This window comes from Mercenaria mercenaria, chromosome 3 (genome assembly GCF_021730395.1).
Source record: "Mercenaria mercenaria strain notata chromosome 3, MADL_Memer_1, whole genome shotgun sequence".
Classification (NCBI taxonomy): domain Eukaryota; kingdom Metazoa; phylum Mollusca; class Bivalvia; order Venerida; family Veneridae; genus Mercenaria; species Mercenaria mercenaria.
Window position 1 is genome coordinate 9,029,977 of NC_069363.1, and position 72,089 is coordinate 9,102,065.

Consider the following 72,089-nt stretch of genomic DNA (forward strand, 5'->3'; position numbering starts at 1 on the left):
GTTAGCAATATATCAACTGTACAAATTATTCTGACAAAATTGTCGTTGTTTAAGTGACAATTAAGGGTAGGAGTATCCTTGTTAAAGCATAGAACTGAGGGTGGGGCTGTTGCAGTTCAAGAAAAGAATTTAGGATTGGAGTATCTTTGGAAATTACGGAGAAAAGTGGATTTGTTTGCTATCTAAATCTAAACACATTGTGATATAAGTGTGGAATCATATCTGTTGATAGTCATTTGTCGGGAAAGGTTTGATCACCTTTCTATTTTGTTGGCAAGCTTTTCTTTAAGGCTTTTATGTTTTAAACTTTCTTGTTTTTATTCCTCTTGCTTTTAACATACTGTTCAGATATGAATACATCTTATGAACGGGTAATTGTCATTTCCTTTCATGTAAGTAACATATCTGGTTGTACATACACAGAAGGAAAAAGGGGTAGATACAAACATGTATGAGATTAAAGGACGAAAAAGCCTTAGATAAGTTAATTTCATATGAAAGCCATCCTCGAGCCTTTCATAACGCTGAAAGGATTTCTAAAATCGGACCACTATTGAAAAAGATATGAGAGTTTGAAATTTAAGAAAATTGCTGATCATGGAGGCAGCCATTTTGTGTGTTTATGACGTCATTTACACACTGCTGAATTCTTTTTTTAGCCAATAACTTTTTAAATAGATTAATTCTATATGTTTCTTGAGCGTAAAATGTAAAACATGGTAATTTCTTTCACTATGGCTGGAAAAATAGAGAAATTATTTTACAGAAATAAGTAAATACGGTTCAAATATGTGTCTAGAAATTTAATAAATCCGCCATTTTGTTTTTTGTTGCTATGGAAACAAAATGGCCGCCGTTTTGATTAAATATTTATATGCTCATAACTCTCATTTTTAAGTCGATTTTGAAAATTCTTTCACTTCTTTAAATGATTAAAGAAATTCCAGTAGATGGAATTAACATCAAAATAACATTGCCTTTCCCTTTAAATGTGCCAGATAATAGTAAGATGGGCAAAATTTTAACTGTAATTTTGTTACACTGAGACAAAGGTAAATTGTTTGAAAGATATGTGCTACACAGAGACAAAGATAGACTGTCTGAATTATATGCGTGTTACACAGAGACAAAGGTACTCAATTTGATATAAATGTGTTTGGCGCAGGTGAACTCTCTAAAATATGTGTGTTACAAATTGTTCGACATATATGTGTGTTACAGAGAAACAGATGTAAACTGTTAGAAATATTTGTGTGTTACACAGAGACAAATGTAAAGTGTTGGAAATACGCGTGTTATACAGAGACAGATGTAAACGATTGGAAATATATGCGTCTTACACGGAGATAGAAAAAAACTGTTGGACATACATATGTGTTACACAGACACAGACACACAGGTAAATATATGTGTGTTATACGAAGAAGAATGTAAACTATTGCAAATATATGTGTCTTACACATAGACAAAGTTAAAATGTTGGAAATACATGCGTGTTACACAGAGACAAAGGTTAATTGTTAGAAATACATGTGTGTTACACAGAGACATAGGTGAACGGTTGGAAATATATGATGCTGAGAGACAAAGATTAACGGCTTGAAATATATGTTGCACACAGACAAAAATAAACGGTTTGAAATGTTTTTTGCTAGAGAATGTTTACGTTTTAAAATATATGTTGCAAAATGTGTTGCAATGGAAAAATTGTTTTTGTTGGATTAAACATTACTCCTACACAATTATTGGCCATATGACAACTTTTCAGCATAGCATGGTGGCTCTGTCACAGATTGGCATCTGGGTCGATCAGCCCACCTTCCTAAGCAATGTAAATGGTTTCTCATTACACTATAAAAGACTAGACGTGCGAAGGGTAACGCATGAAAGACATTACCATTACGTCAAGCTGGTAATAGGCAAAAAGAAGGGATTACTGGTCTGACATGACATCTTTTATTGCACATTTAATTTGTTCCATAGTTTATAATGTAACAACAATAAATTAAACAAAAATAAATATATTTGTTCCAGCAACAAATGCGATAACGGCAACAAATGCAATCTGCAATAATGAAACATTAATAAAGTTGGACTTTTATTCAGCGACAACAAATGGAACAAATCGGCAACATCATCATACTGATCCATATCATCATCACTATTCATAATCATTATCATCACCGTCATAATAACAGTAATAATAATAGTTGATCTCAACTGGTATCAAATCAAGAGTTCTAAAGATTTTAACATTGAATTACACCAAACATCCGTCCATTTGTAAAGATAATGTTGTTACCGAAATGAGCTCAAGATACTGAGGAGGAAATATCTCGCCAAAACGTTGTTACATTTGCTTCCGCCCTTGTTACATTTATTGCCGTTGTAACATGTGTTACCGGTATTTTTACATTTGTTGCCGGTTGTTACATGTGTTGCCGTTTGTTGCCGTTAAAACATTTGTTGCTGTAACAATAGTAATAAATAATGAAACACGCATCAAGTAACAACGATTTTTTCATTCACAATGAACACTCTTTTAAAGTCAGTTTCAGTTATTACAGTTTCAGTTTATACTTGCACCGCAAGTAACTGGGATTTATAAGGGCGTGGGTGAATTATAACATTCAGATAAACTTAAAACTAAGTGATGTATCAATGAAAAGGGGACTTGGCACACTTTTTTCTTAACCATAATTGCCATTTAATATATCCTCAGTATTCCCTTTTTTGATGACGAGTACAGGTGTTATCTATAAAATTAAATTTCCGTTTTAGTAGGTTTCAAAACAACACACATGGTGTACATTCAACAATTATGATGAAATAATTCATATTGCACGTTTGTCAAACGTCTACATTCGTTTCTAGTTAAAGAAATATATTTAACCACATTCACACTTTTCCACTACCAAATCCTTATATTCACTAAACTGATATTTTCCATTATAATTATAATGCAAAATAGTAAAGGGGCTTAATGCTGTCGCAACACAACATGGTGAAGGTACTTTATTTGGGTGTTTTAAATGTAGTATTGCCTTAATTCCAGCAAATGTATTGGCTGGTTTGTGTCTATAGGGACAATTACCCGCGCAGTAATATCCTTTGTACTCGTGAGGTGCGATTACCCAGTCATCCCAACCAATGTCAGCAAAGGAAATTTTGATTGGATAACGGCAGCATTTTGTTTCTCCGTCATCTCGTCGGCAATCACTTCGACGCCGGGAACGTCTTTTTACCCGCTTTAATATGTCTTTTTCCTGTGCGTATATATCAACGCTCGGAGAAACGTCTGTGGAATTTGTTCCAAGCGATATAACATCGTCTTCTTCAATCACAGTTTTGTCTATTTCAACTACTTCGTTAATATCTTGTATGTCGGCAGCAAGCTCAATACCGAGGTTTAATGACTGGTTGTTTACCCAGCTTTGGACAGCTTTTCCAATTTCAAAATACCCCGTTGATGGCTGCAAAAGGTCCACGAGTTTTGAGTCGAGTAAAGTCCTTTTATAGTCACTCGAATCTTTTATTGAAAGAATTTGATAAACATTTACCCGTATCACTTTATCAACTGAAAGTTTATCTTTAAGATTTTCAGGTTTTACTTTAGAAAAATACACTTTTAATTTCGCAGAATTCACAAAAAGCTCTTTTGTGTGGTCGTCCTTTGGATGACTAAGATGGGATTTGAAGTAAAGTCTAATTGCTTTTTGTGCAAACCAGTCGTTACTTGATATTGCTTCTGGAAAGTCGCCTGAAAAGATAAAACAGGGAAATAAGAACACATTTTTCACGCATGATAACATTTGACTGAACACTGAAAAAAGGTAGTGAAAAAAATAAAATAACCATCAATGCATATTAGATAAGGAAGAGTTAACGTGGTAATGAATTTAAGAACACATAAGCTCTAACCTAATCTAGAAATCTACCAAGTTATATATATATCAAAAGACGAAAGAAGTCATAATATTGTATAACTGAATTTGCCAAGCTGCTTAGCTGCTTTATTGATCAAAATCATGGTTTTGAAAGTTTATAAGCTTTTAAATTGTAATTTGCTAAGAGACGTAAACTAAGTACATGCCCCTTTTGACGCATGTTTTAACTCCTCAGTGTATTTCCAGTACCGATCACCAAAAGTTAATCGGTATGAACGGCAAGATAAACTCAATATTTGTACGTAATTATAGCGTTGTCTCTCATCCCCATATCAGTTATTGCAGATAAAATGTAAACAACAGTAATTATTACATACTCCTTTATAAACTTCGTTCAGTCGAAATGGTTTATAAAATGTATATATTTCCTTATGGAAGTATAAATATTTATCGGGTGTTTGTATGTGTAATATTTATGTAACAGATTATTAAATGTATGGTGGCGTATGACACCTTATGAAATTTTATTCGCTAAAATCTGTTTTGTATCTTTTTATCACATTTAGTGCTTCTAAAGTAAAATTCTCATATGAAAAAATACATTTAAAACATATTTATTGATTCGAAGGAAATATCTGAAAGCCGCATGATCAACAATGGGCCTCATTTTGTCTTACTTAAAACAAACAGATGGGAGGTATTTATTGAAGGTGTGGTAAATTGAACATCATCTTATGTCTAAATAAACAAATCGCTATTTATGGCTCCAGTGTACTCCAAATGCACAGTGAATGGAATGTAACGGGGTAGAAATATTTCTGGTATTCAGGATCACCGTTTGATTATCGCAATAAAACATTAAATTAAGTATCATCTTGGCATTCCATTTAGTGGATTATCTATCCAAGGACTCTCGAGAATAATTATAGGACAAAAGACGTTTCATAAAAGGTTGACTTTTACACTTACTTTTGTACTAAAACTTTTACGCTTGTGTTGTACTTTTTCTGTTGAATACTTTTTTATCATGTCAACTTTTATAAACTCAATGTGTTTTAAGAATTTTATAAATAATATCAATGTACACAAGAAAATGGAACGTTTGAGCTTCTAGTTATTTTTGATAAATGTTTGTCATCATTCATGTGCTCAATGATCATTATTCAATGATAGTGTTATTACTATCGTTATAGATCTATATTTCATTGAGAAAAATTATTGTTAGTACATGTTTGTAAATTGGTATAATTTAAGTTAATGTAAATAAATGTTTCAAATTGGGACAACTATATTTGATATTTACGATTAGCCTATTATGTAGATAAAGTTACAAACGCGCAAAAATGATAGTTTTAACTATTATTCTTTACGAACCGTTGGTGTTTTAGAAATGGTGGGTTTTTATATTAATGAAAAGAGTTTGTACATTAATATTTACATATTCTAAATTCCGATGCGCTAAAGTTAAAAGTGTTTTGTCCTAGTAGACGTGTTGTGCATTCAAACGATCATATAATGCAATTTTAACAAAATGTAAGATTTTAAAACGAAAGGTCAGGCCTACAGTAAAATAATGTTTCGTTTTGGGTAACCCTACCGTACCTAACTACACTTTGCAAATCCAATTTTGGCATGTTCAATACAACGTTTTAAAGAGTTTCAACAGAAAAGAATGTACAATAAAAACTAAAACTAAAGTTTTGATTTTTATTTTGTTAGGTTTAACGTCACACCGACACAATCAATGGGTCATAGCGACTTTCCAGCTTTCGGTGGTGGAGGTAGACCCCTGGTGTCACTCCGGGCATTATTTCATCACAGACAGGCACCTGGGTAGAATCTCCGATCTTCCGTAAGCCAGCTGGATGGTTTCCTCACAAGAAGAATTCAACGCCCCGAGCGAGGCTCGAACACACATCTGTGAGGAGCAAGTAATTCGAAGTCAGCGACCTTAACCACTTGACCAAGGAGGCCTTCAATTATGTTTTTGATAATTAACAAAAATTAATGGGTGACAGTAAAGGTACATGAAAAGGTTCGTATAAATGCAGTGTTCCTAAAAATCAAATAAAATATATTCACTACCAACACATAAATAAAACCTTTACTCCTGGTAAAAAACTACCAGGAGAAATATTCCTATGATGGTTAATGTAACGGACGATGACGGTATAACGTTAATATGATTCGTGAAAAAACCAGGGTTGTGATGTATGCTGCAAATTATCTGAAAAAAAAAACCTTGTCATAGAAAATGTTTTATAAAATATTACAACTTTTATACTGTAAGTTTGTTTTTTTCCGTCATGCGTAGTTATACACAGTGAACATAAACAAAATAAATGATTTCACATAATCAACAAAAGTAAAGATTCCGTAAACATTGCAAACATCGATTGTTAATTGGATGACCAGTACTATGCAAACAGTTTTTGAATGTTCAGTCTGGATTACTTCATTTCAATTCAGTTTATATTTATTTTTTGCAGAGATTCCTGTTTTACACATAAAACGTGTTTAACTATTCTGTGAGAACAGTACATATGGGAGTGTTCTTCACAACCATCACAAAACCGCCAATGTCGCACTATTCGACATTTACGACTTCCATAATATGCATAATTCGCGCCTCTTGGTGTTGATACCACAACTGTTCAATGTCTCTTTCGACAAAACAGTTGTCAGAAACATCGCCTTTGATTCTAGTTTTAGCTTAGTGTGGTCATTATAGCTATTAATAAACCAAAAGGTTGCTATTTATAGCTTTATCGTCCATTAAATATACTTATAAATAGACATCTTTGCAAAGAATCAGGAAATAGATTTATTTTATCCACAGAAAGAGAGCACTAAGACGGAACTAAAGTTCCGTAGTATGTAATAATTCTTGTCGGCTTCTTTAACATTTACGAGAAATGGCGCAGCTGTAGGCGAAATTTTATACAAATTTTATAATGTGCAGAAGACCTTAAGTATAACGAGTAAAAATGTTAGGTGTCTATCTCGAAGTTGCTACCAAAGGAAACAACATAAGATAACACGTAAATTAAATTATAAATTAATCCATGTGTCTGCTTGTTATTTACTTGTAACGAACATCAGCTCAAATAAAATTAAAATGTTAAGAATTTCGACATCCCAAGGATTTAATTGATTTTGAACATTTTCTGGTCAATCTCTCCTAATGATTATTATTTCTATCACTTATAACAAATTAGCGGTCATCATTACTAACCCTCAACACATCGGTTTTCAGGTGGTTAAATATTTAATTCATGCAGCCAGAAGTGGCCATTTAGCGCTAAGATGGTGCAGAAATATCATTACTTCTGAATTTGTTCTAGGCAAGGAGGCAAAGACTTTCTCTAATATGTAAGAAAATATCGACTTTCATACTTTTTTTAAATTTTCTTCGATTTCATACTAGATTTCAACAAAGTGAATACTGATCAAATGTTCTCAAACATCTCCAATGACAATAAGCTACATCTATAATACTAACTAGTAATTCAGTTATAGATATTAGTAATATACTGAGCGAAAAACGACGTGAAAAAGCATTATTGCAAAGAGGACGAGGAACAATATGCAAACGTGCAACTTTTGCAAGGATTACAATGAGAAACAACGTGAAAAGGCATTATTGTAATAAAATCGAAAGCAGTGTCGCAAAGATTACAACGGGAAAGGACGTGCAAATGCATTGTTGTAAGTTATGAGAACCGACGTGCAAAGGCACTGTTGGAAGAATTACAATGAAAAAAAAGATGTTGAAAGACATTACTGCAAGAAATACAATGAATTGTAAAATGCACTGTTGCAAGGGTTACAATGAAAAACAACATGTATAATCCTTATTTCAAGATTAAGAGTCAAGCGACATAAACGACACCTTGTTAGCTGAAATTTGGAATTCGATGGAGGAACGTGTATTTAGTTAGTATGAGGGAAATATTAAGAAAGTGTATTTCCATTACTCTGTTATAACCCTATTTGTATTCAAAATGACTGCAGGTGAAAAGTATACATGTCAAAACATACAGGCTATGATCACTGTATAAAAAGGAAAGTTTGGACAAGGTTACTAGTACACAAACCTACAGAAATACTCTTTAATATATACGTTACTATAAATTGTAACAAATTTACGTAAAATTTAAATATCATCTCACGTCTTGAACTTGTTACTCTCCGACCACCAGACTATATAGAAATCACCAAGTTGTCCTGTCGTCGATGTCATAACGCAAAATAAAATAGATCGGGTATAAGACGTTTTTAGCATGGTTATTTCAAAGCTTCATGTATACATTCAGATTTTAAGCGTTATGTTGATTATCAAAACTATCAAATTTCATATGAAGTTCATGATGTTTTTCATGTTTACAGGGAATATCTTTGATCATTTCCAGTAAAATACATTTTGTCCAGAAAACCATCCTATGTTTTATTGACATAAGATCATTAGTTTGGAACGCCATCATAGAACAAAAGCCCTAGACCGTAATTCCTCTAGAAACGTCAGATAGTGTTGTTGGAAATTTGGAAACGGTCAGAAATCGGTAAAGCATAACCCAAAATATAGTTTGACAGAAAATAAACGAAGAGAAGAAAATTATACTGAGAGATACTAGCTTAGGATCTATTAAGATGAAATGGAAAAAAAACATAAAATGCATTTAACTGTAGCGTAGCAATACAAGAAAGAGTAACAAAAATGCAAGTGCGAAACATCTGTAGAATAAATGCGTATCTGCAGCATTCCCTCGAGTGATTAATTAAACCTGATATCAATAACGAAAACCGGATCAAGCTTCCAAGGTCATATATTTATAGGTCTAAAAAGAAAACATTATATATAATAAACTTGATAAAATCTTCAAGTAAACATCTACACAAGTGATATATATCTTGGCTTAAAGATACAATTTGATATGTCAAATTTTTCATATTATTTTGAAATATGATAGATCATTTACACCAACAAAGTATATTTTATAAACTTCCCAACACAGTAACGGAAACATCCGACCCGTCCGCGGCACACTGATACATATTCATCTATGACATACTGAATAACAGTAAAGTAATTAATGGCCTGTCTATTACAGTTTACCATTTTACAGAATAATAAACCATTGGACAAACATTGGTTGTTGGGCTTATGGCACACTGACATAATGCATGTGTGGTGATTTTTCAACCTGAATGGCGGAGAAACACAGTGTGTCCGTACGGACATAATTTCATATAATGGATTTTGTCTTCCAAGGCCACCGACTTTCCGGATGCTAGCTGAAATGCTTTGACACAAACTACTGCTATATTTAAAGCCGGGTTTCGAACCACAGGGATTGGAAATCAGTGGCCTAAACCATAAATACAGTACGATAGAAGAGGAATTTAAAAAAAAACGAAAATTATATATATTTTTTTTAAAAAAAAAAAAGTAGTGCACCGATCTATAGAAAATAGGAAACAGCTTCTTGTTGTATCACTTTCCAATTTTACGGTTTTAAACGAAACAAACTTTATTAGAAAAAGTAAATGAAATCCTTGTTATAGACATAACAGCAGCTCACAACAGTAAATAACAATACCATGCTGGAAGACCAGACGTCAGTATATTACATTCTGTTATGAAAATCTGGCATCTCAGTTTTGTAATTTCCCCTTACCCTCGTATTTTCTTCACTTCATAACATTCCAATTCAATACCTTTCGTGCGAAGTATATTCTAATATCGGCAGATACGTCAAAATAAATAAATAAATTGTCTATTTAACATAAACTAAGTTAAATGTACGCTTTGCCCTTATATCAGCTATTTGGTTATCATTAAAATGTTTGAGAAGCAATGTTAAAGAGGGTTATGTTTTTATTACATTTAAATCATGTGTGTAAACAAATATTTTTGTACGTTATTGCTTTTGAAAATTCAAAAGTAGGAATATTTCGCACCAATTCTTATGATTTTAGATATTTGATTACTGGTTAGTTTTGTATCACACATCTTTTGTGCAATTTATAAAACTAACGTCCATGTATAACAGTTTCTTACCTATGTTTCTTCGTTAAAAATGTGTAAGTTATATTTAACCTTTAGCCTGCTGGTGGCAAGTGATCCTCCTGCCTTTGCTTCCAGTGCAGACCACGCTCAGCAGGCTGATCATGGTCTGCACTGTTCGCTATTCAGTCAGTAAATTTTCAGTGAACACCCCTTCGAAGAATAAATGGTACTGCCCAAATGGAATGATGGGTCAGTCCATTTTAGAAATTTAGCAGGGTAAAGGTTAATATGTACCGTTGACATTGAATTTGAATGTACAATGTTGTATGGGTGAAATGCATAATGCTCAAGTCTAAAATAAAATTTCTATTCTGTTCTGTTCTTTTCTGTTCCTATACTTAGTTTGATTTTTTATTCAATCAGTTAGGATCATATGTCAGATTGGAAAATCAGTATAAAAACCTGTTAATTAAGTGAACCGGAAAGCTAGCATGAAAATATCTACATGCAACTAACAAGCAGTAAATAAAATATAATACCTGTTAATGGGTATACTCGTATATCAAATAAACGTGTTTCTGTTCAACTGACTGTTTATCTTAAATGGATAGTAGTTATTGTAACGTTTACACAACATAAGATTGTTTAATTACAATAGTTTTAAGTTCACCTAATATTTAACATATCTATTTTGACGTACGTTATTTAATAACCAATTTATCTTAATGGGCATTTTAATCCGATGACTAATTTGAGATATGTACACTTCAATGATGACGAAATTAGCAACTTATCAAAAATTTAACATATTTAAAACATAATCAGGACATTCACATGAACGAAGTTTGATTATGTTATATTGTACATGCAATAGATATATGTATACAAAACTGCATACTGAACAAGACACTCTCCCAATACAGTAGGTTACTGAAGAAACCACAAGAAAAAAATTATACATTTCAAATTAATCTTTCCGACAGTGTACCACATATTGAGCACAATATTGCACTATCAAAATTGTCTGTTCAAAAGTATGTAAGCATTCTAAAAACGAATGTTCTTGATATAAATGATATTCAACATTTAACGCTAAAGTTTATAAATAAAAGCTGTTAATCGTACTTAAAGAGAATTCCTATAGTTTTTTTCCTTTCATAGAATTTTTTTAAATTCACATATATGATAGGAAAATTTGTGCTGAAAACAATGAACAAATAAAAACAATAGGTCACCAGGCTTGTTTTTGTGAAAAATTGTTTTGAACACACCCACTATTGCTGAAACTGTCTGCGATTTTTCAACATTTTCATAATTTTCTGCTTTTTTATAAATACCAACCAAAATATACATCCAGGCAGCACAATACGGTTTTTTCTTTTTACAGATATTATTATATATTTATTTGATATCATAGTCATATTTGTAATACTCTATCCTTACAATAATGGGTACAAATGAAAAAAAAAATGTTTCATATTTATTTTTGTGAACTTTTTTCAATGAAAAATACCCATAGTGAAGAATTTTTTTTTTTAATTTTGAAAAAACTCTTTCATAGAATTTTTTCTTTTTCTTCTTGTGTATAGATAATTGTATTGTGAGCATAAAAATGGCTAAAAATGTATGGGTCACCAGGCTAAATTTTATGTTAAGACCGCTAGAATACAACACCTGTTCGGACGGAAATGGCGCGAACCTGGCCAAATTGATTACATGTATGTCTGCTAAAAGTTAAAAAAAAGTTTTAAAAATTCTTAATTCTTTCTATAATTGAATACTAAATAATCTGAAAGGTGATATTGTCTTATCAGTACTAAGTCAATTATCTTACATTATATGAACAACACTGTCTTTGTACTAAAATGCGATGTGAAAACACAACCACAAAAATAGCAAGATACCTGTCAGGCATGATACTTGTCAATACAACATAAACCAGTATCAACATTTGATTACTGATATAACTTATCAAAAATGTTATTTCATTCAAAATTCCTCATATTTAAGATTGTCTGTAACATGTTTCAACAAATGTTGACTTCAGTTCAGTTTTCCATAGAAAGTGTCGGCTGCGCAGAAGGATGCGCATAAAAAACTATAGGAATTCCCTTTAAAGAACAGAACTATACGTAAAAGGATTAATCAATAGGATTCGTCAGCAATGCATCTAAAGTAAATTTATATCTAAAAACAAGAAAAGAAATTTAATGATGCTCGTTCATAAACGATGTTAAATTATGTGAAACGCGTTCACTTCTCCGTATCTTTAAACGAGTATGTTTTACTTTTAATAGAAATAAATGCAAACTCACTCACAATGACTTGAAAAAAAGATCATAAAATCAACCATACGAAACAGATCGTTCGCGTGCCAAGTTATTAAATATACGTAGGTGGGAGATAAATGGGTAACACATCGCCCAGTTCACTTTGATATGGGTTTTTGAATCTTTTATGTGAAAACAGTTGATTTGAATTTAACATACTTGAACAAACATTTTTAGAGCACACACTACACCTTCTAAATCAGTATAAATGAATCAAGCTTTCACAGATTGCAAGAAATTTTGCATAATGAGAACGATATATCTTTAGCCTTGTTAGACTTTTTAAAGTGGTTACATTTTCAAATAATCTTAATTTGAATCGGTGAACAAAGGAAAAGGGAGCTAGTTGCGCCTTTTGTTTTGAATGTTATAATGGGTTTTATTTCATTTTGGTTTAAAGTTCTTGTTTTTTCTAAATAGATTTTCACGAGACGGTAGATGTAAAAATGTTCCGTGCTATCAAAATATACTTCACTGACGGGTATCGTCTTTCATTTGAGCAGATTCTTTCAGATTCCTCACTGACCTGAATAGTTTGGAGCATGTTTTGGTGTTATCTAAAGCAGAATCTTGACACCTCTTTTATTTGATACACTTATAACGGAGCCTTACACGTAAATAATACTGATGCCCTACATTTCGTTTCTTTTATTACTGAGAATATAAAACTATTGAAGAATAAATAAAGAAAACGTCTCTTGTAAAAATAAATGTTTCAGTATGCAATATGAGTTGATAACTTGTTTCAGATAACAATCTGAATCTCTATAGGTATCGGATCTCTCACGAGGTATGTCTAGCATGCCGTTAGTTTAAAAGAACTGACACGTGTAATGCTTGGGAAGTCCTTCGGTTTAGAAGAACTGGACACAAGTAATATTCAGTAAGTCCGTTGATTTAGAACTGGACACGAGTTATGTTTGCTTTGACCGTTAGTTTAGAAGAGTGAGCCACCGCCTTTGAACGGTCAATGGCAAAACGAGTGTGTAAGTGTGTGAGTAAGTGTGTGTGTGCGTGCGTGTGTGTGTGTGTGTGTGTGTGTGTGTGCGCGCGCGCGCGCTCGTGTGTCCTTTATCGGTTTGTTTTGTCATCGTGAGTGTGCTTGTGTGAGTGCGCACGCGCGTGTTTGTGTGTGTCCTTTATTGATTTGTTTTCACATCATGAGTGTATGCACGGCGTGTGTGTGTGTTCCTTTGTTTGTTTTTGCATAGGTTGGCTGGGTGTATGTTTGTGTTATTCGTGTGCACACCCATGTGCAGCGAGTTACGATTTGGGGAAGCTATGTATTTGAAACGAAGCTTTTCCTGTTGGATGTTCACCCTTGTTTTGTATGTTCTAGTAGTTAGAGAATATGTTATATCTTCAGTTGCAATGATATTACAGATATCTGCTCTTTAGGTAATATCTATATTTGCACATTGTAATTGATTACATAAACATACGCCCATACAAATACTTTTGTAACTTAATATTATTCAAACATATTCGTGTCTTTATATAATTCTATTTAAGATTTTCGTTATTAAAAAGTTTTATTATCGATTGAGGTTATACTGATAAAGAGAAGTTTTACTGAATTTAATAATAATGTCAAGGTCTAGATCCTGAACAACCTCAAACAAAGATTGACTAAACTGGTTTAATCGTAAACAGGCGTTTAGAGATTTTTTTATTTACTTTTATTTTCCTCACATAAAGAATTCAACGCCCCGAGTGAGGCTCGAACCCACATCGGTGAGGGGCAAGTGATTTGAACAACTCGGCCACGGAGGCCCCTTTTGACGCATGCGTTTTTTATAAGTCATAAGTTAGTGGAATGTTTTTATGGGTCTGTCTCTTGTATACAACTTTGTCGAGCAAATTAGTTAAAGTCTCCATACAGGAAATCATAGAAGAAAGTGCATCTATTCTGCATTTGCAAAATAAGACCTCAGGCACTTGAGCATGTTGTTAATTAATGAAAGGTAAGACTGTAGTTTTTCCTGCTGAAACAGCTTTTATCTTCGTTATTACATCTAACAACATAATAAGATAACACTGAGTACGGACTTACTGTACAATATGAGTAAGGAACATGAAAGTCAATGATATGTTTTCAGTAACTGCAGTGAGTGTTAATAGTTAGATTACGCTATGAGTATTTTCATATCAAACCCAGGTTAAAACATACACAGATAGGGGCTCAACAGGAAAAAAAATGTGAAGAAGATCCCTTGGAACCACAAACAAAAAGAGTACAGAAAATAGATACATTGAAAGGGCGCATGTAAGAATTCAAATATTGTTATGTAAAAGGTTATGTACTCTAAGGGTTAAATTATCATTTGACCAGATAGCGGAAGTCTATTATACAGATACATGGATTAAATTCCATGATCCCAAAAGGACCAGAGTATATACCAACACTGAGTGAAAGTATATGGCCGACATATGGTTCTTAAAGCTGTTGCTTTCTTAGAAAATAAAATGTATGTAGGATTTTTTGGACGCACTGAGCTCCACCGACCCAGTAAAGTGTTAATGCTAGACTTCCTCCTGGAAAATGCCAACAGAGGATCGTCATAACTCTTGACTGTGCATGTATTTTGATGAAATATCATGCGCAGAATAGGAATAATTGTATTTCACAATGTATAAGATACAGCAACAGGATCAATTCGGTAACACAAAACTTATTAAGGCATGAATAATGCATGTATAACCATTTGTTGATTGGTTAATTGCTGATGATCCGTAAAAACAAGGATAAACAGGACAGGAGAACGCAGCCGCCAGTGAAAAGCACAGTAATTCGCGTAGAAATTTGGGCAAGTTAAGAGTTCGGTTGGGAAGAATGGGTCTGTAAATCACCATACAATTTGTGCACCTATGTGTTCGTGAATTTTGGAAAGTCAACGATACATTTTATTACTGAATCCGTTTTTTATCTTGAAATGCACATACTTACTGCAAATTGATAATGTTTTAGGCAAAATAGTCCCTATATTTTAAATAAAACCGACTGTATTTCAGTCCATTCTCAAACATTGGAAGATATAATCCTTCAATGCCAAACATTTTATGGACACACCTGGGAGGGATAACTTTTATTTACAATGTCCTGTAACCATAAAATATGGGTGATTCTAAGAGTGTGATTTGTTGCGCCATTAACCGGTTTAAACTCCCCATGTGATGTCATTCAAAGGCGGTGCCCTGTTGTGTTCTTTTATTTGCTTGTCTCTGTTGTCCGTATATTTTACTTTAACTATATACTTGTATGTGTCATACACTAGTAAAGGGTGTGTGAGGGGGCTGTGTTCTTCAAACATGGTTCTTTGTTTTTATCTTGTTCACCGATCATTATTGTACGACCTTTAAACATACTCTATTTCAACTACTAAGAAAAATGCGTGTCACTCATATCCAAAGTGTTAGACATAATATGATTCTCGTTTAGCGAGTAAATCATGAACCTAACAGGCGTAAGTGACGTTTATGGTAAAAGCTTAACTATCACTTTCTTTATTTTTTGTTCTTTTTTTCTTATACACACTGTTGTTTGCTTGTTGGCTAGTACACGTTTTTATATAATCTTTATCAGATATCATATTGCTAATAACTAAAGTACAAATCTCAAATCGACAATTGACATTTATAGGAAGTATCTTCCTTTGAGATCCTGAGTACAAATATACCATTGACACTCCTACTGCAAAACAAAAGGATGTCGCCTAGGTGCGCTCTATTACAAAAATATGTTACATAAAGTAAACCACCTTGTTATGACAATATCACTTAAATGCTTTAAGACGACACGTTTTTGCCTTCCCCTAATTAAATAATTGTTTATATTAAACTAAAGAGTGCCTTTTTATTGTTTTTTGCCTTATGCATGACGCTTTTTGTTGTAGTAATACTGGTCGCAAGTTGTACGTAAAGCTTAATTAGGAATTACGAATTCGGCGTTTCACATAATATGTTTTTCATGTTATCTTTATGAATTTCATAAAATCTACTACCAACAGTTCGGTCTGGTTTCAATGATTTTTGCGAAATTGCAATCCTCAGTTTGTGAGAAAGAAGTTTGAACGTCAAGGAAAAAGACAGCTTTCATACGAATGGTTTGGGAAAGAAGTTTGAACGTCAAGGGAAAAAAATTGAAGTATTTGTTGGTTCTGTTTTCGCAACATATCTTTGGCGCCGTATTGCACAATATTCAACATTTGTAAAATTTATGAATAAGACAACGAAATTAATTCGAGCCTGTATTGACATTTTTTGCTTTGTTACATAAAATAATGTTGACCGGTGTTTCAGGATTCCGTAATAGTACCAACACGTTGCCAACATGAATCAGAGGTATATTCAACCGTCAAAGACAAATTTATTTGCCAGAGTGTTTTATGCTCTACTTTTTGAGTTTACTGGGCTTTCATGAAACAACGTTTGAGTCCACTTATGTGGTTTTTCTAGCATGACATTTTTTTTTCAAAAAGGAATGTGTATGCAAATATTGTCAAGTACAAAATTATGTCTTGCAAAAGATAATATGTCATAACAATAAGATGTTCAATCAATTCAAAAGTACCTTATTTCGTCAGTTAGGTGACAGGTTTCTTTGTCAATGACAGGAGTACAGCTGTATTAACTTACTAATATACCCTTGTAATATTTCGAAATAAATTGCACGCCATAACCATTTTCTAAGAGCGATAAAATCACAGCGACAAAAAGTAAATGTTTAAATAGATTTCTTACAATAGTGATACAGTTCAAAGATATTTATCTTACTTTTGCCTCCAAGAGCCGGTATGCCGATCTTTCTAATGGGTTAGGACGTTCCATTATGTGGAACTGTACCCGAGGAACAAAAGCAATACATATCAACAACGGTAGACAGATTCTGAAATGTATTATTCTTGTTTGAACAGTACAATCAAACTTTGTTGGTGCTTCAACAGTTTAAGCATTATAGAGTATAGGCATGCATCTTTTGCCATACGTTTACAGCTTTGCTCATCCTGATAAAGGCTTAAAGCTAGATATTAGTATCATTTAAAGTAATTACACCGAACATTTTTGACTACCCTCACCGCCACATATAAAACTTCAGTCTATTATCATAAAAGTATGATAAATACTTTAATACTGTGTCACTTTTGTAGAAATAATCAATTCTAATCATTTACTTTTGCTCGTTATGAAGTTATCGATCCCGAAAAAATTGTGGTGTGCAATTTTTAATTCGAAATATGGCAGGGGTATATTAATAAATCAACGCAGCTGTAGTTTTATATAAATGAAGTTACCTAACTGTTTAAAAATTAGTAACAATGGCTGCAGCAAAATGTTGGACAGAAAGGTATAGATCAGGTATTAATAGTTCGTTTAATTAAATGTTGTGTGCTATTTAAACGATGCAAATAATGTGTTAAATTTCAGAAAAGAAACACGTGCAATTTTATAATTCTGCAATTTAATCAGGAAGCAGATGAAGAGAGATTATTCAATTAGAACATTACTTACACTTTGTACTGATACACCTCGATGCAAATGATTATTGAAACTTTTTAGGTAAGAAGAACTCTCAAAAATGTCTAAATTTATATTTTGTAAATGTAATCTTTTTTTGGTAAAGACCTATTTAAATTAATAAACAGTTAATACCAACTTTCATATATTTTTATATATATATAGTGTGTATATCAAATTGTGTTTTTTGTTATTTTCTTTGTTTTTGCTGTTTTTTCCTTGGGTTTTTTTTGGGGAGGGGGGAGGGGAATGTGGGTGAGTGGCTTACGTCGCACCAACGCAATTATAGGTCATACAACTGCATTCCTGTTTTTGATGGTTGAGAAAGACCCAGGTCTCCGAGCATTATTTCCGGCACAAGCGGACAGCCTGGTAAAACCAGCGACCTTCTGTAAGTCAGGTGGATATCTTTCTCATATGAAAGAATGCTACATCAGACGAGAGGTTTCGTACCCACATCAAGTTGTGTAATAGATGAAGGGATTCAAACATTTTATCCTAACTTGGAATGAGTAGCTTTCCACAAACATATACACTTACACACGCTATCATTCCTTTAGATTTTAGTAGATCTTAAGATTAGCTTTCCGCTCTTGTGCTTTTTCATACATTTTATCTATAATTCTGCTTTAATATTTGTTTATTTTATCACAATATCAAAACAGAAAATAACTTTTATGAATTCTTAAAGCTTCTAAATCAGTACTATTTAAGTATATCTCCTATGAAAACGATATAAAATACAGCTAAATTACTTCTATTTTGCAACAATTTACTGCGTAACTAACACAGTAGATTGCTTTTCTTTGTACTTTACTGTACGCGCGAGTGTTAAATTAAAGCATATTGCCTGGAACATTGCTTTGGCTTTTTAATTTACAATAACACACTTTATGTCTTTAGTGCACCTTGATGTCTACCACACAAGCAATAAAAAGTACCAGCATTGTCAGTGAGTAGTGTTTCGTCAATGTAAATGGTGCATCATGTGCCATTTTCCGTAAGCAGACGCATGACTTAGAAAGCATGTCTTTAATTATACAACAATGGCTCAAAGAAAATATCTGGATTCTCACCAAACGTATTCGGTGGCATTATCAACCAGTATCACATTGCATATCAGTTTTATCGTATGTTAAACAGGTACCTTAAACATGTGCCGTGTCGTGCACCATTTGCAAAGGTCATCTTAAATCAACATCAGAAAACCCATTTGATAGATATGTTGATAGGTTTTTGTTTCATTCTGATGTGATTAATTCAATTTGCTAAAGTCTTATCTTGCCATATCAGCTGATCGCGTGTCCTAAACCTCAGCGCTGTTAATCGCATGTCTACCAGTTGCAGGTATTAAATGATAAACCGTCTAGGGGAAGTAGACACGGAATTGAGAAATGGAAACTTTCAATAAACATTAAAATTCTTTCTTTACAAGACGCAAATATACATTGTTTGTTTGCTTGTGGTTTAACGTCGTTTTTCAACAGTATTTCAGTCATGTAACGGCAAGCAGTTAATCTAATCAATATTCCTAGATTCTGTACCAGCACAAACCTGTTCTCCGCAAGTAACTGCCAACTTCCTTACATAATTCAGAGGTGGAGGACGAATTATTTCAGACACAATGTATTTTATGAAATCGTCACGGAGAACATACGCCTCGCCCGGAGATCGAACTTATGGCCCCTCTATCCGTAGATCTACGCTCTCTCCACTGAGCCAAGCGGACGAGTTGCAAATATACATGCTCATGAAATATGATTACTATACGAACAAATCACTAATTCAATATTTCATACATAAGAGGTTACCAACTCTACAACACGTCCACTAACCCAAGAAAGCTAGTTTTAAGGCTGCTTTATATCTTCCCCGACCCCCGACCCCCGAACTGTAATTACATTAACGGTCTATTTTCTTTATCATACCTAACAGATCAGCAGTGACATATTAGTTTTTAACGGATAGGAACTAGAGAATTTAATTTATTGCGGCTGCGAAAGGTATCCGGGTAATGAGGATACAATAATTTGTTGAGATGGAAAAAGATCAAATTCAGAATAGTCAGCTTTCCCATACATAAGATCTACGAAGATACATGATCGTAATATAACATTATTATTATATATAGACTCTATACGAACTGATCACGTAAGGCGTGTAGCGCATTCATTACCTCTCTTGAATAGATCCTGTCAAATAGTGTCAGTTTCTGTATTGCTTTATTTTCTTCTATGCTACCAAATGATCCTCTTATAGATTTTATTGATAGGAATTACTTTTGTCTGTTATGCTTTATCATATGTATAGGCTAGATTTACGGCATATGTCTCTGGTTACATTGTATATGCTCAATTCTATTCCGACGAAGGACTTTTGTTGATTAACGACGATTTTTGTAAAAAACGGTCAATGTCATGGATTGTGTTTGAAAATTTGGTAGTAAAATATTCAGTTATTTCAATTCCCTGTACATTAAAAGGAACACATGTATTCTGTCAAACAAAAGCCAGGAGTTGAAAAGTTGTTTAGCATATAAGTATGAAGAATGGAAGTATTCAGATTGACATTTATTTATATCATTTTCGTGCATATTAGTATGGTATAGTTTTAGTAGATAATTTACCCAAGACTTTAAAGTAGTAAATATTTTCTGTGGTTTTAATTTTTATCTGCCTTTTACTTTGTGTCAAGTATCGGCCTTTAACTTTATGTCAAGTATCGGCCTTTGACTTTATGTCAAGTATCGGCCTGTATCTTTATGTCAAGTACCGGCCTTTAACTTTATAAGTATCGGCCTTTAACTTTATGTCAAGTTTCGGCCTTTGACTTTATAAGTATCGGCCTTTGTCTTTATGTCAAGTATCGGCCATTATCTTCATGTCAAGTATCGGCCTTTAACTTTTAACTTTATGTCATGTATCGGTCTTTAAGTATATATCATGGTTCATGCGGAAAAAAATCATCAGTTACATCTCGTTTAAAATTCACGAATACGTTAGGATCAACTTACCACCGTTACATAATTAAAAAATTCTAACGACTTTCATCCACAAAAGTACTGCTTTTACATATTATGTTGCAATGTTGGCGGGCCACTTTAATTTTAATTTATCGATATAATTGAATGAACACAATGAATGTTTGAAAACTCGCCCCATCATTCACATGCTTGTACTGTATAACCTTAAGTGTTTGTGCACAAGATAGTTTTGCAATATTTTGCAATGTCTGGTCAGCATTAGTAGATAGATAAAAGTCACAGACAGAATTTTACATTTGAAAACTAAATTTTTAGTCCTGTTTGGATATTGCCATATAATCTGTACTGTGCTGGTGTGCCATAAAGTCTAAATCAAAATCAAACCAAATCGAAATTTATTTTTGTTCGTTGCTACATATCTGTGTTGTATAATATATCACATACATTATATGAAAATAAACGTGCAGTTGAAGAATAACAAAGCTAAATCATTTAAAGAAAAAGGTTTTCATGGACTTTATAATTGTATGTTTCATATAGGAATATAAGTGCATGTACTTTTGTGTTAACTACTAATGTAGTTGGAAAAATACCAATTTTACGGTAGTTTTAGTGATGTAATTCGGTTATTGTTAAGCATTATTTCTCATGGATCTGGCGGCAAGTGATATTGCCTTTGCGACCAGTGCAGACCAAGATCAGCCTGCACATGCAGATCATGGTCTGCGATGTTCGCACAGTCAGTAAATTTTCAGTGAACACCCCTTTGAATAATAAATGGTATTGCCCAAATTGAATGATGGACCAATCCATTTTAGGAATTTAGCAGGGTAAAGGTTAAGAGTATGTTTGTATTATTTCATCTCAAGTCAGTAATTTTACTCCCTATAGAATTTTACATAAAGATTGGTCGCAGTTGATTCAAGAATGAACTTAAACCGAAATAAATGGTATGTACGTATATATGTAATTCATTAAAATATAAAATGTTAACTACATGATGAAATTAAATACCAGTTTGAAAACGGAAGGCGAAGGTGTTACTGGGGAGAGCTGTCAAACCCCCATCTCTCATTTAACCCCCATATTCTAAAACGTCTGAATTTAGAACAACGGTTATCGCAAGAATGTATTAAACATAATATGAAAGAGAAAAAAATACTATAATTCAAATGAATCCATTTACATAAGAATATAATAATGTGCAGAAATTTGGGTTTCCAACTGTAAGCGTTCACCTCATCTGGTAACTAAGTTCAACGAAAGTCTGAATTTAACATGCATATAATAACAACAACAGACAACAAACATGTAATAAAATTGCAATACATATTGATATCTACTTGACACCGAACAATAAACTGTATTTGATTTTTTCTTCTGTGTAACTTCATCAATTTATACAAATTCAATTAAAATTTTAATCATCAAATATGAGATGCTATATTGATAAGTAAAATAAATAAGCTTGAGCTACTAAAATAAGCAAAGGTGCATGGGAGATTGTATCCAACACTGTCAAGAGGTCTGAAATAGAAATGCCTAAAGAACTGCTATATTGATGGGCTCGTAAATTTCGTTGAAAACGATTCCATAGCAGATACAGTGTTATAGAGATGTATCATGCGGAAATAACTCTCTCAGATATGTAAGTACTACTTATTTTTAAACAGAGATAATTGATTTTAATCGTTTTGGTTAGAATGTTTTTTGATCATTTTATTATCAGCCCACAACTTTGAAAACCTATCGATCAAACAATCGAACACCAAAGAAGTAACAGGAAATAAAAACGTGGAAACTACACTGTTTTGTTTATGCCTAACTTTGTTGTAGGAGTCTCTAGTATTGCGTGAGATTAAAGGTAAATAGGCTGATAAAAGATATAACATTTTACAACTTAATTTAAAAAAAAAAGCACAGACGCCAGTGAACCTACAACATTGATACAGTAGCCTAGTCAATAAATTACTGTAGCAATCATATCAAAATAATCATTTTTATCATCTCCATTATAAATGAAACCTTTTTCAAAAATAAAAAGAGAACTGCTTTCTAGCAGCTAGTACTGTCAATGTATATAATTCTTAAACATATATGATCACATAAAAGAACATGTAATAAATTTATTGTTATGTGCCGAATCTTTACAATTTTATCCTTAATGTCATTCATTTACACCGCTGCCTTAAGTGACTGGACTCTCAGTAGACTTGACGAGTTATCACACCACAAAAATAAGTACATATTTATCTTCTGTAGCAACCATACTCTTGAAAAATTCAGTTGATTTAACACGTTGACTGTTTTTAACTGTAACGAAACTCTATGTTTTTGTATTATTTGGTCCTTTGGAATCATGAATGGACAACATTGCGCTTGATAGTGCACGTGGGGCATGAGGGTGCTGCACATTCCATTACTCCTCCTAAACAGACTCAGACATAACAAGTCTGTCATTATTTTGTAAGGTTATTTTTTATGCTTCCAAAGGGTCTGTTTTTATTGTAATTGCTGTTTTGTGAATGTTATCAGATAATAGAATGAATTAATGTGTTTTAACTTATATACGAGATATAGATATTCAAATGAATCTAAATGAAATGTGATATTATATAATCTTTTACCATAAGAGCAAGTCGACAAGGTATGTTAAAAATTGAACTTTTACTCACTAATTTTCAACAAACATATTTTAACAGTGCTAATTCATTGGACAGACTAAACATGGACACTTTTGATAACCTGATATTCTCTGAAACAAAAGAAATGTCAAGCAATTCCCTTAATGTTCATATCGAGCCTTTTTGCGGGTTTTCATTTCCTATCTCCTAAGTATCCTTATGTTGTATAATTATGCACTTCTCCGGGAATGGAAAGGTCAGACAATCAGTGTTAGTTCTGTATTAGTTCTACGTCCAGGAAGGCTTTTCACCATTTATAAGTAAAAGTCAAGAAAGTAAAAGGTCAGCTTTTATAGTTGATGTATTACAAAGAAATAAGAGACTCGGTATAAAGACATTAGTGCTTTTCTCTTATTTTGTATTGCTCTCTGACGTCCATTCAGACAGTGTCGAGTTTTAAAATCGCGACGCACATTAGCTTAAAGCTTACGTTATGCGCAAATTAACGCAACAAATTCTTTCAACGTAATTTCTGAAGATATTTTCTCTACAGCAAAAGGCGATAGAAAATCACTTCGGATAGAAAGTTAGACATACTTAGACCGTGTATTCAGTGTTTGCATATTTCTGGTCCTTAGTGATCATTGAGTCTATTATAATAGAATTCTCTCTAAGCCGATGTGAAGTGGTCTGAGGGGTGTTCTACTTTTCACTGCATCTTCTTAAACATTGGAGTCTGCTATTCTTTCAAAGGATCTTTTTATACATATAACTATCATTCGCGAGTCCTATCGAGTTACGACTACAAAAGTCGTAAAGCTACATTACATTTCAGTAAATGTTTTACTGCCAAGTAAGAAAGAAGTAACAAAATATAATCTTGTAGATTTCTAGTGTTAAAGCAAACATACGTTGGTATATTTAGTACACATGCTAAATTTCTAGATTAAATTACTTCGAGCGCTCGACATGATATGTCGTGCATTCGAGATAGGATGTCGTGTGCTCGAGATAAGGTGCCACAACTCTTTTTCAATATATGTTTTATACTTGCCTGAGTTGTGAAACTCATGTGATTGATTTAAAATCATCACGGCCAGCTTCTTCTCAATTTATCTCGATTGCTTCAATTATTATCCCGAGAGCATGAAATATTATATCGAGCGCACGGCATTTTATCCCGACATGTTATTACGATTGCTCGACATCTTATCTCCAGCGCTCGACATTTTATCTCAAGTGCGTAACACATTTTTTCTCGAGCACACAACATCTAATCTCGGGCGACCGGTACCTTATCTAAAGTGCATAATACCTTATTTCGAGCGCACAATATATTATCTCGAGCGCACGAGATATTTTCATATATAAAAATTAGCACCAATATACAATCAGGAATCGTCAATTTCATTTCCAAATTACGAAAAGGGAATGAAATCACACTCCGTTTTTGGTTACTTATCTGTGTGGCTGGGACACTATACAGTAATTGTTGTTATAGACCAGTATTTTAAGCCCATTGTATTGAAAGTGTATTAACAAAATGGAATGCAACATGACTGTGAACAAATAGCTGGAATCATATATCTGAGAAACTTTAAAGCACTTCACCACTTAAAATAGTTTGTCATTTTCTCCTTCAAGTTATTACATATTAAACCTCACAAATAAATAAAAACGTACGGCATGACCTAAGATTTGTTCACGTCTTTGTCAGTTTTAATGTTATATGTCTTCCTAGTGGCATCTTGACATCTTTGCAAGAGTTCATGCGTTTTTATACCCTCCTGGCCAGGATGACACAATATCGCGAGTATATTATCAAATACAGTGACTGACTGAACTCTTCGCTGATACATGATACGACATACACCGGTGTGGTATGATATTAGTGAATGCACTCAGACAATTTGGCCGTAAGACCACCTTAAGGAAAACTCATTATTTTTGGAAAAATCAATCTCAGTGAACAAAAAAATACGAGAGTAATTTATTCAGTATTACCAAAGAAAGTTCATAATTATGTCAATTACTTATCCAATCAGTAAATTCAAAGCTGATATAAAGAAGATGTAAGCAGGATGTAATTTGAAACATTTTATTAGTTATCTGGCTTCAAAATGAATTTCTCATGCAACAGACAATATGTAATAATTGCTTTGTTCATCAAGTGCCTACCTTCGATCTGCCCAATTAAAATTCAGAAGTTTACAAATGTAAATATAATGATAAAAACATCCATAGCAGACATGTCTATTGCTTACGAATTACGAAGGATTTTTCATCGCTGAATACACCTCATAAAATGCTTTATCACAAGTCGAGGCATTAAAGAGATAGCTTTTTTTTGATATTTCGAACGATGTATGTTTTGTTTCGCACAGTTTCTTTCTCAGCAATATTATTGTTGGATCATATCTTAAATTATAACCGATGTGAAAATAAGGTAATCTAAATACATGTACTAGCTTCAAACCGTTATTTCAAAATACTAGTATTTATTCATTTATTTATTTTGTTGGGTTTTACGTCGCACCGACACAATTATAGGTCATAATTATGGCGACTTTCCAGCTTTGATGGTGGAGGAAGACCACAGGTGCCCCTCCGTGCATTATTTCATCACGAGCGAGCACCTAAGTAGAACCACCGACCTTTCGTAAGCCAGCTGGATGGCTTTCTCACATGAAGATTTCAACGCCCCGAGTGAGGCTCGAACCCACATCGATGAGGGGCAAAGGATTTGAAGTGCGACCTTAACCACTCGGCCACGGAGGCTTCTCTCAAAATACTAGTAATATCATTACATGTTAACATGTTTTCATCAACATCCAGTTTCAGAATACAAGCATCAATATCCGTTGATATAACCCATTCTTCCATGCAAGTTTACACATCCCTTGCCAAACTAAAGCTTCAACAGTCTACGCTTTTTCTAGTAAATTTGGTTTATTATTAATGAAATAACTTAAAGACTATCGGCACAAAGGAAATTATCGTAAAACGTCTTTTTTGCAATCCCATAAATATCAATCTAGGTATATATTTAATTTCGCTCTTCACTCGTATAGCTGGTGTAATAGCATTTCAATCCATGCAGGTATCACTATTAAACAGCTGTTAGCATCTTTTCATTACGAACAATGCCTGTGGTCGTATAATACGGAATTTATTGCTCAATTTTGAAATTATAAAGGTGTAATGGTATATCACATTAAAAGTGGCATTAATTACGGCTTCGTGCTAGAGCATATTGTAGTAAAGATGTTGAAATGAGAAAATACAACAGTACAGAAATTAATGACATTTCAAGAAATGATAAAGCTATGTTGGTCGGTGGCCTTAATGGTAAAGGCGTGTGGGGAAAGCTACCTTAATGACGGCATCGGTGAATAATTCCAGCTGATATTCTTAGTAGTTTTGTAGTTCCGACTATTGATAGTACATTTGTCTTAACTGTTCGTTACCCGAGTAACTGCATAAAACCACAACTGGAAAATATTTTACTGCAGAAAACATATGTCAAATTGAGTAAAAGGCATTAACAGACTGGGCTATAAACTCATCAGCTAACGTATAGATTTTGAGTTTAGTTTAAAGTAAGTTTGAAACTATATTTCAGTTACCGACATAATCGACTGTAGTAGGACGGAATGCGATTGTTCGCTGTACTAGCCTCTAGGTGCAATGTGTTGAGGTTTAGTAAAAGCTAGAAGAAGGTGGAAGAAAAATGTGGAAAGCCAGGTACTAAAAATCTAATCACGACAATGTCCTGGGAATGAAACAAAACATCCTGTACGGTATAAAAAGAAAGGAGTGCTGTTTATTTTTTGTCTGGTATTGTTTTCATACCAGTTTCTCAAGACTATTAAATTTTAGTTTAAATAGCGACGCTACGATGTGTTTACTCTCACTTCTTAAACGTTGTGGGTACGTTGCCACAGAGAAACAGAAAATAAGAAACTACAGTAACAAAGAGTGGAAATTTGCAGTAACAAAGAGTGGTAAACTGCAGTAACAAAGCCTGCAGTAACAAAGAGTGGAAAACTGCAGTAAGAAAGAGCGGAAAATGTATGAAATCAATGAGACGACAATATCAGCAGTTAGAAGAGGGTGAGAAGAAGTGACTGAAATATCAGAAATCAAGCAGTCAGAAGAGGGTGAGAAGAAATGACTGCAAGAAATATCAGAAATCAAGCAGATAGAAGAGGGTGAGAAAAAATGACTGAAAGAAATATCAGAAATCAAGCAGTTAGAAGAGGGTGAGAAGAAATGACTGAAAGAAATATCAGAAATCAAAGAAATAAACAACTTCTTTTTCTTAGAGCTATGTACACAATATAAATTTTCTTTTGTTCAACTTTTTTCATAAGTCATCGTGATCTCGCAAAGTCGAAATAACGTTTAAATGTGATCTTGAATTGCGAATTCGTTTGAAATATCTATGGAAAAATCATTTACACCCTTTTGTAAACCTTGAAATATATTGTATACAAAGTAAATACTTAAAAGAATATATATGATATCTTGCAACCTAATTGAAGTATAGCTAATTCAAAAACACCACCTGTATGTAAATGCATTGAACGTATGAATGAAATTATCAAGCACTAGAAAAGTAAACCTTTCAACACTGTTTATTTACACATCTCGTATAAATGAACTAACCATGCATTTCAGAAACCAGATTGCGATCATTGTAACATCGATAACATACCGCAAAAATGAGACTACAAGCTACAGACACTTACAAAAAAGTTTTATAAGATGTAAAACATATTTCCGACAAATTTATCGGAATGCAGTTGCTCTAAACGAATACAGAAAACTGTTGCCTGCGCCACACGACCTGTTGGCTTAAGTAGAAGTCAACAAGCTGTTTTTGTGTTCCCTTTCCTCTCCAAACTGTTTAATTAAGCTTTTCTCAAAGATAATTTACAAAACAAAAATCAATGGCATTTCATATAAAGAGAATAACTTCCACACTTAAAACAAACTATTAATTGATTATTCACACAATGGTTTGATGAACAAGGAACAAAAATACATTGACACATGTCAGACCCTCATCAAATGAAGGCTTCTCTAATTAGAAGATAGATGGTGGTGAATTGTGGTCAAAATGCAAAAACGTAACGAAAATAGTTGGAATATGTTTGACGTGAACAATTTGATGAAGATTTGATCATAGTTGATTCAATTGACGTTCATTGCACACGTGTATCCAGTGACACAATGATTTCATATAAAGCTTTTTGTGCAACTGAAACGTCTCCCTCTGTAAAAATATGAAAACTACTCTGATTTTTTTATGTTGTATTTTGCGATAGTAGTCTCTGTTACTACCTTGTAAATATTTCATTTTTCGAGGTATCTCAGAATAGAAGAAATTCGATTTTTTTAGTAGTTGCATACTGTTTTATAACGTTTGATTAATTATCAAATTGTAACTTTTCACGGGTTTTGCATGTATAATATCAAACACTGGACTGTAATCGAGTGTTGTTTTAGTCAGTGAAAGATATCAACGTATCACCTCAGACAGCGGGTTTATGAGGATATTTAAATAATTCTCCCGTGTTCAGTATATAACGTAAACAAACGTAAAATATTTACGTGTAACCTACTACGTGTTGGACATTAATTATTATTATTATAGCTTTATGATGAACGTATTAATTAATGGCCAAATTACGTGGGACGTTTATAACGTATACAACGTATATAGTAGGTGTTTGAGTAATGACTTACACCAGCAGGTAGAATCAATAAAAAATGGTTGTGTCATAAACAATTGTAGGTTTATTTTTGTAACGTATTCAGACGGTAAAATAAATCACATGGTTTGGGTTAAAATGGCCAGGAAGAAACTATTATGTTCTGTACTTACTGGTCTTTGATTATGTGATTTGATTGACATGTAATTTTATAGTTAACTGTTTGGAGTGTCTTTGATCACTCAGCACATTTTAATCCTGTCGGGTTTGGAGTATTTTGTAAAATATTGTTAACTTTAAAGAACTGAATTCGTGTCAGCTAACTTTTGATTTCTTTTGAATAAGCAGTTTATGATATCATGTGGTTAATAAAAAACAGAGATTCTGTAAGGCACGTCTGTCTTGTAGATCTTTAGGCGATACTGGAAACTTTTCCACTTAACAACGTTCCTTTGAGAAAAATATATAATTATTGATGTGGTAACGAGGTTGGGGTAGTAGTTAAATGTTGCTCTAATATAAAGCATTGGAAAAGAAAGTATGAAATACATTGTACGTGAGTAATCTTTAAGGCTCTATAAATAGTTTATTGGCTACTCATTTTGTTAGGAAGTTCCGCGCTTCAAACAATGCTTTGTGTTTAATTACACTGGCAGGGTTCTACAGTGGCAGAGGTTTTTTATCAAATAAGTATCAAAACGATAAAATATCTTAGATGCATTTAGGCGTTCAAGCATTGTTTATAACTGTAATTAGACATTCTGTGGGCATGTCTGTTCTACCTTTATAAAAGAGTATTTGGCGAGCAGCCATTACATATTAAACAAACTTCACACTGTTGTTCAATTTCAATTACAAAATACAGGTATAAAATTGCATTAACTTTCAATTTCATGAGCCAATTTTAAAAAAAAAAACTGTTATGACTGTAAAAAGCATTTAAAGTTAATTAATTGCATTAAAGAAGTGAAGGTAAAGTATAAATCTCATTAGAAAAGAAATAAAACTTGCCTGAAGCTGAACCACAATGGAGCGAAGAAACATTACCATTATATTAAGCAATCATAACAAGCAATACAATACATGCTATTAGCTGAGAAGGAAACTACATACATGACATCTGTACTACTAGTATATCTACCTTTGTATTCTAATGAATAGTAAGTCTTTGAAAGAACTTTTGGATCATCATCGCCATCTTCATCTTGGTCTTTTTTATACAAAGCTTCTTTCTCTTTCATGTATGTCCTATACTGCCTAATCATTTTTCTCTTTTCTTCAATACTGTGTGTGACATTTGACACGTCCGGCGGGTGGTCATATCCTAGTCTGTTTAGTATGTCCATTTTGAATGTTTCAATTTTTTCCTTTAATATTTCAGATGCCTCTATATCCTCATCAGCAGCCGGCATTGTGGAGACTATCTCCCAAGTATCACAAATTGCAAAAAGTATAACAACACACTTTGCTAATGTTTTCAAACTATGTTCTTTTCTCATATCTTGCTATATAAATAACTATTTCACAGTTAAATAGTTTTACAGTATTCAGATCTAGTATAGATACCACGATGTGATGATACGAATTAACATCAGGCATATTTATACAATTAATCCACGATGTAACAACGCATATATGTCCAGCAAGAACCCATCCGTTATAGCACCGAATTATTACAATAAAAGGCTGGATTTAGCAAAGAGACACGTCAGAGGTGTGTCCTCAACCTCAATATAATTATTGGCCAGAGACGGTTGTTACACAGTCAACTTAGCGAACAATTTATGAAAATGTCTTAACTACTAGTATTTCGAGCGTTTGCTCATCGCTTCTCTGTAATCATAGATGTAGCTATCTATCAAACTCCTCCTACCTGTCAATAAATTTGATATCGAAATTTCATTGGCGATACAATGCGTTACGTCACTTCATTGATAAAAAATCCACACTGTCCTTGTGCATTTCAACTGCTGAATCGTTCTGTAATATCTGATAAATTCCAACACTAACTTCTGTCTATTGAAGAAGTTCAGATGCCACTCATTTAAATCACTTTCATTAAAAAAAGTCAAAGGTTTATCACCTCAATATCAAACAAATACGCTTAAAACTAGGATGATATTAACAAAATAGTGTAAGTTTAAATTCTCTCATGTGTTCGTATTTATTTACAATTGATTTCGACCTAACAAGCTATTTTTGGCTATAGGTGAATCGGTATAGGTGATAAACGAAAAGCGTTTTCTTCAATGACTGTAAATATTTTGACTTTGATATATCAGTAGCTACCGTGTTATATTTCATTTGGGCCTGGTATTTCATTTATCTTCGATAAATGTTAAATTATAAAATTATACCTATCATGTCTCTTCAATGAAACAAATTAAACTGTTATCGCTGAAAAAACCCATAACAAACAGGGGTTTAAATCTAATTCGTATTGATAACCCGAGTTATTAATTTGATGGCAAATAAAAACCTCATTCCATTTTGAACGGGCTAAAGTTTGAGAAGCAGTTTTGCTTATTCATTATGTCTGGAGTAAGAAATAGACAAAATATTTGATAACCTGACAAAAGTTATTCAGAAATTTGATGATGCAAGGGCTTTAATATGTCCCCAATAGCAACAAGGCCTCTAACAATAACCAGATACACAAATGGGTTTAAGTGGTTTAAATTGGACACGCCCAAAATATTTCATTCTTTAATGATACGCTTTAACTGTAGTACAACAGTATAATGGTGAGCGTTTGTATTTGTATACGTATATTTGTACGTCTGTCCGAATGTATGCGTGTACGTGTGTGTTCGTGCTCACGACCATGTATGACTGAGAGTATGTAAAACAGGTTATTATTTTCAATATCTAACTAGGAGACGAAGGTTGAATATTATAAATTTTCGTCATTTACACACAAAGACTTTTTGTAAACATTTATCACATGAAAAGATTATTTTTTCAGAAATTAAAAAATGGGATAGATTGTTGATTTTTCGGTAATTTCCATTGTTACGGATGGTGTGAACTTTTGGTAATGTTAGTGCAAATAAAGATTTTTATATTTCGTAGGGTGTCCCATTTGGGCCATGTTGCTGTTGCTGTCATCTCGCTGACACGACAGCACGATAGTACAATACTGATGTCACAAAGGCACGATAGTGATGGAGCGGAGTTACAATGACGAAGCTGCGATACAAAAATGACAAAATAGTGATGAAGCAAAGCTACCACAGCAGAACTACAAATGTTTGAATTTACTTCGCATCTTCATCATCGGGCCTTCACTCACCGTCGTATCTGTTCGCCATCGCCATCACTATCGTGCTTCCGTACTGTCGTGTTATCACGTACCTGGTGCGTGCAACAGCGATAGCATGATTGCCCTTACGGGACACCGTAGTATGTATCCCCAGGCACAAGATAACCATATTTCTTGAATCTATGCTTTCTTCTTTTGCTTAATTTTGTTTGCTTGTATCAGACAGTAAGTGGGTAATACGGCAGCGATGACACGATGGTGATGTCACGACAGTACGATAGCACGATGATGATGAAGCGAAGGCAAAATGATGAAGACGCGATGAATATAGCGTCTTCGTCATCGTCCTTTCACAGTTTCTCTCAACCACCATCGTGTCATCGTAGTATCATGGTACATTAGCTTTATCACCATCGTGCTATCGTGCTGTCGCATCATCATTATCATGCCATTGTACCCTATTGGTATTCACGCAAACCTAAGGCGACAGCAATAGCACGTAGTCCTAATGAGATACCATAATTTTGGCACTTTTATCTTTTAATATTGAATTTGCACGGCGGGGCCGATTTTCATCACTTATGAACGCGAAGTTCGGATGGCGTGAACTTGAAGTACGGATGTTTTGGATGGACGCTCTTTATTGTCAGCAATTATCAAATGTTACGGACGGTATTTCAACTGTCTTTTCATACCCAAATATACACACACTTTTATAATATTTGGCGAATCCCAGTAATATGTCCTTCGTAACTGGTATAGTTAATTGACAACGGTATAGTGTACGAAGAGGGGAACCAATCCATTTACAAATACAGCATAAAAGCTACACAGAGTTATTTCTACTGAGAATAAAGCTATTTGCAATGACTGATTAAAGACATATTTATTAAATTTGGCATACCCAGTTATTAATTCCATTTTTTTTCGCTGCGCTAATTTAAAACGTCACAGATTCGTCAAACTACAGTGAATTATATTTTCAATATTTTACAGTTAATGCTAATATTGCTATGAAAATAGGTCGAAACAGCTTACACATTTACTAGTCGATTGTGAAAAAGTAAACATTTGTTACTTTACTGACAAGTAAAAGTAGAAACTCTCAATGACAGAAAAGTACAATAACGTGTAGGTGGGTCTTGAATTTTTTACAGTGCAACAGTCACTCGAAGAGATAGAGCATTTTTATATGCTTTTCAGCTCAATGAAAAACAATTATTTATTAAGTCCGCCATAAGTTTTCAAATTTCCATTTATATTTTAACGAAATCCTTTCTATATCTGTACTTCTGAACGGTTTTAATGTACACACAACAACATCTTTCAAACAGTTTTGCCGTTTTATTTGTATCTATGATATTATCATTAAACTAATGCTTAGACATGCCGTCTGAATGATTTTTAGCCATTTCATCTCATATCAATGTTCGTCTGTTTTTCAGACGTTGTAATAACTTAGACGTGTACGTAAGATACTACATTTATTGTAGTCTCAAACTGCATGGTTACAAAAAAAATTTAAAAAATTGTTGCATTTTTACATGAAATAACCATGCAAACGTTTCTTAAATGATATATAATATACTATATGAACATATATTTATTAAAAAATCTATATTCAGATTGGATAAATAAATATATGTTCTCTTGTAATCAATTAATGTTATATTTTGTAGGCTCGCAACGCTATAATACCTGCTTATTCTCTTATTATTTCAATACTGACCGTATAATATAACGTGCCCCGACACCAACGAGCAGGTCACGTGTGTGGTCATTTATAATTCAAAACAGGTTCATTCCTCCGCTAACAACTCTAGTTTCGTGTTCAAAAATACCTACCCTCCTCGTCCCAACATTTCTGCTGTCGTGCGTCAACACACTCTAGGGCATGCCCGATATCCAGTGCCTTTTGCGGATAAAGACAATATTTCGTGGCAAGAACTTCCAATGTAGCAACCAAGTGTATGCAGGTATCATTATGGGATCTGTGGAGCTTGAACAATTAAAACTTACTATTTACTAAATATCCGAAACGTTCGGTGGAGCTTGAACAATTAAAACTTACTATTTACTAAATATCCGAAACGTTCAGTTATGCATTAAGTACAAACTTCATTCGTATGTATTGCAGTAAACACGCGTGCCAAAGTGCACTTGTTGCTGCAAACCCTCATCATTTTTAAATTCAGATAGCTTTATTTTTTCAGCTGACAGTCGTAACATTTGATTACATCATGGCTAATGTACTACTATATAAACGTAGCAGAAAGATGGCCCAGTAAACAAGTACAGGAGTAGCATTATTCTTACTTAAACAGTAACCGATGTCAAGCTTTTAGATAAATATGATGCACAAAATTGGCTTGCTTTTAAGCGGCTGTATCGCAAAAATAGTTGGTCACTAGTTAGGCATTCAAATTTTAGCGGTCGACTGGTCATCACTTATCATTGGTGTTAAGGACGAGTGTGGGGCCTTGACCTAAAAGGTCGGCCGTTAAACAGACGACGTGCTTGAAGTGACGGTCACTTATTTAGAACAGGGTTTATCAACTTTTCGACCAATTCATCTTTGATCCGTGGAAAGTTGCAAAAAGCAATGTGCTTGTAGGTGAGTGCATACGCTGTATATTAATGAATCAGTGGATCCCCTTGCTACAAACCTGTTGAAACATAGTCCAGTCTGGATTCTTACCTCGCGATCCTACAACTAACCAGTTGACATATTTATATCATAAATTTTGTGAAGCTGTGGACTCTGGTAAAGAATTGCGCGTTGTATTCTGTGATATCAGCAAAGCTTTTGATAAAGTATGGCACAAGGGACTACTTTTAAAACTTAAGGCAATTGGACTGTCAGATAAAGTTCTTTCCTGGTTTGAAAATTATTTGTCGAATAGAAATCAGCAAGTACAACTTAATGGTAAATCGTCAAGGCCGGCCAAAATTGAAGCAGGAGTTCCCCAGGGTTCTATTTTAGGTCCCCTACTATTTTTAATCTATATTAATGACATTGTGCGCGATATTCAAGCAAATATAAGACTTTTTGCTGATGATACCAGCCTGTCGATATTAGTGGACGATCCTATTCATGCATCAAATATTCTTAATAGTGATTTACAGAAAATAGAATTGTGGGCTGAAACATGGCTAGTTACTTTTAATGCCCAAAAGACAAATTCTATGATAATATCTAGAAAAAATAACAAACCATTTCATCCACCAATAGTCATGAAAGATCAGCAAATTGCTGAAGTAACTGAACATAAACATTTAGGACTATTTCTTTCTAATGATTGTACATGGCGTTCACATTTTAGGATATGTATCAAAAAGTTAAGTCTTGTGTTAGAAATTGTAATACTTACTCTGAGTTTTTCGAATATGCGGTTGGCTTGAAACAAGGGAAGATAATGTCCCCGATACTATTTTCATTATTCGTAGAAGACTTAGAACTAAAATTACAAGAAAATATAGAATCTGGAATACTTATTGATGATGTAGTATTAATATTACTATTATTTGCAGACGACATGGTTATTTTAGCAAAATCACCAGATGAACTCCAAAGCAGTATTGATTTACTAAACGAATATTGTACAACCTGGGGTCTTAAAGTTAATACTACCAAAAGAAAAATTATGGTATTCAGAAAAAGAGGTGGCCTTCTTCCAACAGAGAAATGGACTTTTAATGGGATTACGTTAGATGTGGTAAATGATTTTAACTATTTAGGTGTTGTTTTTAACTATACTGGGAATTTTAATCTGAATCAACAACATCTTTCAAGTAAGGCACTGAAAGCTTTAAACTTTTTGGTATGTAATTGCAGAAAATTTAGACTGAAGCCTAAAATATTGTGTAAGTTATTTGATGCCTTTGTTGGGTCTGTTCTAAATTATGCGTCTGAAATATGGGGGAATTCTAAATCAAAAGAAATTGAAAGAATTCATTTAAAATTCTGTAAACAGTTACTAAATGTCAGAGCAAGCACATGTTCAACAGGTATTTATGGCGAGTTGGGAAGGTACCCATTATTTATCAAAAGATATGTTAGAATTGTCAAATACTGGATAAGGTTATTAAATACAGATAATATAATAATGAAAGTTCTTTACTCTGACGCATTAGATGATTGTAAAAAAGGATTTAGAAATTGGGTTTCTGGTGTGAAGAATTTACTTTGTAAATACGGTTTTGCCAATGTATGGTATGACCCAAATACAGTTACCTATAATTTTTTGTTTATTTTTAAACAAAGAGTTATCGATACATTTATACAGGAGTGGAACGCTGATAAAGAAAGAAGTAGTATGTTAGAATTATATAAATATGTTAAACCAACATTAGAATATGAGATGTACTTTGATAGCGTTCCTTACAATTTAAGAGTATTCCTAACTAAATTCAGAATTTCTGCTCATTCATTAAGAATACAGACTGGTAGATATTCCAGAAACAGAATACCACGAAATGAAAGATATTGTTTATGCTGTAACAGACTGGATTTGGAAGACGAATATCATTTTATCTTAGTTTGTCCTTGTTTTACAACCTTAAGAAAAAAATACATGAAGAAATATTATTACGTTAGACCGAGCATGTATAAATTTATAGAGTTAATGCAGAAACAAGAAAAACAAACTATTTTCAATTTATCTCTTTATATAAAACAAGCACTGAACTGTAGAAACCAAATATTAAATGTAATGTAATATAGATATAGCTAGCAAACAGATACATGTATGAACTTTTCATCCTCATGTTAGTATAAACATTGCATATGTATATTGCTGTTTTATGTATGTATGAAAAGTACATTGTATCTGTAATCTGTAAAGTATATTACAGTGAAGTTCTAGGTAAAATTCATTTGTAAAATGTATGAACGTTTCATATTGGTGTAAGTTAATTCAAGATCTGTGTACATACATGCACCTGTTTTATGTATTTATGAAAAGTGCATTGTATTTGTAATGCTTGTAAACCGTAAAGTATATTGCTGTGGACGTGTAACGTAAAAAAATACATTTGTTAAATATATGTAACTGACGACAATCTTTATAAACTTATATCTGTTAAGATTTTTCTTGTGTATCCTCTATTCCTCTATTGATAATTATCTTTAAATGTTATGCTGTACATGATATTTAAATATAACCAAATCACATGTCAGATGTTAAGTACCACGTGATTACTATATTAGCTGAAATATTATTTGTTATTATACCGATGATGTACTCTGTACAAATCGAATAAAATATATGTTCTGTTCTGTTCTGTTCTGTTCTGTTTAATTATATCCTGGACAAAGCTTGGGGTAGAGTAAATGTTATTAGGTCACTCAAATTCAAACTTGATAGAAAGTCATTAGAAACTATTTACTTTTCTTTTATAAGACCTCTTTTGGAATACAGTGATGTTGTATTTGATAACTGTTATTTATATGAAAAACAAGAATTCGACAAAATTCAGACTGAAGCGGCAAGAATCGTGACAGGTACAACCAGATTAGTATCATTTGAAAAACTTTATCATGAAACAGGCTGGCTGACGCTTGAAAATAGACGTTATATTCATAAACTCACATTGTTTTACAAAATTCAGTATTCTCTTGTCCCTGACTACCTAAACTCTCTTATCCCTACGAGAATTAGTGAACCCAGATATAACTTACGTAATCCAGACTGTATCCCCACCATAGCAAGTAAAACGTCTTTGTTTTACAACTCCTTCTTTCCGTCTACAATTACAGCCTGAAACTCATTACCTGATGAATTATGAAATGCCCCGTCCTTGAATATATTCAAGAACCTTCTAAGTAATATAAATAAGCCACCACAAGTCCCCTCTTACTTCTTTCTCGGTCCAAGAAAAGTTCAAATTCTCCATACCCGCTTTCGTACCGAATGTAGCGCATTGAATGCGCATCTATTTGCCAGGAATATTGTGGATTCACCGCAATGCCAATGCGGAAGTGAGGAATCGAATTTTCATTACTTTCTCTCTTGTCCGTTTTACATTGATGAAAGAAATATTCTACTGGATGGTGTAAATTCAGTTTCTTCGGATATTGATGTTACTACTGATTTATTACTCTATGGCAATTCCTACCTAACAGATGATACAAACACTACAATATTTAAATTAGTCTATAGGTTCATTGAGTCTTCTAAACGTTTTGAATAATACTTGAAATTAACCATCTGCCCATTCTCGTCAAATCTTCATGTCTCACACTTATTATTTTCACTTTTTTTACAGTTATAATAATTGTTATTACTTCATGACATTTATGGAAAATTGACTATTAGTAATCTCATATACTACCCTGAATGTGTAACTGTTTCATACAGGAAAAGATCTATATAAGCCTTAGGCTTTCGAACCTATCCTAAGCGTTTTTGTGAATTCTGTTGATTGTATATGTATTTTGTAGACTATCTCGCTAATAAAATATGTTTAAACCAAACCTGTTGAAACTGACATGACCCTCAAACTCCCTACCCGTTGTTGAGTATGCAGATTTGTGCAGTCATTTGCTTGGATGGTTAACCATTGCGCGACACAACAAGCCCGATTCATACCTAGCAACCGAGTCTGTTATACAAATATTACAACGAAGGATTAAACATAATATTAATGCAAAAACACAAATATTTATTTTTGCAAGCGCAATTTAAGTGTTATAAAAATGTACTCTCATGCACTTGGATTAGATTCATACTTTGTATTATTATAATGTTGAAATTAGTCTCGGATTTTCGCTGACTTTGACTTGCCTTGCACTTTACATTTTCCTTGCATTGTGTAGTGTCTCTGTGTTTATCATGATAGTTTAAGCATCATAGCTACTGTTATCTAATTTGTTTCTATGTATTTTAACTAGAAACTTAAGTTCATGTCATATTTATATTTCGTAAAATATACCATGACATTTTTTTGATTTTTCTGTAATAATATTACAATAAAGTCACGGCCTTATCCATTCAATTAACAGTTGCTATTTATTTTGAATAACTAGAAGCGACAAGCCACTTTTACTGACTAGGACATTTTCTCATCGTGGTTAAAACAGTTAGGTGAGTCTGCCGCTTCTTATATTCGTAATCTACTAATAAAATGATATTTCAACATTATACATTATATACAAACCACTCCTGCCTTCGACCCTAGGAAACAAACGTATCGTAAATGTAATCAGCAGTCTTCAGTTTTGGTTGTAAGTATTGACCGACCTTCCCAAATGAATAGTTTGGGTTTTGAGCTACGGCTCCAAGATATTATTTTCGGTTATTTTGCGTCCCGGAATCATAGTTAAGCGTAAAAAAGAAGCCGGAAAACAAAATGCAAACAAAGAGAAAAATATTAGGATTTCGTCGATTGGTCAACCCTAACTGGATGGTTTGCTTTCAGCTAGGCATTTTATGAGGACATCCGCATTCTGCGGCCATCCGGCAAATCTGCGGTCAGTCTGAGGTCACTGCGGCGCGTTTTTAAGAATGTTTCTCATTGCAGAGTTGGTGCAGCCGTTCGGCGCATGCGCGGAATTATTATCAAATGGAACGCACGGCAAAAATACTCATTTTTTTGCATGTCCGCATGCATTTAGTGTATAATGTGCATAATATATTGACTAAAGGTTAGGGTTAGAATCACCATGGTTACAAAATATATACATTTAAGGTATTTTTGTTCAAATTATTATCGGTATATACGGAGTCTGTAAATTCCGGGCGCACAACTTGTATTTAGTCCAGCCCGGTTTCTAAGAATGAATTGGGTATTCGAAACATGTCATATCACTATTTTTATACAACACTAGATTGCTTATATCGTTTACTATTGTTTATACAACACTAGATTGCCTTATATCGTTTACTATTGTTTATACAACACTAGATTGCCTTATATATCGTTTAGACGATAGTACTACGTGAAACTTCTCCTTGTTTAATTGTAATAGGTTACTGAAATATCTTTGTTTTTTCCTGTAAAATATTCAGTCCTTGTTTTTTTGCTCGTGACAGAGCTGATAGAAAACTCAATAAAAAGGTTTAGGCTTATTATATTAATCATTTTTGCAAAGTGATTATTTCCTCAACTAGCCAAGCAAAAAAAATATTGTAACGTAGTGCGGGTTAAGAGCGAGAATTAGGAATAATCATTAACCGATTTAAACTCCCTAGTGGATCTATTGCTTTTGGCCGTATCAAGGCGACGTCCTAATTGTTTGTTTTGTCTTTTCACTTTCTCTGTGTATTTTTACATTCTTACTTACACTTTTTAAAAAGAGGCTGTGTTCTTCAAACATGACTACATCTATTTGACATTTGTCCTAGTTTTATAACTATATCAGAACATTTCCTCTAGACTGGTATTTAACAGAAAAATTTTAAGAAAAAATCCATTACATAAAAGCAATTTTAATTCTGGCAACTGCTTCCTATATTCAAGCAACTAAATTTCATACATTAACAACCTTTAATATAAATCTTTGAGAAAAAAATATGAACGAACTGCTGTAGAAATACAATAAACAGTATATCAACTACTATATTTTAAATCTTGTGTTTAATTCATATCCGTCTGTGAAAAAAATCCAACATCACAAGACATTAACAAGTTGACACATTTTAATGTGACTATGATAGTGGATTCAATAGAAAAGAATTCATTCTCATAATACAAATATGTTGCATATCTTGGCACACATTAAACTTATTTATTTTACATTTTTGTGACCTAAACAATGCTCACACAACAACACTCTAGTAACTAAGACTGATGTAGTGTTGTCAGTTAAGCATTCTATAAAGTATATAAAATACCGGTACCTTCATTGGACTGCGAACACAGTGTAACAGCAATCAATTATTTCAAACCATATCAGAAAGCATGCTATAATGCCAACGATCACATAGATTAAGCAATGTGTAAGACTTACTAAAAAGTGCAGAAAAATGAAAAATCTTAAATAATAAAAAGAGAGACTACAATGTCGGTCGCTTATCACACTACATGTTTGTTGATTGACCCATATGCTGTCAATTATTGTGCTTTTTATTAAGTGGTACTACTAAATACAACAGTCTGCACCCCAACCCCACCCCCTGAGGACGTATGGTTCCCATTTATGGATATATTGCTATTATGCTATTAAAAATAGAAGCAAACACACATTATCTATCATTTATGAAATTGTTGTGCTAAAATCTTCAACACTTTCATTTCACCATATTTAGAAGGTGTACAAATCTGTACTTTCCGATCAAGAAACTAACCATAGGACTTTTGACAACAAAATGATACAGGGCACTAATTGTAATAAAATTATTATAATTTTCCCGTGGATCGGATTCCCATAATATTGAAAATGTTGTCTTCTGCTAATATGGAAACATATGCATCACAGAAATCTGAGCAGTTTAAAAGGCCTCATTTTGTTGAATAGTTTTAATTTGTTTTAAATATCAAAGTCTAGGATCCGTAGTTAGAACATTCCTGTAAATGTAGGGCTGAATAATTCTGTTTTGATTTTAAACGTCCACACATGAAGTATAGCCACCTGAAATATGTTTATATGAATAAGCTTCATTTCACAATCAGTTTATTAAATCTATTTAAAAAGAAACGAATCTTTCAATCAACTCAGTTAGATCTGGCCTGGGAGTGTTGGGTAGGTGGATGCTTGGGAGTCATGTATTCTTGATTCACACTTCCAAAAAGGAATACGTGATGTCGCATTGCACTGACGGGTATTGTCGTCAGATAAGTGTTGCAATCTAATCGTGTATATGAATGGTGCGTGTCAGTTTCGTGTAGATTACTTAAGTTTCATCACTAGACAGACAACGTAAAACAAATAGACAACATTGACAAGACAAGCAAATAAAGGAAGATAAAGGAAAAACTATTGAAAAGTTCTGTTCCTATATATTAGCATTGTCATTGCATTTAACAGATAAATGCGTAATATTGTTGACGTGTGAAAATTCTGAGAATTAATCATAGTATTACGAGGTCATACATAATTTGAAAGAAAGCAAGATCAGTATTGGTCAACAGACGACATTGTTCACTGTTCACAATTGTTTAAATGAAATAACGCGTATTGTGTTACATGCTTTTACGACAAAACTACTGTGGTGGAGAGGTGACATAAATATTTTTGAAGACTTGCAAGCGCATATATATTGACGTCAGAAAGTGTAAATAGTGTCAATAATATTGCAGGGTTATTTTGGCGCTTCAATAATATTGTTCAATATTTCATAGCTGTGGTAGTCACTTCAACGAAAACATATAGACGGATTTTTTATGTTAATGCACATGCGCTCTTTACGTGTGGCAATAAGACCGCTCAAGAATAAGAAAACCCACATAAAATCATTATTTTTAAATTGTTTTGCCACAATAAAGAAGATTTTGATCATACAATTAATGGTACAGAAAATCTTAATAAAAGATAGATTTGTTATTAATCATATCTTACCTGAGAAGCCGGCTTTATTTTTATTTTCGTCAGAAAAGAACAAGCATTCCCAAGTCTAGATCCACTCACAAAACAAATATGAAACTTGTTCCTTACATGTGAAAATAGCATATTTTCTTTCATTTTATCTGTCAAAGGAGTTTTTCCTTCTAACAGCTGTTTTCCTCAACTTAAATGACATCTATTATAAATTCTTAGGGGACCTGGCTATTTGTCACTGAAGTTGCTGTTTAAAATTATATACGGGAGATTATTATGTCATTATTTTGCAGCTGACATGACAAAACATAACGTACCCTAGTGATCAAGACCATGATATTGGACATGTTTGTAATTCCTAGGATGTCACCTAATTAGATCGGATCATAAAAGTTACTGAAGCATATAAGATGTCTTTGATGTGACTTACTGGCTAATGCCCTTCGGTCATTAATGCCATAATTAGTACGCACTCGGATTAATCTGTCGTATAGCGAAGTTTATTTGTAAATCAAAAATAAACATATCACACGACATCTAAAAGTTTAAACAAATTCTTTAAGAATATCCTTTGGAACTTTGATGAACATTTCTTTTTAAAACGATCTTCATATAGATTCGTAAGATCTGGATCAAATCAAGGATTTAAATTACAACTGGAATTTATTTACTTAAATTGCACGTGAATTTGTGGGGAAATCAATTTACTGAAGTGTTTTCATATTATGTAAGAGCTTATATAAATAAAACTGATCAAAGTCCCTAGAAAGAGGTAGGAAAGTAACGTAGAAGAGAAAAAATGTACGATGTATATTTGACTGCCACAAAAATCCAAAGAATTGAATAAAAATTTTATTAGTATATAAAAAGTATTGAACGACAGAAATTAAGAAAAAAAGATCAGGTTTACAATGGTGTTTCTTATTTACTGACACCATGTTTAGTCTTTTGCACGAAGCCTTTAAAAATAAACAATTTAAAAACTGTGATTTTGCTTCCTGAACGGGAAGAATTCCATATATGAAAGCATGGAAAAGTGGAGACGATAATAACCGAATCAGTATAATTATGAACATGGTTATGTTTGTAATTGATGAGAACATGCCGATGATAGTGATGATGATGACGTAAGACTTCGACAAGATAGCCGTAACAATAATAAGGCTTGTATTTTGAGATGCACAGAACGTTGAATTATGATACATTATATATTATTCTTGACTGACGGGTTTTCGATACTGTAAGAACTTAATGGTGACCATCAAAGAAAAACACAAAAGTAGTTAAAATTAGGCCTTACCTTTAATTTGATTGCTTAATCATTTATTCCTTTATCTTTACGCAATTAGTAAAGTTTATTTTCTTCAAATATTTCTAAACAAAAACAAACTACTAGACCGACGCCATTTTGTTTAACCTTGACGCATTTTCGAGACTCTAAATTGAAGAGATCCCCATATACAGTTACTGTCCAAATAACTACAAATATAACAGCCAACCGTTTAAAACAAAAACAGTTATTACAAATGCATATTTTATTTATCAACTGAAATTATTCCTCAGTATTTTCAGTGCTGTGGTATGGGCAAATGAAGATATTTTGAGTCCTCACAACAGTCTCCTCGCAGCAATACTTCAGATGTGTCCAGTGGTTGCCGGATTGGAAATCACATTGAGCCCATGAAGTAAACACCAGGGTGACAGTTCTTTTGGCTAAAACAATTTACAAACACAGCATTTGTCATCATCTGAAACTTCATTCAAAGAGTCCTCAGAGTCTGAGCTCATTACAACTGGAACCACCTTTTGGCGTTTTGTGTTTGTTTTACGTTTACCATTGTTACCTGCAGACCTTTTCTTGTTGACTTTGGATATTTTGAATTCATTTCATTCTGATGTTCAATGATTCTATTTTCAGTTTCTGGTGATGTTATTGATTCCCCAGACACAATTTTGCTAACAGAACAAATTTTTGCTTCTTGAGTATAACAGTATCTGCTTTCTTGAAGAATTCCTGTTGGTTGATTTGCAACTCCGTCTTGTGTTTGACTTGTAGAACATTCTGGCAAAGGCGAAGCGGACGAACAAGATCCAGTGTATGGAACTGTATAATCTTTTGACTGAGCCAACTGAAGAGCTGTTATCACAGCTGGATCATACGGATATATGCCACATCGTTTGAACGAAGACCTCAAGTTAACTACAGAGAGAGCTGAAGCCTAAGCAGGGCACAGCAATGAACAAACATTGTATCGTGTTATTTTAGAAGCAGGATTGTTTTTTTATAAACTTCAGACATTATTCTGAATTGTACCTTCTTTGAAGCGGACCAAAACACCCAACATCTAAGCGCTGTAAAATGTGGCTCGTGTGGGCTGGTAACACAAAGAGAATGACATTATGTTCTTTTGCTTGCCCAGTTGATGACTTTGCCATTTTACATGTGATTTTTGTCCATCATAAATCAGTAAAATTGGTGTTTCACTATTTGGATTTTGAATGTATTTCAAAAAATATGTCTCCAGATACTCCAGAAAAACTGCTGTATTCGACCATCCGCTGTCAGTAACTGTGCCTTGTGAACCTTTAGATGAGCCTCGCAGAAGTGCACCACTCATTCTCTGCCCTTTGAAGGGAAGGTGAAATAAGGTGACATTTGAGACCCAATGACATTTCAACAAGCTAGAATAGTGGTTGTAAACGAGCGTGATAAAGTTACTGCAGGGTTGATTTACTGGCGAGGAATGTGCTCTGTCTGAACTCCCTTCTCGCCAACATTATAAATCGGTTCAGGTCTATCAATCAAATCATTCTCTCCTAGTAAGACTTAAGACGATCAAAGTAAGAAGAGACCATTTCCTTAGAGGTAGCCTGAGCTCTACACTTAGAAAGGGTTCTTGGTTTCAAAATCTTCATCTCTGGCCGTCTGTCCATAAAACCACGGAACCACCTGTCACTAAGAGGATGATTCTTGTTACGTTTCCCAAGGAACAATGCATAGTTACTAGCTTGTCCTGTTACCTCACTACGAAAATATCCATACCCCAGTTCCGCCATAGTTTTAATGTGATTTACAAACATATTACCATATTGGATGCCATCTTGGAAAATATGATTTCACAATTCGATAAAATATAATAATCATTTTTTTCTCAAAAGTATGAGTTTTCGCTATTTAAAGTTGTTATTCTAGCATTAAACTAACTTTTCAGGGGTGTTTTGACAGGAGAGAAAATGTGTGCTAACAGAGAGATTCTCGCGCTCACGTTCTGTTAAAACACTTTTCTATATATATGCGTTCCGTGGCAAAGCATAAACGTAATACGACCCCAAAACGGATAATTCAAAAGGAAATGACCTCCACGTGAAAAAAAACAACGCAGAAATTCCCGCGCATTTCATGGAAATTGAATGACGGTGGGGGATAAGTTATTCGTTTATCAGTTTTTACGCGTTTTATGCTAGAATAGCGGTAACACATGTTCATTTCATGTTATAATAGCTTTGGGATCCCTTGGGGTAACTTGAAGCCCTCGCCCCTTTCGGGCTAGGGCACCAACCAATCCCTCGGGATTCTGCAGATGTCATAACACGAAAAAATATACGTTATCCCTACATTATCTTTCGCATTACTGGGTACTAAATATTGTTGACAGAGTGACAGGGATACTGACTTTTGTAACCAAAGATGCACACGAAGTATTTTCCGGTCCTTTGGGATCATTGTGAACATTCAATATTACCATAACTCCACTTAAACATGTGTTAGGGGACATCAGGTGTGTTGCGCATTTCATTATCATTCATCAACAGACTCAATCAAATCAAGTTTATTATTATGTTGCTTGATTGCGTCCAAAAGATCCTTTTACAGATTTTATTGACTGCATTTTAAACATTATGTTCATTAGTCATTGCTCATGTCAATATGAGATATGAAAGAAATCGTCAGTTGCCATGATATTGGAAATGACCCGGTAATGACACACAAATCTTTTCGTATGATTACTTATGGTCCGAGAGCTCACGGACTTTTATTGCAACAATTGAGGCCAAAAGAAGTTTATACATTTTCGGAAACAAAATTTCGTATCCTTCATGAAAACCTATTTCTTAACTGTCAAAGCCGTACCTATCCATATTTTGTTCACTTATGTTTGTGAGAGGGGATGTAAATAAAATCTGGAAAATAGATAAAACTCACTTGTAAAAATATTAGAGGGTAGGATAAAGTTTACGCCTACCAGTTTTTTCACTGTTTAATTACAGTAACTATCTAATTGTCAGTAAATGTATGTATTTCAAACAATGACAGCAATAATCACAAAAATTTGCATATTTGAAATTTATTAAAAAAAAAAAAACAGTTTGTTATCATAAGTCACTCATCTTTATTTATGTAATGTGTATATATCAGCCAAAGTAAGAAATGCAAATCTCATTGCAAAAAGTCAAGGTCAACCCTGATAATTGAAGGCCAAAGTTCATTTTCATGCAAAAATGTGAAAAATGTTACCTTTACTTTTCCTAATGTGTTTAATATGTCTTCACAATATAGTCACTGAAGTTAATTTGTTTTTATGTTTGTATGTCAGGCCAAGTCAGCAATGCAGATGTAACCCCAAAACTGCCAAGGGTAAAGCTAATATCAAAGGTCAAACGCCAAATTTATGTGAAAATCGCATAAATAGCTTCCTGTTTGAAATATAACAGAAATTTTTTAATCATTATTAGTAATTGTTCGTGATTTGTTTTAATGTATATATGTCCTACAATGTCAATAATAAAGATATCGTCTGAAATCAGACAAGGACAAATGTGATATTAAGGGTCAAAGTTCATTTTCAAGTAAAAGAATGAAAAAACAGCTCTTTAACTTTTCTCTTTGTTGATAATACTTTATCGATATTAGTCAATGATATCAGTTCATTATAATGTATTAATGTTAGGCGACGTCTCGTACGCACATAATTTCAAAACATTCAATGTCAACCATAATATCAAAGGTCAAAGGTCAAAAAAGTGAGTAAAATGTTGCAATAATATCACCTATTTGTAATAATTTTTATTTTTTAAAAGTATTTGTTTTGTCATTTTAGGAACTGATCGTTGTTTGTTTTACTGTATATATGTCAGACGATGACATGGAAGAGAAAATAAGTCAAGGTCAAACCTGGTATTAAAGGTCAGGTGTCATTTTTGTGTAAAAAAATCAAAATGTAGCATAATTACTCATTACTTTGTTCAAAAATAGCTTATTGTTATAATTCACTGTTAGCAATTTATTTTAATGTATACATGTCAAGCAAGGTCATCAATGTAGGTTTTATCCCAATAAGTCAAAACCAAACCTATTATCAAAGGTCAAGGGTCAAATTTGTGTGAAAATTCGCAAAAGCATGTTTTGCCAAGTGTTTTTTTTTTTTTTTTTTTTTTTTTTTTTTTTTTTGTTAAGGAGAGGGTCTTCAACAAACTCGCCATTATGAAAGAACTGGCTGGAACAAGTTGGGCAGCAAATGAATAAAATCCTACGGCAAGTCTACACAGGCATCGTAAGTACCATAGCAGAGTACGAATTCACCTCATGGGTAACTGCTTCCAAAACCAGTAAAGATAAACTGGACAAGGTTCAAAATTCAGGCCTGAGGATATTCTCGGAGCAATGAAAACAACTCCAGTAAAAGAAGTGGAAAAGACAGCCAATCTTGAGCCATTACAGACAAGACGAGAGTACAAAGCCCTTGTGCAGGCAGAGAAGGCAAAGGGACTACCATCACACCCACTCCACTCAAAACTCGAGAGCAGAACCAAGAACAGACTGAAACGACAGAGTCTCAACCATGTTGTCAAATAACTGCAAAAAGGGAAAGCAGCAGCACTGGTAACAGAGGCAGAGCCGCTTGTGCCAGATGAAATGATTCCGAGACAATGTGCTCCCAAGATCAGATTGGAAGTGCCAGGAGTAGAAGACAAGGGAAAACAACATCAGGCTCACCAACAATCTCTGACGCTAGAAATGATCAATGACCGCTATCCAGCACACTCTTGGATCCAAGCATATACCGATGGATCAGTGGAAAAAGCAGTTCAGAATGCTGGGAGTGGTGCCTACATCAAATTTCTAGAAGCTCTACTCTCATACTCTCTCATCCAGTCGGCAAGATGCTCCAACTTAAGAGCCGAGATGCAAGCCCTCACATCGGCCACACTCCAAATGTAAGGAGAAAAGGGACAAAATATTGTTTTCCTAACAGACTCCAAGTCAGCTCTTCAGGCTCTCTCAGCACGTTCATCAGACATCTTCACGAGATAGCTGCTGGAAAACATCAATCTCCTGTCTGAGAACAACAATGTAGCCTTCAATGGATTACTGCACATGTGGACAACCTCCCCTAATATTTTTACAAGTGAGTTTTACCTCCCCTATCACAAAAATAAGTGAACAAAATACAGACAGGCACGGCTTTGACACTTAAGAAATGGATTTTCATGGAGGATATGAAATATTGTTTCCAAAAATGTATAAACTTCTTTTGGCCTCAATTGTTGCAATAAAAGTCCGTGAGCTCTCGGACCATTACTCTCGGTAGGCAATTCTGTATTCTTTGGACGTAAATGTTGCTCAACGCGCAGATTGTTTTCCGTAAAAACTGGAGAATTAGTGGACTGTCATGACGGATCAATTACCTTAAATGTATTTAATATAATGGAGATCATTTCATTCATCCAACGTTCATGCATTTCCTTACTATTACCTATCAGTTATGCTAAAGTGATTGACGGCTTCCTTTCATGTGTACCTGTTCTTGAAAAAGTTTGGCCTTTGCATGTTTTCAGGTATAAACGTTTTTCGAATTTTTGTCTCCTGTATGCTCTTTTCTCGTAATTCCGACACTCCGCGCCCCAACCCCCTCGAACATTTTACAACAGAATATTCTTGTGAATTCTTCACAGATTAAAATTGACAAAATTTCCGACTAGACTGGTATTTTTCAATACTTTTATTTTCCATTTCACGCTGCTGATCTTCAAACACGACCACTAACGTCGTCAATTCAGCAGAGCTCAAAATTACGTACTCCACAGGGTTTTTTAAGCAGCGATTTGATGTAAAACGTAATAATGGGACAATGCTATTTTCGATTTTTTTCTTTAATTTTTCTGTCCAAGATATATAACTTGCCATATTTATTTTTAACTCAAATCAGAGGCGAACGATTCAAGAACGCAAAGCAGGTAAAATCCGACGTCGAATTTCATCCGAAATTGCGCCTATAAACGTTTGTGTTTAAGAAACTGTCAGACAGAAATTTAAATAAATTTGAGCATAATTAAATCATTTTGTATATATTCTAATGAAAGTGGGGAAACAAATGAAATAACATTGTCCTTAGCCATAGATATTTCTTTATTTAGATGATTGAAACAAAACTTATTTTTCATAATATCAAAAACTTATTTTTATGACACCAGTATGAAGGTAATAACTAGTTAATAGATTCGCAGCAACTACATCAAATCATCAACGTATTTCACTTATTTTAATGTTTGATCTTATGACTTAATTGGTCATGTGCATATTTTAATGCCGCTGCAGACACACATATCAATCCAAATAGTGAATCTTCGACTCTCGATCTTTACGATAAATAGGTTGAACAGCCACATAGACCCACCCACGTTAAATTGTAATTCATCTTCCGATAAAAGTAAACTTCCTGATTTTTATTTTATATCCAATATACTTAAATCCATACAAAAGTATGACCATGTCAATTCACTTTTGATCTTTACCATAGGAAAAAGGAGTTTTAGCTATCATCGAATGCCCTTTGTCGCTTTTCATACATTTTTAAACGACTCCATTTAGTTTCTATTTTGTTTGTGAACGACGTCAGATCGCATGTTCGATCTCACGGAAAAGGTCGCCGTTGATATTTCGCCAATGTTGTTTATACGAAAATTAGCATTATATTCCGTCTAAACAAAATACAAAGTAAATGTACAATGATACAAATATTTATTACCCTATATACCAATCTTACATGCAAGAACCATGCCACTAGATGTTTTAAACATTTTAAGAAAATTGGTGGCATTTATAAAACTATCGCTTTCCTGTACTTTTGATAAATTTATAAGGAAAATGGTTGAGATACAAGATACATGTTGGATAAATTCTTTCCAGACGTTTATTGACAAGACAATTAAAAGAACAATATGATATATATCACAAGATCAGTTATTCTTCTTGGTAGAACGTACGACAAATGAAAGTGGTGAATAATGTGAAATATATTGCAAGATCAATTATTCTTCTCGGTAAAGTGTACGACAAATGAAAGTGACGAACAATGTCAAATATAACGCAAGATCAATTATTCTTCTTGGTAAAGTGTACGACAAATGAAAGTGACGAACAATGTCAAATATAACGCAAGATCAATTATTCTTCTTGGTGAAATGTACGACAAATGAAAGTGATGAACAATGTGATACATATCGCCTATCAATGTACGACAAATGAAAGTGATGAATAATGTGATACATATCGCCTATCAATTATTGTTCTTGGTCAAACGTACGACAAATGAAAGTAGTAAACATTGTGATATATATAGAGGATATTTGTTTGTTTTGAGTGAATATGGAATATATCTCACTGAGAAGTGAGAAAATTTCAAATATTTTCACGAGCGCTTTTTATTTTATGCTCAATTACGTTGAGATGTGCATTTTGTAACTATTTTAATATCAGCGCGGGAAACAGACGCGCGTAAACAGACATGACGTCAGACGTGCTGTGACGTTATAAAGACGCATGCAACATAAAGTTCCATTTTGTTTCATTTTTTGCTGCATAACGGTATGAAATTCTCTTCAAGTAAAATAATTTGAATCGAGAAATATATTATAAAGAACAAAGTGTGACTACAATTTTCATCCTGTTTTAGGCAAATAATTTAAAATTCATACACAATGTAATACGGGGGTGGGGGGCGGAGCTATATCTCTCACAGTGTGAACATATAGATTTCATATTTTCACAGAGTGATGAGATATGAAAATATTTAACTGATAGAATACAGTATTTCATTAGTTAGCATAAAATAAATCACAATATCAATTATTCTTGGTGGTAAAACGTAAGAAAAAATAAAAGTTATGAATATTGTCAAAGATCAGTCGTAAGAGTCGTAAACTCAGGTCATCACAACAACAACTTCTTTATATTCCAAAGCCGAATTTAGAATTTTTCAGGAAATCATTAAATTATTCAGGACCGAAACTGTGGAATGACACTTCTTTACATGTAAGACCTATATGTAGGCCTAAATGTACTGAATTGTTAGGCTCAAGAAAGTGAATGGTTTGTGAGTAATTACATTAGCGTGACAGACTATCCTACTCAAAGGATTTTCTGCTGAACTCGATGAATTACAAAATTAGTGTTTACATTCTTCATTTGCTAATATATATTATCAAACTCTCGTGTCGCTAAAACTCTTTAATGGGGGAATGTCTTACGATTGCGCACTGGCACGTTATTTTAACTTGTATCGATTAAAACTTATCTAACATATATGCGAGCTTGTTTTGATGATGTATGCTGCTATTCGAAGTCATTTTCTTAATCCTGTATGAATTAATCGAGGACCGAACTGATGTTGTCATCAATTGCCTTTACCTACCATGAATTTGACCAAATATTGCGTTGAAAGTACAGACACGGTGTTTTGCTCAAACACGTCCTGTTTCTTGTTTGTAAGGGCCAAGTGTTATATAACACCTAATCCAACCACTTGACATTTACAGGCTTACCATTCATAGGTCGTGCAAAAGACAGGGGCTTTTTAAGGAGTTCGATCTGATTATTTCTTCGTATTGCCCCTTTAGATAAGAGAGGACTTCTTCAGTTCATTTTTGAAGAATAACCTTTATTTTTTAACTTTGTGATAAAATGGACAGGAAGACATTTGTCTGATGCATCATTGGTTATGTCTACAGTTCATAATGCAGTAACCCCACTGACAGATTGGAATGAATAAATTAAATCTAAAAACATGCGAGATATAATTTTACATTAAAGCGCATCCCGATATTTTCTGTTCAGTCCAAAACTGGGGTCATTTCAAAATCTATACTTTTGAGAAATCATTAAAAAATTCTTGAAACTTTAAGAACAAATTACCTCTCATGAACAGGCTCAGTCAAACCCAGTCTGCTATTATTTTGCTTGGTTGCATTCAATGCTTCTGCTTCTAAAGGATCTTTAGATATACAGTCGAGACTGCCTTAACGACCCCCTGAATTTAGCGATTCCCTGTCATATGCGACCGTATTTTATGCTCCGGACGCAATTTACTATTAAAAGAGTCTGAATTAAGCAACCCCCTGCCTTACGCGACAAGCGACTGTGAAATCAGGCTCCCGAATCGATATTTAGACCGTTTTCAGTGACTTTGAGACGCTCCCTCGCAAGACTTTACACGATAGAGTTACCGTTCTTTATCTCGCGTGAAGTTGTTTGAGACGAGAACTTTTTGTTTACAAAAAATGGCTAATGAAAAACATAAAAAAGAACTGTTTTGACATTAGAACAGCGTGTTAAGGCACTTGAATTGCTCGATTAGGGAAAACCAGCGTATAAAGTCACTGAAGAATTCGGAGTCGGTGCATAAATTAACTTTATTCCTGGTGAAACAAAAATATGGCGGTATTTAACAGGAAACGACGAAGTAAACACAGATTAAAGATGCAGTCAATAATCGAATAAATGTCAATGAACAATTAGTACACAAAAATATAAATATCATAAACCTCATGAGCAGTGTGTAAATAGTTCAAATGGAACATTTATATTTTACTGCTCTCCTTTATTTTCTTGCCAGATCATGAGCTTTAATTTGTTTTATCAACATCATACGAATGATGCAAATTATTTGAAATTTATATTTTATCAATATGCAATTAAAGAAATAGTATTTAATCATTTTCCACTCCTACCTTAAAAGAGGCCAATATATAAGTATCCGATATTCATGTACTTTAATTGGAAAAATATATGAAACCAGCGTCATCCTGTTAAGTGAGACTGTTTTAAGAGACTCCCTGTCATATGTGACCTTTTTCGCTGCTTCCCAAAGTCGGTCTCTTAAAACAGTCTCGACTGTACTGGTATAAAACATGAGCTACTAAATATCGCTGTAAGCATGTTACTACAAGCTACAATTTTCAGCAAAAGTACAAAGACAAATATTTTACTACTTTACAATAAAGCGAAAGTTACCTCAGTGGAGGACACAAATTACGTCTGACATAGTCTAGAACGAGAAGCCATATGCTTGTATAAGCCACACAGGGCATCAGAAAATGCTGAAATAACATATGAGAATACATAGAATCCAGAAGTTACAGGTTCATTGCCTTAAAGTGAAATAAATGTTTTATTAAATTATATTCACTAAAGTCGTCAAAGGATTGTATTTAAAACTTATAATATTTACTTCAGTTTTTCCTTAATAGAATAGAGTAAAATCGAATTGACAATGAAAGTTAAGATAGCTATTACACACTGTGAAATAGTCACAGCTCCTCTTCTGCTGATCTAACCATCAAACTTAACTGTCTACGTCGGTGTTGCCACTGTTCAGAAAAAGCTAAATACTTAATTATTCTTTTTATTATCCGCAATGGCAATGATTTGTTATCGTCTCCGGTATTTGAGCAGATGGTGATAAAACACCGGCATTGCTTCTATAACAATCCCCTAAATCATTTTGGTCACTTTTCTGAATACAAAATTCATCCCAATCACGTTATTGATCTCTGTTTTTATGCTCTTGATAATATAGCGATTGAACTGTCTGTTCGTCCGTTCGATATTTTACCGTTTCGCCTACAACTCACATTAATGACCCAATTTAGTAAATACTCACATTCAACAATCCTTGTGGCAAGCCCATCAAACTGACCTATGTATAGATGACGAACCTCATATGACATTCACCTTCGACCATCAAACCTTAATAAGATAATAGGTAAGGGTAGATTTCTCGGAAGCACAGAGCACCACAAACACAGCCTCAGAGCCACGCATTTGCAAAGTAGGCCCACAACAAAAAAAAGCTGTAACGGAAAAATATTACAGACGGGTTGTTTCAAAAACCCAACAAGTACATTTTAATTTTAGATAGACGGGGAGGAAGGGGTAAGGGGTAGAAAGTGGGGTGGGGGAGGGGTTTGAAGGGGAACGTAGAGCAAGGATGAAAATACAAAGGGAATTCTACGTTCCTTAATCACAGTTACACTACAACGTAAACCATAGTAGCGCAGACATTCATGTACCAAAGACAAACACACACATCTAACATAGGTAAACAGACAAGTAAGATATAACAACACTGTAGGGCACCGCCCAAGACACACAGACGCCAAAAGCACACAAACGCACACATATAAGCAGGAAAAAAACAATAAACGGGCACCGCCTTAGGATTCCGGCAGCAAAAATAAATGACCTATATACCTATAAATAGACGACCTTGACGTTCACATGATCTTCACCTTTAAACTCCAAACCTCACGAAACAACATCTATGGTCATACACCCGGGGCATGATTTTGCTTTTTGAAAATTAAGTTCCTTGTTTATATTGTTTTTGATGCCAAAAAAAAAAAGAAAAGCGAAAATCCTTGATAATTGCATATGATCAATTTCCGATTTTCCGATCGTATTTTCGCAGATGCTGGAAAAGGTACTGTTTTTGAAATGTTTATATTAAAATGTTCGAGCCAAGACTGACATTTTCTAGGAACATTAAAAGGCTTTTGATCATGCTTAATGGAAAGGCTGTCTCACAATCATTTACGGAGTTTCTTGACAAGCTCAGGTTTCATTCCTTTAATGCACAAACGAAGATTTTATAAACTTCTTTGTTAAGTTTTAATTATTCAGACTGAAACTGGTGATAATCGAAACCTTACCGTTTCAAATTTCAACTTGTGAATAATGCATGTTTATCTATTGTTTAAAGCAAACAAATCCTCTTAGATAGTCGTTATGCTCTTTTCTGCATTGGAGATATTTCGAATGAATTTCTTATTCTAAAAACTGAATTTCGTAAGTCAGGCCCAAAAGTCATTGACATCATAGACTTAATACTTTTTGCTTTAAGTCACTTTCAAATATTGAAATTTCACCTTATCAGCTTATTATTTTGATACAATTGTTTTTATAGGATATAATCAAACGGTAAACATCATTTCCTGTTTCACGAAGACAGTAATTACTGTGTTTCGTGAAATAAATACATTTTTTGTTCTGTTTGAGGCACTGTTGAAAACTATCGTCTACTTAAGTACTACTATAAAAGGAAACGCAGTCAATACTGTACACATGCATCAACAGTCTTTAGAATCTAAGGCAGATTATAAGTCTCTGAAAATAGTTTGCCTGCCATTCGTCCGTCCGTTGTCCGTCCTACCATAACTTGAAATGTATGTAAGGTATTCTTCTTGTTTTAAGAAAGGCTGATTAATCACAAATTCGAAATGGGTTGATTGCAATAATGGAGGATATTAAAAGCATAAAAATTTCAGTAGCGAAAATCGAAAGTGTTGAAAAAGCTGTTAATTCGATTAGAGTAAAATTGAATGATTTGGAATTAAAAGTACATTCTATTGATAAGCGAGTTTCCGACGTTGAAAAATCAAATACTTCCGTAAGCCAAAAATATGATGATCAAAGTGAGGATCTAAAACATGCTAAAAGTCAAATTAACAGTTTGAAAAAATCGTGTGAGGCCCTGGAGGATAACATTAAAACTTTTGAAGATAAACAGACAATTATGAATTCCAAAATTCTGGATGGAGAAAATAGGAGTATGCGTGAAAACCTCATATTCTATGGCATACCGGAAGCGACTGAAGTGGGGAACTGTGAAATTGAGGTAAAAAAATCTATAAAGAACAATTTGATGATTGATGCAGACGATTTCCAATTTGATCGTGCCCATCGACTGGATAACCCATTCAAGGCAAAGAAACCTCGCCCGATTGTGGTGAAATTTCACAACTATCAGTCGCGAGAAAAGATCAGAGCTGCTGCGTTACTCTGTAAAGAAGAGCTAAAAGCTATGAACTGTGGGGTGGGAGCTCAAACTCCCAAAGAATGGCGTGATGCGCGCAAACCTCTATACTCAGTTATGGAAGCCGAACGGAAGAAAGGTAAAAAAGTATATTTCGTGGGTGACAAATTATTCATCAATGGGAATCTGTACAATGCCCATCAACCAACTAGTGCTTAGGGGAGTCACAAGGAGTATTTAGACATTGTTTCGTGGATTATAAATGGACTTGTTAGGAAGATATCGGATGTTGACTTTTTAGAATTAATTAAACCACATGACGTAATTGTTCTCACTGAAACTTGGATATCGAAAAACTCTCATTATAATTTGGATATTGAGGGTCACTGTGCATATCATTTATATGGAAATAAGTCTCCTAACACCAAAAAGGGACGCTATAGTGGAGGCAATTCAGTTTATTTTAAGACATATTTACGTGATAAAATACAAGTTGTTGATAAACATCAGTGTGGTATTATTTGGCTAAGGATATGTAAAAGTTTGTTTCATTTCAACTCTGACGTTTATCTATGTTGTGTATATGTTCCACCTCACGATTCAACAGTAATAAATCGTGATGAAATTGACATATTTGAACAGATAGAATTAGGAATTGAAAAGTTTAAGTCACAAGGAAAAAATTTTCTGAATGGCGACTTTAACAGTCGCACAGCAAATGAGTCTGATTTTATGCATTTTGATAGATTTTTGGATACAAGTAATGAATTAGAAGTAAACTTATTTACTCTTCCTAGAAGTAATGTAGATAGAATCTTAGATGTACAAGGAAAACGTTTAACTGAACTTTGTAAAACGACCAGTCTTTTGATAGGTAATGAGCGCTTAAATGATAGTGATTTCACATTTTTTAATGTAAATGGTCAAAGTGTTGTAGATTATCTTTTATTAAATCAAACAGACTTTGCACTCGTACAGCAATTTGAAATTTTGCCAATTACCGAATTTTCAGATCATTGCGCACTTCATTTTTGCATAGAACGTAGAAGCACACCGAATGTATCACGTGACGAGAGTACCGCCCAGTAACTATTTATCGCGTGGGATGATACGAGCATAAATACATTTCGATCGAAACTACTTGACAATAGTTTAAAACTTGAGTGCCTTATATCAGATTTGAATAACAATACGGTCGATGATACGGTGCGGTCTTTTACTTTATTTATGCAAGATAATGCATTCAGCGTATTTGGAAAAACACGTTCATCACAACCAACTGTTGGTTTAAATAATGATGGTAAAAAGAAATGGTTTAATCAGGATTGCTTCCTGGCACGTAAAAATTTTAATAAAGCTAGAAATTCATTTTTAAGAAATAGGTCAGTTGAAAACAAAACGGCTTTTTTAAATGCTAAAAGACAATACATGAAATTAAAGAAAAGGCATAAGGGTATATTTCAACGTAAAGAAGGCGAGCGTATAGCAAATCTAGCGAAATCGCAACCAAAACGTTTTTGGAGAAGTGTGAAATCGCAATATAAAGCTGTTTCTAAAGATTCACAAAATGTTACAGTTGATTCTTTATTTACACATTTTCATAATTTGTATAGCTCTAACGCACCAAACGATCGTAACATTGGTGATAATATGACATTTTCTGATGTACAAGTTTCTGATAACGATTTAGACAAAGACTTCTCGGAAAGTGAAGTAAAAAATGAAGTATTTGCTCAGAATAATTCGAAAAGCCCAGGGACCGACCATTTAATAGCGTAAGTGTTTAAACATTCGTTTGATATTATATCTCCACTTCTTGTTAAACTATACAATAAAATATTTACCGACGGTTCATTCCCAGAAAGTTGGAGCGAAGGTATAATTATTCCAATATTTTAAGGGGGTGCTTCGGAAGCTAAGAATTTCCGAGGAATCACTTTAAATAATATTATATCAAAAATATACTCAAAACTTCTTGTAACACGGCTCACAAACTGGGCTGATAAACACCAAAAGTTAATCGACAATCAGTTTGGATTTCAAAAGAATAAATCTACTATTGATTGTATTTTTATTTTGCATGCTCTCATATCTAAGAGTCTAGCAAGTAAAAAGAAATTGTATGTAGCCTTCTTAGACTGGGAGAAAATGTTTGATAAAATAGATAGAGTTTATTTGTGGCAAAAATTGCTAAATGCGAACGTAAGCACAAAGTTTATTCTAGCAATTAAATCAATGTATTTATCAGTTAAGTCGTTTTTACGTTACAAATCAACAAACTCAGACTTTATAAACTCGACCATGGGGGTAAAACAAGGCGATCCGGCCAGTAACATTTTATGTCTTTTCTTTTTAAATGATATAGTTAATAACGTTAATACAAATATCGATGATATTTTGAACATTGATGACTTACAGCTATTTCTATTGTTATTTGCCGATGACGCAGTTATATTTGCACACGACCCAAAATCTTTACAGTCTATGTTGAACGACATAGAAGAATATAGTAGCCTATGGGGTCTACGTCTTAATGTAACTAAGACCAAGGTAATGATCTTTGAAAAGGGTCGACATACTCATTTTGATTTCTACTTGTATAACAATCGCATTGAACTTGTAGACGCATTTAAATACTTAGGCGTATATTTATATAAAAACGGTAATTGGAATCGTACACAAAAAAGAATTGCCCAACACGGTTCGTATTCATTACACAATTTTTTTGTAGTATGTAACCAGCTAGATCTACCAATATCACAGAAGTCTAAACTATTTGATTCATTGGTTGCTTCTACGTTAAATTATGCCGCAGAAATCTGGGGTAATCATTCAGGACCGGACGTTGAACTTATACACACAAAGTTTTGTAGAAAAGTACTAGGTGTTAAGCGTTCTACGAATTTAAATGCGCTCTACGGAGAACTTGGTAGAGTTCCGATGAGTATAAATAGAAAACTTATCATGATTAAATACTGGGTTAAGTTACTAACATCTAAAGAAAACTCAATACTGTTCAAAACTTATAATATGTTAAAAACTGATGTCGACCAAAATAATACATACAGCAAATGCAACTGGGCATTTCAAATCAAACTTATACTCGATGAGTGCGGTTTGTCGTATATTTGGCAAAATCAATTTAATATGCTGATTAACTATAATATTATAAATCAAAGAATACTTGATATGTTTTATCAAAGCTGGTATGGATCTATTAACAACTCCCGACGCTTAGAAACGTACGTTACTTTGAAATATAATTTTGAGTTTGAAAAATATCTAGATTTTATAAAAGATAAAAGATTCAGAATTGCTTTAAAAAGATTTCGAACGTCCTCTCATGACTTGGCTATTGAAAAGGGTAGATATACAGGTATGCCAAGGAATGAAAGAATTTGTAAAAACTGCAATTTTGGACAAATAGAAAATGAATATCACTTTTTGCTTACATGTAATAAGTACAAGGATTTAAGAAAAAAACATTTGAAACACTACTATTATACTTGGCCTACATTACAGAAATTTACCAATTTGTTAATGTCAGATTCAAAAACAGTTGTTAAAGGTTTATCGAAATATTTATATTTTGCAAACTTGTGTAGAGAATGAACATGTTGTCAATTCCGTCGTATGAATTTAGTCTAACCTATATTTCACCATTACTGTGTAGTTTATACTCCTTGTAAATCCATGTCTTCAGCTTATATATATATGTTTTTGCTATAAGCATATAATTGTATGTTTAACGCAATAAACTATTTGAGTTGAGATGAGTTGATTGCCTTATCAAAATATGCTAACAACATGGCAATCGATTCAACAAGACAAGCGCAGTAGTTAGACATTAAAAACTGAAAGGATTGTTTAGCACTGCGCATTGTTTATTCTCACCTACACTATTAAATGAAACTGACAAACACGCCAAAGAATGTGCCTGTTAAGATTGAGTTGACAAATAACGAATGAACGCTGTTTTTTTAGTTTTTTATTGGGTATGATTTGCATTTTGTGTTTGAAAGTAAAGGAGTGAATAGCCAAAATAATCATCTAAACAAAGCCAGTGACTTCTGTGTCAGCAGGCAGCTACATAAAACTTTGATTGCTTCTTTATAATGTTCATATATGCCATTTTATCCTTTATGTAATGGCTTAAGTGCTTACATGCGACAAACACCTTTTATTTATTTACACGTTCCTGACAACAGAGACATCGATGAATTCAAGATAACAGAATAAGAGGCTGCATTAATAGAGATAAATTGTTGTGTGCAACAGAAAGAAACAAACTGATGACACTTATCGCAAAGAAACTCACATTTCCAAAGTGTCTGTCAATCCTGTCTAAACGTCTAGCCAAATATCAACCTAAATCCATTAATTTGTTAAAATTGAAACTAACAAAGTTTAGCATTAAAAGTAAATAAAATTACGAATGAATTAGTTTAAATAAAATTTCAGAGTTGCCAACACGACATGAACGGAAATGTTGCAGGCTCGGTTTGATTGAACCTGTTCATGGACGGTAGTGAAAGTGCAAACTACCGTCCACGCCCTCTAGCCTCGGGTTGAGCAGAACTCAACATTTAAACATGTTATAAGTACCAGAATGTAATTTAGACATCCGCAGATGTATTCATACGGCGGTGCACAGGGAACCTTCAATGATGTACAGAGTGCAATTCCATGAAAAGCGGCGTATGGTCCCCAGATAAAATAATGGCTGTGCCCTAAATGAGAACCAATTGGCAGAACTAAACACACTGGAATTTAAAGAGGGGATCTGTGGGTATGGAGCCTGCATATCACAGAAACTGCCAAAAGACAAAATTAAAAAGCGCCACATCCAAAGGGTTATTAAACAATACCCAAAGCTTTTAAAGCGGGAGTATTGGAACCACCCAGGCCGAAATGATCAAGCTAAAAAATTAAACAGTACACTTACACAACATAAATGTCGGGCTGAACGATCTGAAGAGATCGAAATATAACAGCTCTGATTTAAGGTACGGTGAGACTTTTTACGGCCGCCACACGGCAAAAACAACGCTGCTGTGAAGCACATGTAAAAACGAGACACGACACAATTATTTATCCATATACGAGTAAATATTTTATCCTTTTTTCGTCACCGGTAACTATTATTTCAGGTTGATTCTATCGAAAAATTTGTGGATCTAGGTTCTTTAAATTTGACGATTAATGATGGTTAAAATGTTGTCAAAGACTAAAAATAAATCCTTCACAATTATAGTTGTATCGTGTAGAGCGACTGACTACTGTACAGACATATACAATAAGTAGACAAAGCACACAAAGAGAGGGACTCGAATTAGAGTCTCAGAAAAAGGGATTTCCTGGTTGAGTCAATCCACGAAATTTAATCCCAACGAACAAGTAAAATTCCCATTCATTTTATGTTCAAAAGTTGAATCCACGAATTAATATCCCCACGAAATTGCCATTTTGACCAAAACCACGAAATTTCATGCCCACGAAATTGAATGATTTCACAGTAAGCTCAGAAAATTTCATCTTTTTAAAATAAACCAGCGTTTCTTCTTTTTTATCCTTCATTGATTTGATTGATTAAAAGAAAATAAATAACTAAATATATTGCAACATATGTGTACTGTTAGCTATGGAAGGGACCTAAACCCATAAAGTTTAGTGAAAATGCCATTTCCTACAAAAAAAAAATTAAGGGAAAACTTTCACCGAATTTTCAAAAAAAAAAGAAAAGATCATTGATGATTCATGGATCATCTCAACTGGTCTAATAGTAAAACCCAAACATGGTCACTTGTAGTCGTTCAGCAAATAGGATGACCCTTTTCCTGTTTTCTCTTACATCTCAGTAAAATGATACGGTCATTTGCTTAACCGGAACAATATTTCTTTACACCCTTTATTTCTTGACTCACTAAATTAAGCAACAATGAAAACAGTTCATACATTTATTACCACGAATCACTTGCAATATATTTAATATTAAATGATAATTATCGTAATATTGTGGAGATATATGGCCGCTATATGGTTCACTGAGTTCCCAACGGTGGCTACAGTTGAACCGATTTGAAAATCCTACCAGTCTGGAAGTTCGGGCCCGCCTGTCTTAAATAGAAGTACCTGCCTAATACTGGTGCTATAATATATTAACGTTATCATTACGAAAACAGTCAGCACTATATTTTGTTAGCAACTGTACGACACTCCAAAGCACTAAACGCATAGCAACACCATTTCAACGGTTTCAGAAAAACCTGCATACGGACACGTGCATTTCAACCACTACTGCATACAGTGACACGTGCATTTCGACCCCTACTGAATACGGACACGTGCATTTCGACCACTACTGCATACAGACACGTGAATTTCGACCTCACTGAATACGGACACGTGCATTTCGACCACTACTGCATACAGACACGTGCATTTCAGACACGTGCATTTCAACAACTACTTGAAGCAAACATAACACCAAAATAGCAATCATGTAGCCAAAAATTTAGGGGGTACACAGGATACGCCAAGTACTATGACTATGCGAGCGAAATCCCTAGCCCCTAAATTGCGTTTTAATGAATTTGAATTTTGAAAAGCACCAGTTATAATTTACTTTTTGTAAATGATAATGTTACACACTATTTGGTAATCTAATTGCAACCAATGTATGCACGTATGCATTCGATATTAAGAGAATAAGGCAGATTCTGTGTATATAACTTAACGATCTCTCACCCTAGGTATCCAGTTACTTAGGACTTTCGTAGTGAGAGGTGCAGTAAGTGGAAGGACCGAACTCCCAGACCGCTAGAATTTCCGCCACAATAAATTTACATACATGAAATTTATCCGCCAAATTCTAGCCCACATAATTAATTAAGCCGTCCCTTAGAGAATCTAAAAACATTTCCAACCCGACTTCTGATAAATGTATCCCATCTCCCCGATAAAACTCCGCGGTTGCAAAATCAATTTGTGTCTCTAATGTTCTACCCTGGGATCTTGCCGTTACGGCTTTACGGCCAAAATGATTAACCCGCCGACGTTTCTTTTCCATGGCAACATTCTCTTTATAACAGCCACCCCAGTTACGACGCTGTAATATGTCATACCAGATAACTATTGTATCAGGGAAACACTCATACAAGTACTGTATTTCCTTGTTAATAACTCGTCTAAGTTTATATAAACTCCAAGTGCGTAAATCGTTCCCACCTAAATAGAGTACAATTGCTTTCGGTGGAGTACAGAATAGTCTTTCTCTCTGTATTACATGGTGGAAATCCTGCCACTTCATTCCCCAAATAGTGAGCTACCTAACCGTCCTGTCACCAGGAAGCATCAAGTTCTCCCGACCCCTTTGCTTGGCCCTTTCACCTGCCCAGTGTATGATGGAGTCTCCAATCATCCATACATCTGCCGAGAATACAATGTAAAACCATGATTATATGTTATTTGAAGTTTTTAATTCCGAACATACAGACGGCACGCATTTGATCTCCATCTACCTAAACGTTTTATAGTATCCATTGATATTCCGTCTAAAGCGAGTTGTGTCGCTCTTCCTATGCGGAAACTATGCGACCGGAAGTGACAATTTTCAAAACCGCACATGCGGACTGCCTTGGACAATACATATGAAAATTGTGCTCGAGTAACGGGCTTACCATTCTTATGAATGAATAGAAAACTTCGAATCTTAGGACGAACTATAAGATAATTTTTGAGAGCACACACTGGACACAAGTCCGAATCAGTCTCGCATGGCAATCGTAACACAATCGGTGGGCCAGTTTGACTAGTTTTTGAGTACCTTATAGTTATCCGTACTATTGAATTATTATTTAAGAACGACACATCTGCATCTTGTAATGGCCGCATTGGCTGTGTCACAGTTGTTAAAACTAACTCACTTACTCGGAAAAGCCCAAAATGAGCTAAAATAAAGGCTGCCCTGAAAAGAGTAGCCTCAAATTCATCAAAACATACTACCGGTAAAACTGAGCACACGCTTTTAAGCCTAGGTAACGTGATAGGTGCTCTAATGTCGGTGTTATTTCTAAGCCTACGACAACCCTCAAGTAATTTTTTAACTATGAATAATTCTTTAGGGTCATACCAGTTATTTATCTTATGAAAATAGCCGATGCCGGCTATATATGTACTTATTGTAGATGATGAATAACCCCTGTCAGCAAAATATGTAATAAAAAGTACTATCTCTTGGTGTGTTGCCGGCCAATTATTGGAAAAACCATACATTGACCGAAATGTTCTAAAGGCTGTGAGTGCTTTTTTGTATGTGATCAGTGTATTCTGTGCTAGACTGTGTTCTAAAAGGTTTGAAACCCTGGTTCGAAGATACTCCATAGTTGGGAAGGTATCAGCTCTGGCCCCGCCTTCGCTTCCGGTGCGAGCCTTCGAAATTTGTCGATCTGCAGACGAGACAAAGCGTCACAAATTAAATTCCGATGACCTTCGACATGGGTCGCCTTAACAGCAATATTAAAATTCAGACAACGCATTGTTGCCTCACGGACTAAAATCATTACATGTTCCGATTTTGAAGAAAGTGTATTAAGGATGTGGACAACAGCCTGATTATCACAGTGAAACATGATTTTTTTGTTGCGTAATTCTGTTCCCCAAATGTACAGTGCAACAATTATAGGAAAAAGTTCTAATACAGTGATGTCCTTGGTAATACCGGAAGTATGCCATGCAGATGGCCATTCTGCATAACACCACTGACCTTTAAAATAACAACCAAAACCTACGCTGGCAGCAGCATCTGAATACAATTGAACATCCTCGTTTGAAACCCAAAAGCGATCATGAAATACGGATATTCCATTGTATTTCTGAAAAAATTGTAACCACATGTTTAAGTCAGCCTTAATGGCATTGCTTATCCTAAGATGGTGAAATGGTTTTGTAAGTCCACATGTAGCGTTTATTAAACGCCGACAAAATGGCCTGCCCGGGTAAATAAATCTAGACGCGAAACTCAACACTCCGATTAAACTTTGCATGGATCTTAAAGTGACCTTTTCTTTAGACAGCGTCAATCTGATTTTTTTAACTATCTCCTCGATTTTATTCCTGGGCATACGCACTACCATTTCATCCGAGTCAAGTTCGAGACCCAAGAAGCAAAGCACTGTAACGGGTCCTACCGTTTTTTCATCGGCAATAGGCACCCTCATTTCCGCAAGGAAACTAATGAATTTTTTCATAAACATTAGAGATGAACTGTATGACCTATCACCACCCAGATAATCGTCTAGATAATGCAATATTTGTCCAGACGACATTCTGCGCTTTATACAAAATTCCAGAAAACAGGCGAATTTTTCAAAAGTACTGCAACTTATAGAACAGCCGAAAGGCATACATTTGTCCACATAATAATTGCCATTGAATTTGAAGCCAAGCTGATCAAAATCATTTGGATGCACAGGGAGTAACCGAAATGCGCTTTTAATATCAATTTTCCAAATTTTACAACCTCTGCCAAGATCTTGCAACATATGAACTGCTTCGTCAAATTGCGTATAACGCACCGTGCATAATTCCTGATCAATGAAATCATTTAACGACTGACCGCAAGGGTGTGATAAGTGGTGAATTAATCGAAATTCACCAGGATCTTTTTTGGGCACGATACCTATCGGGGACACACGTAATGTTGTAATCGGAATCGTGGGAAACGGCCCTGCTACCCTTTTGAGAGCCAATTCCTTGTCAATTTTCTGCTGTACTACCTTAGGATGCTGTAAGGCCGATTTTAAATTTTTTGCTTCAGAATAACAATGAGGCCCCGAATAACGCAAAGGGAAACCTTCCGTAAACCCCTGTAATAAGGCATGTTTATCTGGATGTTCATAATAAAGCAATTCTCTTTCAATAATATTTACATCAATTGGCGAATCAGCAATTTTAAAAAGGTCTTGATTAAACAATTTTCTGCTCGGTTTAGTACCGGTATCCCCTTCTTACGACCCTTTGTCCCCTGAAAGGCATTCTACCCCTTGCATTCCGAAAACGACTGTTAGGGCTATTGTGCCTATCGAAGTTATACATGGTCTTTGGCTGAGGATAATCAACACGTTGCACATTATAATTATTATCTTGTAACCTGTCAGCTAATTGACACTTCACACGGGGATGAGGCAAACCGCATTTTGAGCATCTGTGTTGATACTTGCAGTTTGACCAGTAGCAGTAACCTTGATTATAATCATTGCATACGTTTGATTTATGTTGCATCATCTGAAGTTGGGGACCGGATTGGTCTTTTAAAGACATGCATCTCAACCATAAATCTTGGTTTATCGACCCCCATGAAGAAGGACATGCGGCCTGTCTTATATGAAATTGCTCATCATATAAACGCCACGAATACCCTCCTTGTCTATACGCTGCCTCCCTTATAAGTGTTATATAATGCAGCATTTAGCCGGTTTTCAATGGATGCTGTTTAACATAAATTGCCATAAAAATCAGAAACGCGTCTGTCCATTTCTCAATTGACAGCACCTTGTCCCTACATTCTCGTGGCTTTGATTCTATTTTACCACCTGCTGTAAGGGACAACGTGCTGCCAGCGCAAATATCCTGCAGCTCCATCGCACCTTTAAGTAATAATGCCACATTGACATATTCGCCCCGACATATTTGTGCCTTTAACACTTAAGGAACTAGACCGAAATGTCATCCCCAGCGCACCATAAAATTGAATTAGCCTGGCCTTCACCAAATGTAAAATTAGAGCCATTTTTGTTGAGACCACCACACCCTGTATTATTAGAATTTATAAGTTCCTTATCAATTTGTGACTGATTATTATCATTAACAGAACCTAAAATCTCCTCAAAATCAATGATAGATCTACGATTATCACTTGCATTTTCTCCTATGTCGCCCGACGACAAATCCACATGTTCCACCTGGGCCCATTCCGCCTCCGTCTGGGTCTGAGATGTCCGCTGTTTCTTCGAATTCTTGGCTCCCGTGGATTTCAAACCAGCTTTACTAGTTGGAGCAGTGTTCCTTGTCCTTTTCCTGGTTCCTTTACCTCTCATTATTAAGATGAATTAAGGATTACTTCGGATTTAATTTATGAAAATTTTTTGGTTGGATGTCTGTTCAAGGAATCTATCGGAATTTTTTGGTTGGATGTCTGTTCAAGGAATCTATCGGAAAGGGCGATGACGTCACAATGCAAACGTCATATTCGCTAGACTCGGCAATTTCCGTAAAATGATCTTACGGTTATGGTCAAGGGGAGATAATAACTCTACACGCCTTCCACGAAACAGCTAAGCCCATCTGGATAACAACCCTTGTTCGCAAAATAATATTCGTTATTGGCATATACGCCATAACGATACTTATTTGCCAACATTAAAGTCAAATAGTTATGCTGCGGATACGAATAATAACGTACGCACAGAAGGACGGACAGACAGACGGACAGAGGCATGTGCCATCACATAAGACGTTCATTTTTCAAAAACGGGCGTATAAATGAGCAGTCAACAAAGGTTAGCTTACATCAAAACAGTAGTAAAATATCAACAACCTACATTGAAATTTTCTTGTGACATTTATCTCAGATGAAAAAAAGTCAACATCATTTTGAAATGATTAATGATAGGTTCTTTCTTATATATGAGCACACAGAAATCAAAGTTAGAAGAAAAATAATCTGTAGGATCTCAACATGTGTGAATTCTGCCCACGGCCTTTGTCTTATAATGTCTAAAACGTCAATGCCCATATACACTTTAAGATTTATAGGCCAAACAAGAGATGTTGGAAGGACACCGCACTCGACTATTCGACATTTACCAAGACTATCATTAAAAGAAGTTTAAGACATAAGTATATGTAAGAAATGTAAATTTGGTGAGCTTTTGGGGTGTGGTTAGTGTTGGGATATGAAGGAAACATCAGAAGAAATAATATGTCTGTTTGTTTGTTTGTTTTGGGCTTAACGCGGTTTTTCAACAGTATTTCAGTTATGTAACGGCGGGCAGCTAACCTAATCAGTGTTCTTAGATTCTGTACGAGTACAAACCTGTTCTCTCAAGCAAATGCCAACTTCCAAACACACACATGAATTAGAGGTGAGAAACAATATGAGACAAAACTTTGTGTGATAAATATAAAGGGAATGTTGGAGGGGCGTGGAGGAATAGAAGTGTGTGGTGGGGGAGTGAGGTAGAGGTGGGTGTGGCGGAGGAGGTAGAAGTGTGGACGCTCCTAACCATAATCATTTATATGCTACCTAGGGTTAGGTTATTCCATAGTTTACAGTTATTTGCAGCACATTTGGCCCAAGACCAATTTATTTTTACTGTAATGTTCTATATATATAAACTGTACAATATTGCTATTTTTCTTGCACTACAAACAAAAAAGGAGTACCTGCACTACATAGAACTATTCAAGCGAGAAAAAAAAATCAGCCATATTAAGCATGAGGATGACCGTCGGATTTCGTCATATTCAACCAAACCTTATATATTTGAAGAATGTTTATTTTGCAAATCTCGGTTGGATGTGTCCAATCTGTCGGACGACAACTATGACTCTATCACAATTTCCTACGTTTACAAACTTACCAACTTTACCTTTTTACCACGCGTTTTACTCCGGAAGAGTAGAACTTTGCCCTGTAGAATAATCTCTATTTCATCTGATTTATGGGTAGTTTTAAAGCTGCTGACAACGTAACAGATTAGGTACGAAAAGATTTGAAACCAGAATCAGAATCAGACTGTTTTGTCCAAACGTGAAACGTTTGCGCGATGAAAAAAAAGCGCTATAATGCCCAATATTAATGTGGCAAACATCTAAGAGACGGTAAATGCACTATTGACAATTCCCAAATTATAGAAGCTGTTTATAGATACTGGTAGATAGATTACAGCAGCATTCTGTAAAATTGTTGGTGAAAGAAGGAATATGCCACTAACGTTATCTCTAAAACATGTGAACGACGTGTCGATAATCGAAATGATACATGAAATGTTCGACTCGTGTTACACAGACGTATTTAAAGAACGGAAAGGTCAAAATTACCAATATTTCAACACCGAACTGTGTCATCAAACATTTGCCATACTATATCAGAAATTCGAGACATAGGAAAATGGCATGAGGTTTATTTTGCTATTTCACCTCATCTGTTCAATGCAGTCGCTATAACAAGATATAATTTAACACCTACATCATATAAATTATGTACTTGTCAAAGGCCAAACAACCTTTTTTATGATCACGACAGTAAACAAAGAAATCTTCCTGACTTCCGTGTCACATTACTCACAAATCAAGCACAGAGGATAGACAAAATCACTTCCTCGTGTGTTGTATGGCAAGTATTCACGCCTAGAAAAAAAATGTTCCTGTTCTCATATGGAGCGTGTGGGCTGGTGATGCTGTGTGAATAAGAGGGTGAAATATATTGTGAGGTTAAATTATGTGGCTTTATTCCAACTAAGTGAGTGAGTTGGGTTTTACGGCGAATCGACACAAAATGGTCAATTATTCAAACTAAAGACCTACCAAACAGGCAACAAGAGGTAACCATTTCTCAAACAATATTGGTGAGTTTTACAGACTTGCTAAACTTTTGTTTCTTTCTACTGTATGCACAACTTTCTTATAAGTATTGAGACAACTAGAAACACGAAAAACTGATCGTTCAGAATGCTTTAGTTAGATTCTTTATATTTTAATAGAAATGTAAGATAAATTGGTGAGTTCAGAATGAAATTAACAGTGTAACATCACCTGAATAAACACTGATTGAAATACCAAAATATGGATTTAAGCTTCCCAGTGGTGTTTTGCCAATGACCGTTCCAAGGTGATTGAAATACCAAAATATGGATTTAAGCTTCCCAGTGGTGTTTTGCCAATGACCGTTCCAAGGTGATGCTGCAAAGTGTTCTTTATTTATTCGTTTTGTCCTCGTGTGTTTGTTTTTTTGTGTGTTGGTCATGTGAACATCCGTGAGCCCTGGGTTGCGGTTCGGGGAGGCTGCGATTTTCCAACGTGACTTGTGTTTTTATATGTGGTTTTTAATTTGCTCTAGAAAGATTGATACCAAGGATTTTTCACAATCTGTATTTTTTTTAGTGTTGTTGACAAAGATTGTGCTGTAGTTTTTAGAATGGTTAAATCAAATCATATCATTTGTTGAATATTATATATCTCAGAAGAATCTCAGACTCTTAGGATTGGCAACACATTTTTATTTAAAAAAATACAAAATGTTAAACGGGGAATCAGTTCACATACGACAGTAGTACCCGTTTGGCTTCCTAAACGAAACAACATGGGTTCTATTTAAGGAGCGCCAAGTTTTAAATAACCTGTTTTCGGGAGTGTCTCGTTTAAATCATAAAAAGTATATAGAAAATATAAATCCTATAAAAGTGTCCGTTATTTGGTGCAGACAGAGGCTATTACCACAGGGGTAGCTTATATGTTGACCAGAACGTCCAACGACGTCAAAGCAAGCCCATTTAGTGTTCTGTCAATATAACGTTCAGCTTACTGTTGGTGCTAGGGGGCGACAGGCGGGTTGACTATATAACATAACTTACTCGTTTTGCAAAGCTTGCCCACAGTTAGAGAATTGTACTCATAGAAATCTTTATAATACCAAAACGATATTTCAACGGCGTTACAGAAATCGTAAACTGAGGAAAGCTGTCAAGAAGTTTTACCACAGTCTTTTAAATATAGCACAAACCCTAACGCACTTCTAAAACGTAAACTATGGAAAATTAAACATAATGCTTATTTGTATTAAGTATGTGTAAACTATTTTAGAAAATATATCAACAGAGGATACAATGCGAAAGTCAGTGCATATTTGGCGACTGATCCCTCTACAGTTAATCTCTACGCTTTCTTAAGTGTAGAACTCCATAATGCTTTTTTCTTTTGTCCTAAAAACGGACAGAGGGAGTGGAATTTTGTCTAGCAATTTGCTGGTACTCGGACTAAGGACAAGTTATTATTATATATATATGAAAAAACTGTGGTACTAATACCGTAGATTGAACTATTGTATATGTTTTGTCTTATACAATCTGGTATTATGTCACTAATGTTAGAGCCTTTCCCATATAGGTTACATGCCAATCATAGGCGGTGCCTCTA

The 72,089-nt window shown here is 34.3% G+C and overlaps 1 protein-coding gene across 1 annotated transcript; it reads right to left on the bottom strand.

Annotated features, from left to right (window-relative positions):
• Positions 1-1,937: 1,937 nt before the first annotated feature.
• On the bottom strand, positions 1,938-31,208 carry LOC123525479 (growth/differentiation factor 8-like). Its single transcript, XM_045304558.2, has 2 exons — positions 30,207-31,208; positions 1,938-3,760 (listed from the first exon to the last, which is right to left on the bottom strand). Exons 1-2 carry the CDS (start codon positions 30,562-30,564, stop codon positions 2,889-2,891), a joined length of 1,230 nt encoding a protein of 409 aa, XP_045160493.2. The 5' UTR covers positions 30,565-31,208; the 3' UTR covers positions 1,938-2,888.
• Positions 31,209-72,089: the final 40,881 nt, after the last annotated feature.

Coding starts and splice junctions, on each gene's coding strand:
- LOC123525479 (XM_045304558.2), bottom strand. CDS start 30,564: ATGAGAAAAGAACATAGTTTGAAAACATTAGCAAAGTGTGTTGTTATA. Junction 3,761..30,206: donor CTATTCATTAGAATACAAAG/GTAGATATACTA, acceptor TTATCTTTTCAG/GCGACTTTCCAGAAGCAATA.